This window comes from Pezoporus occidentalis, unplaced genomic scaffold, assembly GCF_034315485.1.
Source record: "Pezoporus occidentalis ecotype Australia unplaced genomic scaffold, CSIRO_AGI_Poc_V1 ctg124, whole genome shotgun sequence".
Lineage (NCBI taxonomy): Eukaryota > Metazoa > Chordata > Aves > Psittaciformes > Psittacidae > Pezoporus > Pezoporus occidentalis.
This window is the reverse complement of record NW_026913038.1, coordinates 2,259,135-2,331,223: the sequence shown is the minus strand read 5'-3', so window position 1 is coordinate 2,331,223 and position 72,089 is coordinate 2,259,135. Positions and strand designations below refer to the sequence as shown.

Here is a 72,089-nt window from a genome sequence, read left to right as displayed (position 1 = left end):
TGGCACCAAGCGAGATGCCATCAGGGCTGGGGCAGCTCAGATACTTTTTGACAGACCTGGGGAAAGCTGGATGACCGGGAATGTAAGGGGTTGGGAGGACCCCCTGGGCCCATCATAGTGCACTCAGTACAGCCCCATCATCGAGGTGATCTCTGGCCTGGCCTGGGCAGAGGAACATGGCCCAGGGAAAGTCCACACCAGACCAATTCCTCCCCCAAAATCAGCTCCCAAACTGCCCTCTATGAAAGGGTATAATCACCCAGGCTGTGGAGGGTGTGAGAAGTTGTGATATGTGTTAGCAGGACTGGGGACTTCAAAGACTGCTGCATGGGCTGGCGGGAATGTCAGGAGTCCAAACTGAGCACAAGATGAGCTAGTGAAATCCTACGTTCTGTGGAAGGAATATAACCAAAACTGCTCAGGAAGCAGAGTCCTGTAGCCATCCAGGATGGAGCCTACTGCTTTGTTTGAGCCACCCCTCAAGTCAGGGCTTGGGCCGAGGAGCTGCACTGCACAGCCCCAGACTTGGGCAGATGCACTGCTGCCTTCTCAGAGTAGTTTGGGGTTTGAAGCCTCAGTTATAACACCAAAACGGCTCCAAAACTTTACTTTTTCTGAACTTAAAAAAAAAGAAAAAAAGAAACCGGAGAAAGTTGCAGGCACAGCATAAAATAATACCTGGCATAAGATTAAAATAATTGTGAAAAAAAAAAAAAGTATATGCTTTTATCAGCGGGGTAATTAGAAACGCTTTATAAAGGATAGTCTTTATTCATACCACTGGTAGGAAGTCAAAAAGTGAGAGAATCTTTCATAGTACAAGATATGCCTCTTAATTAAGGGCTGCGTGCCCCTAATTTATTAAAGCTCATCTATTCATCACGTGCATAATTGACGCTGCAAAAAAAAAACCCAAATAATTACAGTGTAAGCTCTTCAGCGTGGTTTTGCCCTGCTTGAGTCCTGCTGCCGAGGAAACGCAAACACCCCCACCCCCCACCCCCCCCAAAAAAAAGCCTTTTTCGGCTGAAAATCGAGCTGTTCGGCAGAGGCGGCCGCGTCCCCCCCACGGGGGCTGTCTCCGCCCGGGGGTGCAGCACCCCCTGCCACCCTCGGCAAAGCTCCTGTTTGGAGACGGGACAAGCCCCGCTCTGGGGAGGGCGGCGGGGATGGGGCGCGGCGGTACCCGATGGGGCGGCGGGAGGAGCCGGGCCGGCGGCGAGAGGAGGCAGAGCCGCGATCTTCTAAAGTTTCCTCTTCGCCTGATGATCATCATCAGCCGAAATTACCCCCGCGGCTTTTTTTTTTCTCTTGCTTTTTTTCGTTCCTTGCCTTGCTGTGATTACAGCCCTGGACGGTTCCTTAATAGCACAGCTCCGCTGGCTGCCCGTGTCATTAACTCCTAATTCATTTCGGGGAAGGGGGGAACTCCCCAAACAAAATCGCCCCGAAAAAAAAGAGAAGAAAAAAATAATAAAAAGGAAAATAAAAGTGATTTGGCCCCGCCCCCCCGCTGCCGAGCCAATGGCATGAGTCACCCCGTGACGTCAGGCCCCAGCGCTGGTTCTCATTGGTTCGTGGGGCGTCTACACTACTTCCCAAAGGAGGAAAGCGCCTGGGAGCCTAAGGGGGGAAAAGGGGGGCGGCCCCGCAGAGCCCCACTCACACCGTCCCTGCGCAGGGCCCGGCAGAGGCGCAGCGCAGCTCCCCGGGCGGCCTCGCTCCAGCCTCCCTCCGTTCCCGTGATGGCTTCTCCTTCCAAGGCGAAGGAGGTTTTCTCCTCCGATGAGGAGGGCCCGTCGGCCGGCACCGAGGAGCACCACAAAGTCAAGGTGTCCAGTTTGCCGTTCAGCGTGGAAGCCCTCATGTCCGACAAGAAACCCCCCAAAGAGCTGCCGCTGCCCGCGGCGGGGACCAGCGCCGACGGGGCGGCAGTGGGCACCTCCAGGAACCTGCTGCTGTCGGGCCACGGCTCCCGGGACGCGCACACCCCCCCTGGGGCGCTTACAAAAACCTTCGACACCGCCTCGGTCAAATCGGAGAACTCGGAGGACGGCACGTCCTGGATTCAAGAAGCGGGGAGATACTCCCCTCCGCCAAGTGAGTGCCCGGGGAAGTGGTGTCGGGGGCTAGCGGGTGGCCAGGGAGGGCAGGCGGGCACCGCTCCGGCCGGGAGCTCCGAGCACCGGCCTCGGGCAGCGCGGCTGCCGACGTGCCGAGCCCGTCTGTGGCACGCTGGACATATACATACACACGTATATACTATTTTATGTATGTATTCATAGCTATGCACCCGATTTTTATACGTAAGTTACATATTTCTTCATTTATATGTTGTATTTATGTAGTTATATACTTGTATACCTGTGAATGTATATAAGTATATAATGTTTTTAAAACCATAGAAAGTTCAGGAGCTACCAGGGACTAGCTCCCTTTCCTAACACACGGCTCACTGGGTGCCACTTCGTCCGTTTATGTTATCCCGTTGCCACGAGAATTAGGAATTTTTCTCCCGTCTCCAAACGTTGCAAAGCAACCTCTTAAAGTCGGGAATTGTGCCTTCCAGCCTTGCGCGCTTTCTGCGTGCCGGGTCCTGACGCGGTCTCCTCTGGCACGGGTGGTTGCTTCTCTCGCTCCTTGAACGCTGCCTGTCAAGCGTTCCCCGAGCCGGGCCCGATCTCTAGCCCTGGATGTCTCCCGACCGTGTTCCCACCGCTTTAAGGACAGGCAATCAGTAGGTGACAGGTCACCTCTTCAGCCTTTGGGCTGTTGGGAGCCGCGCTGCTGGGTCTGTGCCGAGCTGCGTTCTGCTTTCGGTAATAAACCTTTAAAAAAGTGAGGGGAAAAATAAATCAGTTGCTTTTAAAAATAAAAATACACAAAGCTACCTACAGGAAAAGGTGAGATCCGCAGCCCGGCGGTACTTAAGTTTTCTGCCCACCGCCAAAAGCCTTGGCGGCTGTACACCTGCATTAGCACATGGATTCACTCTGTTCTGCATCCCCAACATACCCTCTGTAAATTTATTTAGTTAAGTCGGTAACTTTACAGACGCTACAACCGTCGAGCCGGACAATCTCGCAGAATTTGTTCCTGTAAACTAATGTTGCGGGAAGGAAATTTAGCTCTATTACAGCTCCTTTATTTTTTTTGACAATCATTTCGATTTGGCTTTCAGCCACTTCCTTTCCTTTGCGATAACCCCGAATTAATTTGATTTCTAACGTGCTGGGAGAGGGCCCTGGAGAGGCCCCGGGAGGAAAGCAGCTCGCCCTTGTCATTCCCCGAGCAGCTCCTGTTTGCGATTTTTACCCCCAATATGCTGGAAATTGTATAAAGAAGCGTGTGCTCCTACCCGGACCCCTCCTCTAAACTGCTCAAAACCCTAGACTTAGGCACGGCCTAGTCTTCTTCTGGTACATTTCTTTTTTCCCCTTCGGAATTCCTCCTTTTTCTTTATTCAGATCGGTGGTTCAGACATCTGAAAAATAGCTTTGTACAGAACTTAGGCAGTTCAGGTCCGGTGTTTGCAGCGGGATTTGGGGTTAATAATGGCGATTGGGGAAGGGAAGGTCCTTCGGCCTCAGCCGTTTTTCCTTCTTCCCCCGGCCCCCTCCCCGGCCCTCGGGCCCTTCAGAGCCGGTGTGACAGCGAGATACAGTGACTGGTTCTCCTGCGAGAAGCCCGTCTGCCCGTGGAGGGTTTGACATTAGAAGCAGCTCCTCGATTTACTATTATTAATATTACGAGTGGGATGAATTGGGCAAAGAGCTGAGCAATACGGAGAGGGAGCTAAAGTGATGGTTTTGGCCAGAAACGGAGGTTAACCAGGGAAGAGGGAAAAAAAAAAAACAAAAACAAAAACAAACCAAAAAAAACAACCAAACCCAGGGAAACAAATCACTGCGGCGAGTGCTTGGGGACTAGCACGGGGTAGACGCAATTACGGGGTCTGCGGCGGCGACGACGGTCCCTGCTTCTTATCATTGTTTGGCAGTCCCTTGGGGGCCGGCGGGGGAAGAAGCCCATGAAGACTCGGGGTGTATTCCCGGGGGGGAAATTCTTGTCCTGGATTTAATGTAAAAGCTGGTTGTTGCCGTTCCGGCGCAGCAGCAGCCGGGGCAAAGCCCAGAGCCGGGGAAGTTCTGGGACGGGGCGCGATCGCCGGAACCATGGGCTGCCTCGTAAATAAACCCCTTCCGGCCTGGATGAGCAGGAGCCCCTCTTAGCCGGGGCTTTAGAGAGCTTGTCTTGGAGAAAAGGCTGCCTTTACAAATAGAGAGTGGAAATGCGGGGTGACCGGTAGTGAATTTAGGGTCGATTTAGCGTAGTTTTAGTTTAGTGCAGTTTTAGGAGTGAACCAATTGTCATGGTGAGCCCCTTAATTATTAAAACGCCTTCGTGTGATCATATGATGGTATTTGACAAGTTGTTTTCTAAGAGGACTTTATTTTTCGCTTTCAGTATCTAGAAGAAGAGTAAGAAGGGTTTAACTTTTCCCCGATGTAGCTGTTTTCTCCCTCCCCTTTCTGAACTTCTGAACACTTTCCTCATGGGATTAATTTTTAATTGCGTGATAAGCACTTAAGCAGCTCCGTGGTGCTGTCTATTTTTAAAAAGAGTAAAGTGAAAGGAGCCCAGAAAACGCGACGTGCAAATACTGACGAGCGTTTGAAGCAGACTGCAGCATGTGTAAAATTTAGCAGCCTCTTAAGGGCAGCCTGTGTGTCATTCTGGATCAAGCTGGGGAGCCAGGGTGACTTGTCATATGCCCTGAGAGTGATTTGGAACACAGCAAATAAGTCACGCTTTTCAAGTCCGCCGTATGCTTTTTAATTATTCTTTAGCTTGCAAAACTATTAGTGAAAAGAAAAATTAATCTAAAGAGAAGTCAGCGATGTGCCATCCCGGCACATGCGCCTAACCTGGCTGGGGTTACAAGGGAAGTATAAACGGTAGTAGGTTTCCTGACTTGTATTGGCTACAGATGCTACAGTTATTGGTTTGTTCTGGGAGTTTTGTTTTGGTTTTGAAAAGGCAAAAGTCTAATAGCAAAATGCTGAATGAGATGTTCACTGCTTTTTTTTTAATATAAGGTTTCTTTATACTTGTTGAAAATGGGAAAACATTCCTTGAAAAGTTATTAAGCAGAGGAAAAACTTGCTCTCGAAGAAGAAATAGCAAGAAAAATGCCCAGTTATCTAAACCACAAAAATTATCAGACCCACTTCAGCTGAGAGAAAAATAGATAGGGTTGACTTGTTGCTTTTGGTGGAGAAATTCTGAAGCAGAGCTGAGCTTGTCTTTTGTACTGCTGCAAGAGATTCACTTTTGTGAGTCTTCTGCTTTTACAAATAGGTTTGCCCCATACTTTGCTAGAGTGACTCGTCCAGTTCTGCAGCTGCCAGGGCAGCTGTTTTGAGTGCTCTAGACCCGTGATGTGACTCCTAAAGCTACTGGCTGTGTGTGTATCTGGGAATCCTTTGTGCCTTCTTTGACTACAAGCTGTCATTTTGAAATTGCTGAGGAAAGATTTCACTTCCCAGGACATTGGCTCAAGTCCTGTGAACACAAGTTTGGCCAGAAGAAGGCTTTCCATAGCCGCTTGCAGAAAGAACCCGTTTTGAGGGTATCACCTGGCGAGACAGTCCCTTCACATAACCCTCCCTCCTAACCCCATTCCTCTCAAGCACAGCATCTCTCCAGAGCACACAAGTCTCCCTGCTTTTGTGATAACCAGCCTTTCCCTTCCTTGCAGGACATCTGAGCCCAACTGCCTGCACCCTGAGGAAGCACAAGACGAACAGGAAGCCCCGAACCCCATTCACCACTTCCCAGCTGCTGGCTCTGGAGCGCAAGTTCCGCCAGAAGCAGTATCTGTCCATCGCCGAGAGAGCTGAGTTCTCCAGCTCCCTCAACCTCACAGAGACCCAGGTCAAAATCTGGTTCCAGAATCGGAGGGCCAAGGCCAAGAGACTGCAGGAGGCTGAGCTAGAGAAGCTCAAAATGGCAGCAAAGCCCATGTTGCCATCGGGGTTCAGCCTTCCTTTCCCCATCAACTCTCCTATCCAGGCTGCCTCACTGTATGGAACATCTTATCCTTTTCACAGACCTGTGCTTCCTATCCCACCCGTTGGACTCTATGCTACTCCTGTTGGATATAGCATGTACCACTTATCCTAAGAAGATCAGAAAGACAAAGTGACAGTGAGACAGACTTCCTGCTGGATCATGTCCAACCCTGAGAAGGCAGTACCCCAACCAGTACTGGCCGCTCCTTCTGCACGCTTCTATTTGCCATCCGGAGTGTACGGGAGTTTGCGTTAGCAAAGCAAGGCATCCTGTATGCTACGGGTTGGGCGTCTTCTGAGAGTGCTCTGAGCGCTCAGAGTCTGATCCTCAAAGAAAAAAAAATATGTAAAAACAAACAAAAAAAAGGATAAAAAAGTTGAGCAAATGTAGGGATTTTATACAGTGCACATAAAAATAGAATAAAAAAGAACGGGCGATAAAGCAATCTCATCTTATTGAGGCAAATATTTCCCAACGCCTTCCTGATGGGGCCCAGCATATGTTTAAAGTAAGAGGGGTGCAAACCCTAAACCCACACTCTAAGTTGCCTTCACTTAATATGGGGGCAGTGGGGGAGGGAAATAAAAAGGAATAATCAAGGATTTGTTGTTTGGGTTTTGTTTTTGTTTTTGTTTTTTTTTTAAAGAAAGCAAAGCCCTTAGCTAGAGACACCGTGTAAATAGAAACTAGACCCAGTAGAGCCTGAGTGAAGTTCAGAGCCAGCAAGTTCCTGCATTTCTGGGGGTAAGAAAAATTTCCACACCCCAAACCTCTGCAAATGTTTGCAACAAGATGAGCATCGGGGCCCCTAAATGTAGAGCGCAGCTTCATCCACCATTGGCTCCTGTAATGTCTTTATCTGTATAAATAGCTTCACTGTTTGTAAAGCACTGTGAGGGGAGGTAAAGTGCAAGAGAGGGTTATTAGGCAGTCTGGTCTTTATCTCTTCCTATTGGCATGCTTAGAAATTTTTGGCTACAGCCAGGTAATCTTGGCTCTGCAATGCTCTTTGAAAACCAGGAGAGAAGGAAGGAAGCTTTCTGGGGAAAGAAGGTTGTGGGTTGTTTCCACAGTGGTGGTGAGCAAAGGATTGTGGAACACTTCTGGGAGATGTTTGGGGTTTTTTATTAGTATTTGCAACAGTCTTGTGTTGAATAGAAGAACCCCCGAGTCTTCCTCTGCTTCCCTCGCTGAGGATGCCAGTGTGACTCATGCTTTAAGCCCTTCTTAGGTGAGATCCAGGTATCACAAACAAACAACTCTACTGGTAGAATGGTGGGGTGCCAAGAGACTGCCTAATCTGCCTGTCCCTGTGGGAGCTCCCCAAAGTGCTGGCAGTGTCTTCCCCAGGCTTCTCCTTATAACTATTGTATTATATGTATTACTTTTGCTAAACTTTGTGAGAAAGTTACTCCAAAGGCTGTGGAGCACTGAAGGCAGAGCTTCTCCTGGATTTATTTTCTTAGCATGTTGTTCTGGAAGAAAGAAAGAAAGAAAACAAAACAAAACAAATAGAAAAATTAAAAAAGCCACGAGGTTTTGCTGGTTTTGGTTTGTTTTGACCCAGGCAGTGTCACCGCCTGGTACCCACTATAGATGAACTTTCCCTCTCTCTCCTCCTCACCCCAATCTTCCATTATAGGAAAGTCCCTTTGAAAGGGATGCCTTGTACAATTTTATATATTTTATTGAAGATTTATTATTTCTTATCTCTTATTTCGAATTAAATTAAAAAAGAAAAAACATGTTTAATTGTGTGTGGGTCTCTTAGCGTTTGGAGTTCTTTAAAAGGTAACTTCTCTGTGTGTGTGTTTTGCACCGCTGGGTCAAGTTCAAAGGAATGTTTGGGTTGCCTTTATGATTATTTCCCCTTTCTGAATCTGAATTAAAGCCAAATTTGCAGCACATGAAGGTGAATTGCAAGTCAACAATTCAGTCAAAAGCCAAACCTTTTATGAGGCTTCCTTGTTTTTAACAACCACTTTTAGGCGCCTCTGCTCTTTACAACATCATACTCTGGTGATGTTTCCATCACTTTTCTTAGCTCATGTACCTTTCTCTTTTGCTCAGGACTCTCCTTCTGACTTGCCTTTCCATTGTCTTCAAATGTGTGCTTTAGTGGGTGGCTAGACACAACCCCTGCGGCATTTGAGGGCCTTGTCATACAGAGAAGATCTGTCAGGCCCCTGCAATAGATGACCTTTGAAGGTCCCTTCCAACACAAACTATTCTATGATTCTATGAATACTTCTGTATAGTGGCACTGCGGGGCTCCCATGTGCTGCCAACACATTGTTTTGAGAGCAGCCCATGTGCTGCCCAGGGAGCAGGTGCCAGAGCACTCACTCCGGCCTTTCTGGTGAGGGGGGCTGGAGAGGGTTACTCGGATCAGAGGGGTACCCAGGAGGTCAGGAGTAGTTTACCGTGTTACACCCAAGTCCCGTGCTACACCAGTGTAAATTCTGTTGTAGGAGGCTTGGCATCCCAGGTGGAGAAAAAAGGTGCTTTTGCTCTGTGGAAGCAGATGAACTCAAATGCGCTTCCAGTGCACGGAGGAGAGCTTTCCCCCAGCATCCCAGAGCGAATCGCTCTCCCAACGGGCAGCTCCGCGGCCCGAGGGTGCACCCGGTCCCCCGGGTGGGTTGGGCAGCCGCGCTCTGCGCCCGGCAGCTCCGGCCTCTGCGGTGCGGGGAGGAAACCTGCAGGGGGGGAGGACGCCTCCCGAGTTGGGCTGTGAGGAGTGGGCTGCGGCTCGGGATCCTAGGGCATCTCTCATCATACCCTGCTCGCCTCTCTCCCGGCTCCTAAATAAAACCCCTGTTAACATTCCCGCTTCGCAACTGTAGGGAACAAAGCTGGGGGAATCTAATCGCCACGCAGACTTTTCAAATTAGCATTTACTGCCGCATAAAAACCGGAGACAACCGCTTCTTTCTGGAGCTCACTTTCTTCGAAGCGCTCTCACCCCAGCTCTGGGGCAGGGGCAGTTACCCCTCGTCCCTGCACTCCTCGCCCGGTTGTCCGAGGGCTAGGCAGGTTATAAATAAACCAGCGGTACATTTTAACCTTCGGCATAAATCAGCTGTGTCAGGGATTACAGCTAAATCTTTTCGCTGGAAATTCTTTGAGCGCAGGAGCTTTGTGTGTGTTATGATAGATCCCTAAATGGATACAGATTTATTGCAGAACACAAGGGTGTTGAAGGAAAAGCTTCCAAATCTCGGTTACAACCTCTGTTATGGGAAAGGCAGGACGGATCCATGACACCATCCCCGAACTTGCGGATGGCATGACAATTCACCCTGCGCCCATTATTAACTTGTTCCAATTAAAGCCTTCAGAAAGGCCGAGTTAATTGAGTATTATATTTTATTAGGAGGGAGGTGTCAAGCTTTACTCATGAGACTTCATCATCGGCCTAATGGGAGCTGCCCCGCAGGCAGATCTGTAACTGAATAAATTACAGCAAGGCAGGGAAATCAGAATGCTATCATTAAAAGCGATGCACTTACCGAAATTCCTCCTCCACTTTCGCAAGAGACTGTGGAGGTGTGGCTTTAATTAGTTATTTTAATGCAAAGTTAAATTGTTCCCAAAGTATTTTCTGACACAAAGCAGATGCGATGATTAGAACTTGAGTGAGAATGAAAGGAGTTGGCATCTGTTCCAGGTACATCTATATATTTTAAATTCCCAATAGAAAGTGAAAAATAATTAGAGCAATAAATAATAAACATTAAAAACAACACGATAAATTATCCCGATCCTTAAAATCCCGACTTGCTGAACGGCGGCTCAGGCCAGCCGGGCACAGAGCAGCTCTCCCGGGACCTTAATTCAAGAGGTATGGATTTGTTGACATAAACAGTTAGGAATGGGCTTTCTGACCGGCTATGGCCCAGCGCTCATTACCTAAAGCCACGGGCGCTCGGAGCCTGCATTTCATGTTGTCACGTTGCCTTGTCAAACCCCGGAATTCCTGCTTTTTTACGGGGAAGGAAGAAAAACTCGCTGGCTGCGGCGCGTCTCTCAGCCGCATCCTCGAAAACGAAGGGGTTTGATCTCCGCCGCGAGCCCCTCGGCGAAGCCGGGAGCAACGCGGACCTCAAAAGCCGTACCGCGGGGATGGAGCCGCCCCCGGCAGAGCACCGGCTCTGGGGAAAGCTCCGCGCCGCGGGAGCTCCGCGCAGGAGCGGGCACCTGCTCCGCTGATCCGGCCCGGGGAGAGCAGGAGGGCTCCGGGGGTCGCAGCTCGGCTCCGGGCCGGCAGGTCTGTGTGGCTGGCGGAGTCTGCAGCAGCGTGTATTGTGCAACTCTCCCCCCACCCCCGCCCGGCCCCAGTGAGGTCTTCTCGGCGTGGGCACTGCTTCACCGGGGCTGTGTGTACGCGCACACACATCGCTACAGAGGTGAGCTGAACATCACAAGTTTCCATACAGTGCTTGTATGCATAGCTACAAAAGTGCCCGATGTGCTTACATCTTTCGAAGGAATTTATGGGGTGAGCTGAGAGCCCACGGGGGGCACGGTAGGGAGCATGACACAGGACGAACCACCCGCCCGAGAAGCGCCCAGCTCCCCAGGGCTGCGGAGGAGGCCCCAGGCCGCGCACTATTCCGTTCTGCGCGCAGCTCCCGCGCAAGGAGCAGGAGAGTCCGAGATGCAGCCGCAGTGGATTCAGCTCAGGGCTCTTTGGATAGGGAACTTAACAGTTTTCTTTCTCCAAAGCATATTTCCCCCTCTGTTTATCCGCAGTTTAATAGCCCCGCAGACTAATTCGTGTCTCTTAAACTCTAAATACATATATATAAAAATCATTACAAGGAAAAAAAATCCACAAAAAAACATGAAACAACACTCCATAGCGTGACTGTATTTCTCTCGTGCCCATGATCGGTAAGCAGTACGGAGAGTTAAAATAAACCTTTTCCCGGGGTCAGTTCTTGAAGTTCCCCCACTTTCGGCAGTGCCCACATCCTTTGCAGAGAAAGTCTGTCTCTCAAAATAAAAACAAAGTGGTTATTCTATTTTTTTTTTCCCTTCCAATGCAGGAGGTGACTGTTTTCCAGTGAAAAACATTAGGAATTTCAGGGAAAACCTCATCCCCGCACTGGGAAACCCAGGAACGAAGGGCTATGCGGTTCACGGTCCCTTTCGGTGCCGGCCGCCAGCTCGGCGAGTGGGTAACTTCGGGGCTCGTTTTGCTGTTGCGCTTTTTAGGTTTGTTTTGAGTTGGTTATGACTTCTTTAGTCCCTCGATGCGTGTTTCCCACCGTAATCCGTAAGGTATTTGGCGGGTGCTACCAGCAGTTCCCAACTAGCTGCACGAAAGGAATAAAAATCTTTCCATCCATTATATTTCAGTCTTTTAACACCAGAGCAATTCTGTCCCTGCTGTTTTAGTGGAAATACCGGTCTATAAAGCTGCAACTGCGGTATATTTTAAAATGCTACCATTTTTTTAAAAGGGGATTGGAATAATTCTGCTTTGCTTGGGAAGGAAAAGTCTCAAGCAATGTACGCACGATTAATGTTTTATAACACTGTTCAAGGAAATTAAAAACATTCTGTGATATTCTTACTGTAAGGGCAGGCCTTTTTTTGGCAAAATGCTCTGTATATGTATGTGTTTTGAATAAGCAAGAATCTCGTAAAGAAAAAACCATGTTCCTTAAAACTATGCGCTACCCGTTTTATTAAACTGATTATGCCAGCGTTCGGCTCAAAGTTTGTTTTAAGTAGGAATATTTTCCCAGACGTGTAATGGATTGCTTGAAAACAGAATTCTTTGCTTTTTAATGACCTGTAATGGCCAATTCATTTCAACCGCGCTTATCAAGGTGCTGTGTTAAATAACAAACCGGTTCTTGAAAACAAAAAAGTCATAATGAAAAATAAGCAGTCAGAATAATCTCCCATCTCCGAGCCAAAAAAATGCAATAAAATTAATTTAAGACTGTCAAAACATCAAAGCTGAGAAAAGGAGCTGCTAAAATAATGTCTCTTGATAAGGAAATAATAAAAACACACCAAAAAATGTCTACTCAATAAACTCCACTGGATTTGGGGGTCTGCGCTATATTTTATTTGGTGATGAAAGCACTTTGATGTCACTGTATTCCAAACAATTATTATTATAATTTTAAACAACCTGGTGTTTTCCATTACTAACGGCTTACGCTTTGAAGTTACACCTCATAATTTCTTAAATTAAATAAATCATTTTAAGTTTGCACTGGGAGCCTTTTAATAGCAGAGAAAGGAATATCATTATCTTATTGAGAGGCAATTGCAGTGGCTCCAGTTTGGCTGTAGCTGGGGGCAAAGTGGTGCACTATAACAGACATACTTTATTAGCCTCCCATAACTCTTGAAAGAACATTTTTATATTTTCTTTGATTCCTCCCCCTCCCCCTCTTGTTTTAAAGCTGTCCCAACCTTTAATTACTGCCTAATATGAAAAGCATTATTTTTTAATGCTGTGTAATTTACCAGAGGCAATAGGCCAAGTTAACAATTGTTTATTAGGGTTGCTGTTTCACACAGGGCAAAGAATGCTGTTCCAAACCCAACTTTTCATGGGTGGTTGCACTAATTAATACAGTGTCTGAGACTCCTAGGGGGTTTTTAATATTAAAGCCTATGGGGCGGAACGGTTTTTAGAAGTCCAGCTCCTGCTGACGTCCTCCGCCCCTCCCCAGTGATTTCTGCTGCTTTCAAGCTGTTTTGATCCGAGGGAAGAGTCGGCGGGCAGCAGGGGAGCGCCCTCGGAGCCCCGAGGGGGGGCGGCATCCCCCACCCCTCCGAGCCCCGGCGCCCGCCCCGGCCTGGGGCACTGCCCGCCGGGACCGGCGGCCCCCCCGCCCGGTGTCGTCCCCCCCGAGGCTTTCCCCCACTCCCCTCTCTTTGATTGCTCCCGTCAAGTCGCTTTCGCTGTAATTTAGGAGGAGGCGGGCGGTGCCGGCGCGGTGGCACCGTGCGCAAAGGCGGGATCCCCGGGTCTGGCACCGTGGAGGCGAGGCGGGTCTGGGAGCTCCGTGTACCCCCCCTTCTTTCTGGTGCCGAGCAGAAAACTAGGCTGCTTCTTGGGGCGGTGTGTGTCTTGGGGGTACTGCTCCCGAGATTTTAACAGGCTAATTCATCAGACTGTCACGGAGCATTAGCCAGCTCAGAAGAGCAGAGCTGCTCCCTCTCCCAAGCCGGTGACTCAGAGTATCCCTGTCCCCCAAAACCCCGAAGCGGCCGGTGAGACTTCGCTTCCCCGACACTGGCGGGGATGCTGCAGGAGGGACCTCTCTCTTTCCACCGCGTCCGCTGCTCCTCCCCTCCGCAGCAAAAGGGAGACACGGGACATCCATCAGCTTGATAAATGGGGGTTACTCACTCCTGTTCTCCCTCCTAGTTTATTTTCTTAAACTACTGGGCAAAAAGCGTAATGACGGAGCGGACAAACACAGTAACAAACAGACGACAGCTTTATGGATGGAGCTCAGCTCCGAGGGCTGAAGGGTGTTAAAATCCGAGCTCCGCCACTTTTGCTCAGCTCAAGTCACTTCAGTCCAACCTGGAGAGAATAAGAAAAGAAAGAAAAAAAAAAAAACCCAAACAAAAAACAACACCGAAAAGCAGCCTTGGCTGAGTTTTAAAGGAGGAGACACTTTACGGATTTATTTTATGGGCTGACCAGGACTGTTCTCCCTGCTTCCTTTGCCGTTAGCTCAGCTCCTTTGCTATTTTTCATGTTGGACCCATGCGTTTCTCCTCCTTTCTCCTTAAGCCTTTCTCCTTTTTGATGTAGCGAGTCAATTGAAGAATGTTGGTCTCGGTTATCAATCACCCAGCTGGGGCTTAAAGGGCTCGGGCTAATCAGATTTAATTGCTCATGTAGCGCCACTCCTGCCCTGGGCCACGACCGACTTGCTCAATTAAACCCCAAATACCTGCAATCAATAAATAAGGAATGACAACACGTTTAAGGGATTTATCCAGCAAAGGAATTGAACTGGAAACAGATTACAACAGAAAAAGGGCCCTTTATAATTAAACGTACACCTCTTAGAGAGGGGAAAGCTATGTTGGGGGGGGGGGAAGTAAGAAGGGAGAAAGGAAAGAAAAGATTAAGAAAGAGAGATCTTGTTCTCTTTGCCTGAGGAAAGGAGAAATACGGGCTCTGCCTTCCGAGAGGCCGTTCCCGATCACTTATCAGGTTATTTACAGCCCGGTAGACCCGGAGCCCTGTGCGGGGTCGGGGCCGGAGATGCAAGCAGTGCTTCAACCCCCCCCCCCCCCACGGCCTTTCCCCGCCTTTCGCCATGGAGTCAGTTCTCCCCTCACACGAGTGTTTTATGTTTAAACGCCTTGGCTTGAGGCGTCATCTTTTTTGACGACCTGAAAATGTTAGTCCCCATGTCCTTAAAAAGAAAGAGAAGGAGGGAGATTTGCTTCGCCAGCCTCTTCTTTGGAACACAGTAGTAACTGACTGAGATCAAATAACACTGAAAGTGCATAAATAATCGCTTTTGGCATATTTGCCATTCCATTATTATTATTTAAAGAACTGCTTTGAAACTAACAGATGCAAAAGTGTTTGCAATTAATACCCAAACATATTACTTTGGACCATCCAGGCATGCTCTTGATCAGGGTTTCCGCATCAGCAGCTGCTGTCTTTTACTGGGATTAGGTTGTAAAATCACCCTTTCAGCAGATCTGTTGTCAGTGTTCATGGAAAGAGCAACAAGGGAAAAAAGGAAGTGGAGGAAGGAGAAGCTGGCTGCTAACCTGGAGGAAGCCAAGCAAGGTGCTCCTGCTCTGAAGTCACGCTGCACAGAGGTGGATGTGTCAAAGTTGTGAGTTGCAGAGAGTTTTGCTCAGCTCCAATTCCAGTGCCTGAATCAAGGCCATTAGTGACTCAGATTGCTCCCTGCACTCCCTGGGGCAAGTGACACTCCAAGCTGGGCAAGAAACCACCTGGGACCATGGTCAGGTGTCATTTCTTGTCCCTAGTCCCAGGCTTCCAGGGCTGGAGCTTGTACCATCCCCCCCCGCCCCAATACGGCAACTCAGGACAGGATTTGAGCTGGGTGAATAGGTCAGAAGGGATTGTTCATCTGGGGAACTCCTCTCCCTCTTCATACCCCATCCACTGAACAGCTCAGCCCTGAGCTTTGCTCCAGTTAAATATGTCTGCTAATTACTCCACAAGCGGTCATCTTCTGCACAAGGTGTAGGAGGTGATGCTGGCCAGGCACCTGGGTCCTGTGCTGGTTTCCCATGGCTCCCACTGGGACACAGACTAGCCCTAAAGCAAACCTAGCTGTAACAGTGCTTCTCCAGAGCTACTTCTACACATTTAATGGCTGATCTGTAAGACAATCTTTGTGGGAAGTGAAGGTAAAAATCTTCATAGAAGTCAAGGTGTTGATTAAAAAAACCCTTCAGCTATCAAGGGAGTATTTCTGTAAGGACTTCTGTTTGTTTGCTCCTTAGCTTGGTTTCCTAAGGAAGCTGGGATTGTATGATCAAACTGTTACAGCCTTTTGAACTCCTGGGCCAACTGCAATCAAAATTGACAAGGGGGCAGAGGTCTCAGAAATAATCAGGTTGCTGTGATTTTCGCAAAAATACACTGCTGGATAGCAGAGAGACAGATCCTGTTAAATCCCCACTAAGGCTGTAACCAGAGCTCAGCTCTTAAGAAACACGAGAAAGGCTAAATGAGAGAGAGCACAACCTTACGAATATGCCAGCAGCTTCTGCCTTGGCTACTAGAGAGAGCAGTTATGAAGCACAATTACCAAAAAGTAGGCTTCATGTGTTTTGCTGCTCGAGGATATACTTAATGCTTGTATTCATCTTTCTTTGCCACTTTCTAGACCAAACTGACTAGGAGAGCAGCAGAACATCAAAGGGCAGATTGAGGAACTGGCGGAGTCTTCTGGGACAGTTCCTACACTGTGGTTAACAGCATCATCCAGGGCAGCAAACTGCACAAACCTCCCTGGGCTGCCTTGGAGGAAGCCTGAGGATTGGTAGTGGCCCAGGAGGTCAGGAGATGTGAGTGGTCCATGAGTTTGTACAACAGAGGCTTTACCCTCACTGTTGTCTGTGTTATGTCTTTTAGAGTCATGTGGAAGGCTACATTAACAGATTGATGCAACTCCTGTCTAGTATCAAGGAGGAGAGGAAGAACGAAAATTCTCCCAGCCACTTTGATAAGCCTCAAAGCAGGCTCCTGACATCATTCTATTTTTATTTTTTTTTAAGTAATAAAACAGATCAAGGAACATACAAACGTTTGTTTGCTTGAACTATGAAACTTGAGCTGAAAGTTTTGCCTGTATGAAGGCATCTTTGCTTCTTGCACTCTCAGTCAAGCCTGAAAAGCAGTTTTATCAATTCATGTTTGGTACAATTAATACTTAGCCGGATGCTACATGGCACTTGCTTTTGAGGTTGGTATGTGCTGCCACACTTCAGGTTTAGGCAGATGTGCCAGTAGGAAGGTGGGTGGTACTGTAGACAGGCAAATAGACCCATTCATGTGAGACGCTTTACTTCCTAGTACAGAGAGAGCACGATTCATAACTCTGCAGCAAAGGGCAGCAGCCAGTCATTCTACACTGCTGCGAAAGCAACAAGACCTTCCCTGGCAAGCCAAGTACAGAATGAGACATTTCCTCCTTGCTGATGCCAAGTAAACTGGGCCAGTTTGGAATAGCTCAGCTAGCCAGGTTGCCAGCTCATGGCTGTCTCAGGATCTGAGCTGTCATTTAGAAAAAATAAAAGCACAAATGTTTTTGTTGCTATTGAAAATACCAGCACTGGCAGCTCTGAAAACTCATACAATGTGAACAAGGTGCAAGAGATTTTCTGAACCTGTAGAAATGCCAGGTCTTACAGTTCCTTGGGGAGAGAGAGGTTTTTACTCCATGTTGTTGGACTGTTAACTCTGAAGCCTAAGGAAGGCAGTCAAGCTAGAAAGTGTTTCACTATCCACAGGAGTTCAAGATTTGAAGAATCTCATTAAATGGCATCTAAGTTTAGCATCAGGCACAGCCAAACTGGAGATAAACTAAAGGAAAACTTACAAAATATAGAACAAGGGAAAACAAACATGACGAGATTCTTTCCAGAGTATACAGTTGCCTACACATACTCCAGCTAATCCCTACTGGCACATTTCCTTTTTTTCTTTTCCCCAGATCTGACCATTTCCCTTCTTTAGAGACTTTTTGCTCTTTGAGGTGAGTGGGGAAGGAAGGAGAAGGAATGAAAACAGGGAATGCCATGAAAGTCTGTTGTGTGCAAGACTGGAATAATCTAAAAGCATTACAAATGCAGAGGAATGCATGGGAGGAGATGGATGGAAATGTCACATGGAGCCAATCAAGGGGCTGGCCTCACTGGAACATACAGGAATTGGAATGGGAACCAGTTTGTGAAGGAGCAGCAAAGGCCAAGAATCAAATCACACAGCATGAAGTGGAATCACCCATGAAATTCAAACAAAAATTCCCCTAAATATCCAAAGTAGTCTATTTATTCAATACCTAACTTTTGTCTTCCAAGCCACGTGAACAAAAATATTGAACACATTAGAATCAGTTTTGATACATTCTGACTTCACACATAGAATAGTTAGGGCTGAAAGGACCTTAAGATCACCAAGCTCCAACCCCCTGCCATGGGCAGGACCACCTCACACTAAACCATGTCACCCAAGGCTCTGTTCAACCCGGCCTTGAACACTGCCAGGGATGGAGCATTCACAGCTTCCCTGGGTAACCCATTCCAGTGCCTCACCACCCTAACAGGAAAGAATTTCCTCCTTATATCCAATCTAAACTTCCTCTGCTTAAGTTTTAATCCGTTACCCCTTGTCCTATCACTACAGTCCCTAATGAAGAGTCCCTCCTGAGCATCCCTATAGGCCCCCTTCAGATACTGGAAGGCTGCTATGAGGTCTCCATTCAGCCTTCTCTTCTCCAGGCTGAACAGCCCCAACTTTCTCAGCCTGTCTTCATAAGGGAGGTGCTCCAGTCCCCTGATCATCCTCGTGGCATCCTCTGGACTTGTTCCAACAGTTCCATGTTCTTGTTCACATGTGATGAAGTAAGGCCCAGTCCTCCCACTAGTCTTGACCTTAAACAGCGAACTGTGAGTATGGTATCTGCAAAGAGCTGGCTTTATGTGATATGTTTTTAAACTGAAAGATTGTGTGTGTTGTAGGATACAAGAAAGCATCTATAAGGCTATATCCCAACAAGCATTTTTCTGTCCATAAAAGCAAGAATATAAAGAAGAGCAGCTACTGGGAAGTGCCATGTGATGATGTTGCCATAGAGGCAAAACTGTCTGCTTAGAAATACCAATTCACTGACTTTGAGGGATGCAATTTACTTCTGGGATCTGGGAATTACCTTTCTGATACCTAGGGTCTAGGTATCCACCTCCTTGCTGCTCCTGGAATAAAATCAAGAGGAATTAAGGCTCTTGTATTCCTCTAAGCCCTGGGGATATTACTTATTGATAGTCTGTCTGAGGGACCAGACAGTTCTTTCTCATCTTGTGTGGCTGCCGTAACAGCAAGGTGGATTCCAGCTCCAGTTCCCACTAGCTTGCTCAAGACTACGAAATAAAGTCTATTATTGGAGAGAGGTAGAAACATGTAGTCTTAGGCTCACCCTAACCTCACTTCTCCCCTGATAGCACCCCAGCTCTGTGCAGTGGAGGTGATTTTAAGACGTTACGGCCTCCAGCTGTCTGCCTCACCCAGCTCCCAAAAGTTGGCAGAAGGTAACTTGTCTGTGCTTCAGCTGCTCCAGTTCATGGTCTGGCTTATTAGCTTAAACTGTTGAGAAGACCAAAAGCTGATTATGCATTGCCTCTAGGAAAGAAAGCACCAAAGGGAGACTCCAGTTGTCTCCTTTGGTGCTTTTAAAAGAATAGATCTGTGTGTATATTTGCTTTGCTCTTTGTATATTAAAATACATTAACCTTGAGAAACGCAAAGTAAATTTACTCCTACAGACCTTCAGCTGATGCTTGGAGCTTGCTTCTTTGTGATATCACGAGAGCAGAAGAGTCACTGGGGCTGCTAAGCTCGCACTGGCACACAGTAACATTAGACATTCCTTGAACTGATGTGACTGTGTTTTATGGCTGGACTGGAAATTCAGACACAACCTGTAACAGCTGGGAACTGATGGTAGAAATGACCAGGATCACCGATTTCTCTTTGTTATTGCTTAAAAACCATCTTCATACCCTGAACAGAGTTTTTTTTGGACTAGATTTTAAGATATTATCAACCAAGATTTTAATATATTATCAGTCAAGATAAGCACGATAGAAAGGAAAGAATATCTTCTTTTTCCAGACAGCAGCTCAGACACAAAAAGAATAAGGAATTCATCCCAATCACATGGAAACCTCTGGCAGAGTCCCATCAGTTAAATCCTTGCTGGGTTAAATATTTTGATGGCCAAACACACATACAGTGACTCTCAGTGTGCCAGTTTCTGCATTCTACTAACTGGGAAGAAAACCTTATCTTTTTGCTTTCATTTCCTTTCTACAGGAATTTAATAGCTAAAAAGCTGTTGTGAGCCATCACATTAATTAGAGTTCATTGCTTTTGCTTGTAGTATGCACCAGCATAACAGTAAATTCTAATAATCCAAACAAAAATCAGTCTGTTTCATAAAACATAATCTCTTTCTGGTGTCTGAGGAGAGCTATCAATTCAGAGACTCAATCTGGTTGTGCCTGAAGTCAATGAGAAAGCTATTAATAGTGTCAGGATCAAGTCAGTTCACTAATTTGCCAAATTCCCCATCATTAGTGTGAATTAATGAGATCCTACTGGAGCTGCCTTTTGGCTGTAGGTGAAACAGAACATGCCTGGCAGCACATCAGTATTAGAAGGGAGGCTGGGGAGGAGCAGGCGTGGTTTGGGGGGAGGGAGATGAGCAAATGGAAGACGCTTAATGCAGTCCAGATGGAAAAAATTGACCCTGACTTCACCAGTCAGGCAATGGCCATAGCCAAGCTGTTTCCTAGTGAGGAGGAAAACTAGAGAGGCTCGAGTAGCAGATGAGAAGTCAGCTCAGATAAAATAAGACAGCCATTCCCTTTGTCCCCCAAATGATCTCTCGCCCAAAACATGAAGCAAAATGTATGTTCTTCTGCCTCTTGTCAAAGTTGTCCAGTGGTTTTCCTCTTCTTGCTTTCTTTAAAGTTTCTAGAAGCAGAAGTGCCAGTGTGTGAAGTGGAAGGTTGTGCTCATCGCATCCAGCTCCATCCAGAACAAAAACAGTAACAAAAAATTCATGAAGAAAACCACTTCTGTGAGATTTAGTGCCAAGAGGGTCATATAAAGTTTGGGGAAGCATCCAGAGAGATGAACTTGGCTGTCATCACTTAATAGGACGCATCATTTTGAGTTTAATAGATGCTGCCAAGTCTAACAACAGATATTGTTTCTCTGTTCCTTGAGACCATGACAGCGGTTTAACTGTCTGTGAGTCACTGGAATAATAGCTATTGCTTGAAAAGAATGTGCAGAGAGGAAAGGATGTTCTTGTCTGGTGTATGTGTTTGCTTCTGGTGCCATCACAAAGACAATACTAGGCTAATGTTTGAGCATGATCTTTTAACGGTGGCAGACCTAACTGCTTTGTAGAATTAATTGGGTAAATCAGAATATTTGCTTTTCTTTATTTGTTTTATTTGTACTGGCTACAGAGCCAAATGAATACACCTCCATCTGGGGCAGGCAGGAAGCCTGAAATTAATAGCTCAAATTAGAGGCATAAAGCACATGAAAAAACCTGTTTTGTTTCATTTAGTGGTATGATGACAGTGATGTGGTAGCTTCGATAACACCCTTACTGTCTTCATAAAGGGCCTTGGGAGAAATGATGTGAGCAGACAGTTCTGAGGTGGGAACTCAGAATTGCCCAGTAAAATCCCAGCAGTTCTTTCTGCAGACTCTGTTGGCCAGGCATTCACTGTCTTTCAGACTTCTGACCAGAAACCTCCTCCTGAGCCATGCCTTACATCAAACCAATTTCCAACTGTGTGGGAAGTGTGGGCTCCCTGAGCAGTGGGTATGGAGATGACCTTTTCAGTCTCCAAAGGTAGTTCAGCTCAACAGTTACCATTAGTGACATTAAAGCCATGACCATGGTGAGCTGAACGGGAAACAGTACATTAGAATATCTCATGTTGGGAAAATACCACTAAAAAATGGACTGTCATAATGCACTTCTAACTAAATACTGACTGCCTGTGCTGTGCTCAGCAAGAGCAACCTTTAATAAATATGATCCAGACTCTGCCCTTTCTCTCCCAAAAAGCAAAGGCAAGCTACTCAGATAATCAAATACTCAGCGTATTCCCTTGAAAGTACCAGAGGCTAACCTGGCATGCTGAGTGTAAGTGAACACACTCTTTTCCAGTTGTCCCATAGTATGTAGCATTAATTGTCTTGTAGTAAAAGAGCGGAACAAGATGAGGTATTTAATTGGGAATCTCGCCTATTATTTTAAGCAGCTAATTTGTACATCTCTGTGGTACCTGTCAGATTACCATTGTTTAAAGGGTAAGTCAATCTTCTTGTATCAGGAAGAAAATAAAACAGCTTAATTTTATCAGAATTTTAAAAGGCATCATTAAATATCCTCTACTTGAAAAAGAAGTCTCTGTAGGCAATGTGTCACACTCACAGAGATAAGAAATGCTTTCCATATACAATCCATTCACTTTGTAGTTCACTTCTAATGGGCAGTTTGGTGAAAGGTACTTTCCAACATGCATTTAAAGTGATCCATTCAAAAGATAAGTAAATTGCAGCTGTTCATTAAACCCAGCACTTTATGTTGTGCTGCAAAGGTATATTTAACCAGGAAATGCTACTGTAGGCTCTTACTGTGTTTCTTTTTTTCTCTGAGATCTAGAAAATGTTATGATTCATCATCATTCCCAAAAGTGTCTGAAAATTACAGGCCAACCACGACAGCAAAACACTAGGTGCTTAGGGAAGTGAACACACCAAAGGGCATTGCAAATATTTTCCATACAGCTACTCTTGTTTGTTCCTGGTTCCTTTTGATCATTGTTTACAACACAAGCTTTCGTTAAGAGGAAACAAAGCTTTTGTTCTGACGCTATTGTAAAGTCTATATGCTGTAGCATATGTAACCCCTAGGAAGGGTTAAAGGAGGGGCCAAGCACTACAACCCGCTGTAGTAGACCTTTAACCTTGCATGCACATATACACTGAAAGCCAGAAACTGTTACTGTTTTTTCAAACATTATGGTCTTGCTTATATAAGGCAGCACTGTAAAAGTGCAAGAGCTGATACACACATGCAGAATTCTGCAGTTACTTTTGCTGTCAGTCCTATTTTCAGATTCTGCCTGTTTTCTCTGAGCAGAGATGCTCGGCTGCCAGGTAGAAGTTTTGAAGGAAATTGGTCAAATTCTTTGCATATGCCAAGAAAAAGTTGCCTCTGCTTGTCTTCTGGTACACAAAATCAAGCAAGCATCAGAATTTTCAGAGATCATATAACATGTCTGGGAAAATGGTGTCGAGGGAAAGGAAACATTTTCCAAGTTACTCAAAATCTTGTCCTTTGTAATGATGGAGACCAATATTGTCCCACAAGAAGAACTAGGCACCCTGCTCTGCCTGGAAATTCAGAGTCTCTTTAGGATGCGTGGGTCACAACCCCTTAGCATAAAACTGACTTTATGCCACAAATATGCATAATGAGAAGTGCACTAATGCTTTGCATTCCCCAACAGAGGACTGGGATTCTACATGGCCCATATACAAGTGGAGGAAAATGAGTGTGTAGGCTCTAATTAGAGGCCAGGAGGGATCTTGCCCCCAAACATTTAAACTTCACAATTTCTTCACCATTTCTTTCACTCCCTAACAATATTAACAACAAATAGTTTTGGGTTTGTGTAGCCCAGTCTCAACTCTCCTTGCCAAAGCACAGGGTGGTACCACATTATGGGAGAGGCAGATACTGATTTGACTGCGATAAATGTGGGTTTATTCTGTGCCTGAACCCATATGCTGGGGCTTTTGACTGGAGCGTCAATCAAACCTGGGCATTTTATAGAACATTTACTATTTAGGAACTACATTTTTTTCATGGTGCTAGGAGCTGAACTATATTTGTAGTGAAGATAGATCTGAGGAAAAAGTGGGGCTTTGTCTTGCCCTGTAAGCTTCTTTGTAAAGTTTTCATCATTTTTGCTTCTTGTTGAGCTTGAAACACCTTAACAATCAACTCAAAACAAAGTATTTCTCAGGATGTTTCAACATTTCCATTTCTATTTCCTGTTAAAGTAAGGATATGCAGAGACAGAATAAATATGGGAAGTCATCAAAAGAAAACCAAAACCAAAACAAGCAAGCAAAAAAAAATCAACCATATTCTTATGGAACCTTTAAGAAGTGTTTGGTGCCAATTCTGGGTAAAGATGGCTCCAGCCCAAAGCATTACATACGAACTGCTCTGAATGAGGTTTTCATAAATCAAGATTTGGCTTGGGATCTGTATTTCACAGCTGCACTGTGTTATGTGTAGCTTCTGTCGTAGGCCAAAACAAGAACCTGAGTTCTGAACAACTCTTGGCTGGTGGGAGAAGGATGCAAGGTCAGGTGAAGACCTCAGTTTTGTGGCTTCAGTCAGGCTTTGTCAGGAGGTGTCTAATAAAATATGAATATCCACAACGAGTCCCTGCTTTATTCTAGCTGATTCCCCCATTTCCCTAATAATAATGAATCAGCAAAAAGAAAACTTGCTGAGAAGAAAGTCCTTCATTTACGTTGTTCAGTCATTAATACAGCTGCCTGGAGAAAAAACCTAGAGAACCTCTACAGCCACCAATCCTGTATGACTTCCTTAGGAAGAATTAATTCTTCTACGTGAAGACATTGTGTCTGCATATGTCTTACTTTTGCCTGAGTTTTGACTGTTTAAGAATGTGGAGCTGGAGCAAACATACTATATCATATTTGGGTTGTATTTAAGCCACAATTCCCCACAAGTACAACTCTGCCTAAGATAGCAGCAGTGGAGACCACTGCAGAAGAGAAGAGGCACAGGCCACAGCTAACGTTTATGGGAATAATTTGCCCTTTAGAAAATGTGATTAGCAATGCAAGGCCCCGAATTAGAGAGACATGTACAAATCCACAATGTTAGTGGCAAGGAAAATCCCTTTCATTCATCTGTGATTCAGAAAATGATTAAGCAGTTTAGAACAACCGTATGATGCAAGACCAGATCTTAAGCAGTTAAGGTGGCTGGGGGAAGGGAGAGAGAGATAGAAAAGGTTTATTCCCCAGTAGCACCTTGCTGCTGTCTGCTTTGGCATACAGTTTAGTCAGGGAGCTGGAGAGAGGGGACATTTTACAGTAACTGGAGCTGTGAGCAACTCCTTTGCCTAAGCATTTAATTATGTGAAACTCGGCTAGTGTTGGGGTTTGTTGCAAATTTTAAGTAAGCCTGCATTGGCTGAAAGGTTCACTGTGATCTGCTGAGGCTGGCAGATATTTCTGTGGTTTTGGTGGGAAGCTGTTGAATTTTGGTCTCAACGACATGGTAAGTATATCATGAGGAGAGTACCAGTGAGGAAGAAAGAAGAGAAAGAAAAGAGGACTCCCTGTTACTCCTTACTCATATTAAAGAGATTTACACTGCTTTGCCCCATTTTGCTTTCCGGCTACCAAGTTAGCCCTAATTACTGCACATTTTGTATGCTCATTGGATTTTTGTATAAGCACTTTGTTCTTCACCACAGTCCATCAGAAGTCCTATCAGTTAGCACTGTATGGAGAAAAGTCACTTGAGGAGCAATGAAGAAGGAAAAAAAATAGACTGGAAGTCAAAAGACTTCATTTGGTTCCAATTAACTATGATTACCATGACCCCTTGTGCCAATTAAAACATCAGGTAGAGTATCAGCCACACCTGAGCTGGAAGGATATAATGTTTTTAGCAATATTTATACCATCACCTATAGATCATGTTTAGCCTCTTTAAAGCTGTTTGCCAGGCTGCTCAGCTCAGGATAAACTGTGTAAACTTTAGCTCCTTAAAATGCTAGCACTAGGCGATAAATAGACTGAACACTTGGTCACATACATGGCACCTTCAATCCATTCACATTATGGGCCACGTCTGCTCCTGCATGTTTGCATCTGTAATTGATTGTGGGAGCTATTAATCACAGGTGTGTGTGATAATGTTTAGACATCTCTTTGATTCAAGGATGCTATTAAGGAATTAGACTGCAGTAGGGTAAGAGTTTGTCTCTGTAATTAATTGCTCCCGGGGTTTTGCAATCCATAATCAAGTAGTGGTGCAAAAATCAAATACTGCCTTGAAAAAACCAAACAGCTCAATGACAACAATCACCCCAACTCGAGTTATGTGTTCTATTCATAGTTTACATACTGATGACTGAATATTTCTGTTTTATATGTGCAACTTGTGAAACAGATGCTCAGTGTCTGTTTCAGTTTCTGAGAGCTGCTGCTGGAGCTTGTAAAAGATATGATAAAAAATGGTAAGGTAACTAGAAGGATTCTGCCTCACAGTACTTAATTAGATCTCCCTCCAAGTTACACTTCAACAAGGACTGAAGAGTGACTTTACTAACTACTTGTTTTGGTCCCATTGTGATTAGGATTCTGACAAGATCAGGATTACTTGATCCTATTAAAATTCATCATAAATTTAGACTTATAACCAGAAGGCATCCTTGTAGGCTTAGGAATTTCTCATTTCTTAAGAGCTGGTATTAAGCACATTTGGACTGAATCAGTTTTTTGGTAGAAAGCTTTGGGAGGAAAATGACAGAAGGAAATGTTTTTGAGTCTTTGGGAGTGACTTTGCCTCTGGAGTTAGTCTCTAGGAACAGGCTGGGAGATGCTTTAGTTGTAAATGAGAGGTAAAACAAAACTCTTCTCCAGGTGCACTTGGTTGTTTAAAGATCTTCTGATGTTTGACGTGTGAAAGCATTAAATGCATTAAGCCAAGATGATTCTAATTCAGGCAATTACTTTTCACTTACCCCAGACTCCTCCCAGCAATTTAAAGTGACTTTTTCAGACTGGAAATTCTTTGGGGAAAGAGCTTGCAGCAATACCAGGAACAAATTTAATATTAGTTTTCTCACGTCCTGTGCTGGTTCTTATACAATATTGCTGTCATTAACAAACTATTACCTTCCATCCTAGAAATAGATGCATCCCAGCCCAAGATGAAATAATTGAGGTGGTTTTTTGCAGAGTTCATTGAAATCAAATCCTAACACGTAGTAAGTTGTTGTTGTTTTTGTTATGCGCAATAATCTTGCATTTTGAATACCTTCCCTTTCCCTCTGGAGACATTGCCATCAAGGTGACTGTACCTGCTTCCAGCACCAGATTAAGAACAATGGAGAAAATGGAACAAAACAGAGGTTTTCAAATTCCATTCTGATGTCTAGTTGCCAAAGGAGCCTGCCGTGCTCAATTCAAGGGCTAATCCATGACCATCACTCTACTTCAATAATTACAGAACATTAATGAGTCTGTTTCCTTATTACAGAGCTCAAAATAAGAGCATTGGCATTCCGATTTAGCAGGGAACTTTTAAAGTCTTAGCCCAAGGATTGTAAGAGGAATGGATTTTTTTTTTTTTTAATTAACTTTGCATTCAAAACTTGTCTTAAACCATCTGTTCTCATGCAAAGGCTGAGGGAGGGGGAAGCTAGCCACAGATTTTCATCAGCGAGCTGTTAAATTAGTCCCTTTACTTCACAGGGCTTGTTTTATTCAATCTGCCTTTATTAAGAACACAGGTTTGATTCTGCAAGGAACAAATTCTTCTGGTTCTTTAAGGAAAATGGTTTTAAGCAGGGTTTTATTAGGTTGCATTACTGGATAAGCGATACAACATGTTACCAGTGTGAATCATCTGATTTACAGTGACAAGAAAGGACCTTAAAAAAATACCCAAAGCCAAAACATTGGCTGGCAAGGGTTAACAGGGCCAGATTTGATCTACTTTTTCAAAGTTTTTCTGTTACAATTGGTAGTAACTGTCTAGGGCTTTTAGACATTTTGACTAAGTCTTTTTACCCTCCCTAAATTAAGAAGCAGAGAAACTGGGTCCAGACTGTAAGTATTCTAACCAGCCTGAATAGTCATAGTGAAGTCAGCAGGGCTGCTGATGAAATGAAGCATGATCTGGGAGGAGGTCTAGCACTATTTCATCCTAAGAGGCAAGAGACATGGATAGGTCACCTTGCCTTCGCAGCCTTACAGTATGCTTGTTTTCTTTCACTGGCTTAGTCCTGCTAGCACAGCTTTTGGGAACCCCCTGTGCTTGTTTGTGAGCAAACAGGCATTTACAAATCTCTGCTTTCGGAATGATGCAGGCTTCAATCATACCAGGTGAGCATAATGTGACTGAGAGTCATGACTGAAAGTCCTCAGCCTTTTTCCATTGTCTGCATTCAAATCCTTTTTGCTTGCTGCACTCAGGTGATGAGTGATCTGGCAGGTAACTGGGAAAGGGCACAAAGAATATTGATAGAAACAGAAATGTGATTTCTTAATTAGAAGTAATAGGAGAAACCTGACCCTAAGTGATATATTCAGCTACCATGAGGTCAAAGTGCATATTCTCTCTGGCAGCTGAGAGCACCTCTTGCACTGAAGACAGGGTGAAAGTGGTATGTGAAGATCTGCAGGCTCAAAGATATCTCAGGTAACCCCAAAAGGGAAACTGAATATTTTCACTGAAAACGTTATAACAAAATAAAATAGTTTCACTCCCTAAAGTTGATAGCTTTCAGTCCAAGGATATGTCTCTCCCAGTCATGTTAACAGATCTTTATCAGTACTTGTGTCTAGCCTAAAATTAGCTCCTTTCCCATGTAGAGGTCCTGAGGCTAAAATGAGCTTTTACACATGAAGTAAACTTATAGAAGAAGTTCTGAAACGGATGGCTAGAATTTCTAAACCAAAATTCCCAGTCATCTGAGTTTTTTGGGCATTGCAAGCTTCTCTGATGAATTTTCAAGTTGTGCTCTAGATTATGTTGAAAACCCCATCCCACAGTAAACGCCTAATTTGAGTGTTCCAGTAGCTTGAGTCTTCTGACTGACCTGAGCTATGAAAGCAGAAAGAAGATGGTTCCCTGGAAATCAGTGCATAGTCCTAGTCCTGTCCTCCCCAGCAGATTTTGCCTTACCTGTCCCAACTAAGTCTCATTGCCAAGAGGTGGTACTACAGACTGCTCTAGCTGTAAAGAAAACTTCGTAAATTCATTGTCCCTCCTTTAACTGCAGTGAGAAGCATAAAAGGAGAAACAAGATTTGCAGCATCCCTTTGAGATGCAATGGTGAATGCTCTTATCAGTAACAAGTGTCACTTGTTTAATCCTCTCATAACCTATTCCCATTTTGAGTCTTGTATTTTATTTATGAAGCCATACCATGATCAACCTATGGACTGAGAAATTATCACTGAAATTATGCTGGAAGTTGTGTGGGGAGGAGGAAAGTCTCACTATCCTCTCCTAGGTATTTTGAGAACTCACTGAATACATTTGTTCAAATTAAATCCGATATGGTACTTTCTAAATGCTTAATTTTGCATTTCTATAGAGAAAAAAGCATCCTTAGTTTTTCATACCAATTTACATGCAAAAGATGACATATATATATTCATATTTCAGACTCCATAAAAGGAAAAAAGAAAAAGAAAGGGGAAAAATACTACAGAGATCCCTCTTGGCCCTTCACAGAGCTTGGAAATTAAGTCTGAGCTCAGGAAATCAGTTTTCTTACCATACAGTGAATGATTGCTCTCTCAGTTTCATGACTAACCATCTAGTTTTGCTTTCTGGTGGGTGCTTAGTCATTTGGGATGCTTGAGTCTTCTACATCCTTTCCCTCAGAGGGAACAGAGGAGTCACATTACTGCATGCTGCAGTCTGTCTGTGCCAGCAGGCCAGGAGTGGCTTGGGAATGACAGTCTTGCTTTGTTGCTGTTATTAAAGGAACGATGACTAGTACTGAGAAGTCCTGGACATTTGACCACACTTGCGAATGAATCTCCACCAATTTTCTTCAGAATGTGTTGACCCTTTTGGCATAAAGAAAAATCCTTAGTGCAGCAGAACTGAGCATCTTTAGTCCAAAATAACAGGTTTGACTGGAATGTTTATTTTGATAGCTATGGGATTTCAGGGAATTTGGTGAGGTAGGAATCCTGTGTAAGACCACAGATCTATTCAAAATGCCGTTCCATTAGCCTCTTTCTCTGCCCTATCCGCATCCAATGCAATCTCCTTGGTACAATATGTAATGAAAGCTATGAAACCCCTGATTTTTTTTTTTTTAAACATCTATTTGCATGGAATTTGAACCTTGCTACAAATAAACCATAAAAATGACATTAATAAACACCGGAAAGCGGTAATGATGTGTTATTGCCATAGGAGGGCCAGTTAAACAAGTTAAAGGCTGACACAGTTTTCCAGATGCAGTGTTGCACAATGTGCTTGTTTACCTGGTTCATTTACTCTTTCCCTTTCCCTCCTTAGACACACACATGGGGGTACCAAGGGCGAATGGACTCAGAAATGCCAAATACAAGTTACGATCTCCCTCCCCTATGGTTTTATCTGTAAGATCGTGTCTTTTACTTGTAAAACCTTTGCCAACCACAAAAATTTGTCATCTTTTGACAAATAACTTCTGATGTTTGAAAATGAGGATGCTTGTATCTAACCTCAAGTTCTACTCCCCTTTGTTTATCTTCTTTATACATATATATTCAGTTTATTTCTCCATTCCAGGTCTTATTCCTGTACCTTTCCCATGAGTTATGAGAGTTGAAAACAAGTTTTTCTCTCCTTGAGTTAACCAATGTATCCAGAACTCTTCTGGTTTTTGTCCCACTGAGTCATTTTAGCCCTTTAAATTTTACCTTGGAAACTTTGTTTTCTCTTTATTTTATAGTGATGACCTCTTTACTTGCGTAATACAGTCCAATGCTGTAGGTTAGAAATGTCCTTAGAAATGCAGCTGGAATTGGGTATAAAGTTTAGGATGCCTGAAGAGGACAACAGCATGTCTAGGATTTATGTCTGATTGATCTGATAATTCTCATTAATGTCAGTTCTTACTGTGCTCTGAAATCAGCTACACAGATGAGTATTCTGTTGCCATGCTTGCAATTTGCTCTGTGTTTAGAAAACAGATCCTACAAGGCGCTAAAATCACACAGATGGGTTTAAGCTAAACTAATGTTCAACCTATTTTTCACAAATCTAAAATCTACATAATTCCTTTCTTAGAAAAACTTTTCATCCGACTAGTGTGGAAGTGACAAGAATTACTAAATGAATACTGCAGGAGTGAAGAAGTTGCCTTGGCTCATAGGCAATGAGCCGTAAATCCACTCTGGCTGTCACATCACACATTTATAACAAGCCTGTTCCTTGGAGAACCTCCGTTAGGTTCAGATCCATCCATACTTTCATATCTTGCCAGTTTCAATGAAATGAGGATAATTTAGAAAAGTAGAATTATATTTTAACAGATCAAAGATGCACATATTAAGTTGAACTAATTGCAGTGAGGAATTTTGACCTATTTTCTTTGAAGTCGTACAAAAAATAAATTAGGTGTGCCAATTCCATTTGCACAGGGCAAGTTCAAGATTCCTGACAATACTATTGCTGACAAGTTGTGATTTTGTTATAGCCACCAAATAAACTAATTTTTGTTCTAGGATCAGGCAGTTATTCATACAGAGAAGAGAAGCCCAGTTAGTGAATATCTCCTGCTTCTGTTCGGATGATTAGCTGAATCCAAGTATTCTTTTCTGCCAGTTGCAGTCTTGCTTCATGTTTTCTCCTAATGAAATCTGAAGCTTTTCAGGTGGATATAGATCAACGTCTGCACAGATTTATTTATTTACTTACTTATTGGTTAATATCCCAGAGGCTTCCCTCCAACAAAATAGTTTTTAAGTATATACTGTAGCTTACAGGATGCACCCAGTACCTGCATGACAGATATTAGTCTTCTCTTCATGGACTGAAATGCAAATGTGCTGAAAAGTGTGAGTGATCTTCTGCCTGGTGGCCCCCACCAAGGGCAGTCAAAAAATGGGCAGGAAGCTTGGAGGGGAAGAAGATCAACAAAAGATCATCAGTGTCTGCAGCATGGCTGATTTCTTTTGTGTGGATTTGAAAGGAGAATTCATTAATCTGAGCTAAGTTTTCTGCTGTCTTAGATGGTGGTCATTGAATATGGGAATAATACTAATAATACTAATGCTATGTAATAATACTCAGTTTCTGAGTCCACCTTCTCGTGCTGTTATACCACCTGTCTTTGGAGTTGTCTTTCATCTCTTTACCAGCTCTTCCTCCTTAACCTTAGGAGCAAAAATCAGTTTTCAGCCCAGAAACTGCCTCCTTTGTATTGAGGCAGTGTAGAAGCAGGAAAGGAGAGTAGGCAGTTTCAGATGCAGTGACCTGTCTGGGTTATTCTTGGCCAGTATCACCACAGTGGCTTCATTCTTTGGCATCGCAGATGTAGAGAAAGGCAGAGACATGCATGGCCTGAATCTTATCTCCCACTTATACCAGGAGAGCATTTGCCTTTAATCGTGAGCACAAACCATTAATGTTGCATGACTACAGATTGTGGTCCAGTTACAGAGGAAGGCTGTATCTCCCTCTCTGTTTCTACTCGATCAAAAAGCCCACGAACCTTGCTACTCCCATTTCCTTCTTTGCCTTTCTTGTCTCCATTCCCTTAGGGTCCTAGCTTCTACTGACTGACCTTTACAAATGCAACAACAATAATTATCCTATAATTAGACACTCTAAGTCACGTTGTTGCTAAAGCTGTCAGTATGGGAAGGAAGCAAGCAGTGCTTAAGGTAAGAGTTATGGGCTCCTTCTTCGCTGTATCACCAGAGGTATTTGTGCCAAGTCCTTGGCATTTCATTAGGTGGCTGTTGGGGTTCCCTTCTAATTGCGTTTCATAAGTTAGTGATTGCTGTTCATGATTCAGTGGTTGTCTGTCTCTAGACCACATAGATAGAGAGTAAAGGACATTCAGAGTTTCAGCAGATTTCAAGTTCCTGCTGCCATTATGGCCATTGACAAATTAAACCACCCAAGCTCATCAGGCTATCTATCCAGCATTAGAGGTGCACCTCAGTCTTCTGGCTTTCATCCCAGAGCCTGGAATGTGTAGGTTTAATTCTGGCAGGTGGCAAATATGTACTGCTTGTGTAAAATCCAAATACCTGGCAAATCCTTCTTGGTATTAGTAATACCTCTGAAACCATAATTTTCATTGCCCCATCAAAATGGGTGAGACATTGAGACATTCTTGTAGAAGTGTTCTAGCTATGACAAGGTTTGGAAGCACAGCCCTGGATTAAAGACATAAAGCTTCTCTTATCCACCCTTCATGACATGGGCACTCCATTTAAATTTCTTAGCAAGGCATTGAATATAAATACAAAGAAATATGTGAGTTCCTTATAGTTGGGATTAGCGGAATTTTCATCTTCCTTTTTTTCCTTATCCTTAGTGTCTTCTGCGGCCAGTTGTTGCCATGTAACAAATCCCTTAAAAACCTCTCTGACTTGAGATGTGTAGCAGGACTTCTCTGCTCACTCACACTGTGGCTATTTCTTCTTCCTTTATTTGCCCTGTAAAAAAAAGTTGTTTCTTTTTGACCCCAGTTTCATTTTCCCTGGGCATACTACATCAAGCAGTGCCTGCAGAAATACACAGGATGGAATATCTGACTTTATCTCTTTGTTGTCCACATTTCAATGTCTTACTTCTTGGATTAGTTATCCAAACCTCACAGTAAAAATATTACTAATAAAATCACACATTAATATAATACTCTGCCTTGGTACCAAATTTCTTCTGGCTCTTACTTACGCTTGCATTATTGATAAGCATCAGGCAAAAGAAGGGTCCCTAGGTTAAATCTATATTGCTTTGAATTTCCCTTCTATGCTTAACATCAGACACCACCAACACATCTTGAACTGATTTAAGGCCCTGGGGTGTTACTCAGTGCCATTCAAAACACAGCAAGCCACTTTCCATGTGCTGGGGCCACTAGGGCTCGTTAGAATGGCATTTTTAATAAAACTTGAGTGTAACTACAACATTTTGCGGCTCCACTCTCCAGATAAACCGTTACGTACGTCATTCCCCACTTCACCTCCCCTTTTACACACCCACTAGACTTTTGACCAGCCGGCCAAATTCATTATGGGTGTAAATCTATTGCAATCAATAACATTTCTTCTGCTTGACACTTACTGTTGGCAAAAGTTTCCATAAGTTGGTTTGCATGCATGTCTTTTTTTTTAACTTCCTATAACAAATTAAGTCTTGAAACAAATGCTATTATTCAGGTGAGGCAATGCAGGAGCATAAAAAACACTGTTTTCAGATGCAGCTGGTCTACGTTAGAGTTGTTTTCTGGTCCAGAAAAGGCTGAGCTGTTAACAGTGCATGATCATTTGATCATTTTCCTTTGCCTAAAATGAAAAAAATACACTTATCCAGTGCAATTTCTTCAAGGCAAGAATATCTCCAGGCTTCACAAAAGAATCCTCTGATGCTAGCTAGGATATAATAGGCAAAAAAAGCATAAAGGCTATGTTGATGGCTTAAATCAATATCTGTGCTACTGGCTAGAATCAAACCATCTACAGTGCACACAGTCAATCTTAACCAGCTACATCAGGACAGTGTTTCTTGGGACCTAGTTCCATGGGGATTGGAGGGACCTAGAGGGGAATGACACCACCACGAACCGCAGCTGCTGGAGCAGGAGCCTTGCCAGCAGAAGTTTTGCACAGTTTTTTATGGATGGTCAAGCTCTGCATCTCCTGGAGGTTTGCTCCTCTGATGATGCACCCTAATGAAGCCTATTTTGCTTCTGCTTTCAGTTTTCTGGCCTTGTTATTAAACCGTGTCAGACATGGGACAAAAGAATCAATACACGTATTCCCTGAAAGTGAATCATCACGTGCCCTGTGGGATTTGGATAAATAGTCTGAATCACACTTTCTTCACCTCTCTAGACTTCCATTTCAAACACACTCTACAGCCCTCAGAGGACAAAATACTGCTACTTCCAAGTGGTTTTGCACTGATGAAGAAAGACCTATGCTAAGATATTTTTCATACAAGACACTGTCTTATGCTCCCTGATAGGTAGTTCCTTTACTTTCACCAACACCAGACAGATTCTGCATAGTTTTGTTTTTCGGCAAGGGCTGCATCTTTGTGCATGGATAGTTACATATTTACAGCTCCTAGCAGAGTTTTAAGTAGTACAGTAATAAATATATAAGACTGATTATGTGGTGGATGTGCTGTTTCCACCTCTTTTCCAACACAAAACTCTCCTCTGTTCAGCATCTCTCCCTCCTGCCCTGCCACAGCTGACAGGGATGGGAGGTGTAAACTCCTGCGTGGCAGAGCATGCACCAAGTCGGCAGCTAGCACCATTGCTCCCAGCTTACACAGTCGCCACGCGATGCTGTTTAATACCAGAGCAATGAGGTGAATAAAACCTACAAAAGTTTATAGTGTGTAAATTACTGTTGCACCCTGCCCTCTGCCTCCACGCTGAACTGCCTGCAACAGAGATTTATAAATGAAAACAGTCCCTTTCCATGTGATGGCAGAAGGACTTCCAGGAGCTGGAGAAATGTCAGGGAAATTATATTGGGATGGGAAGCAGGAGAAAATGTCCCAGGCAGTTCTGGCTCTTGACACCTCATCCTCTGAACATTCCACTCCCAGGCACCTTTGGAAAGAGATTGTTCTGGAGAGCCTTGGCTTGAGGCCACAAGTCTCCCTCCAAAACCTCAGCACCAAGTCATACAAGTGAGCAAAGCTCACTTTGAGAGCAAGAAAGGAGGCAAAGCAGTAAGTGGGGTCAACAAACAGCTAACTCAGGGCTTTGAGCAGAGTATAGAGGTGAGGAAACCAAAGGCGCTTTGGAGGAGGGCTCTGCTGGAGGCTGTGCACTGCAAGGGCTGTTGTTTTGCCTCTTCTTGGCTTTCAAAAATGTCACTGTTGTGTAATAGGAATAGCTGCTGGCCATCCCATATCTTACATATTTGAGAAGACTGGAAAATTCTGTTTCAGAATATCTAAAACTACTGAGGAAGCATGCCATTGTAGACAGGCAGCTACAGTTCAGCTCAACACATGAGAAGCACTGGCAGCTGCCGTGTTATCTTTGGAGCCACTGCACAGTCTCTCAAATTGAAAACACGACAAAACATTTTGAGTAAATGCTGAAACTTTTATGATCTCTTGGGGGAAAAAGAAGTTTCAGATAGTGTAATCTGATGAGTGTGGTATAGATGAAGAGATAGTGCCTGCTAGAAGATGCATATGCATGTTATAAAATGAGAGGATATATCTGGCTCCATGCTTACAATAAGGTCTGCTAGCACAGATTCCTTTAACTATTCAAAATCTTGTTACTGTAAGTAGGACTTGAACAACAGACAGAGGCATTTTCTGAAGCAGCTTCTGGTACTCCACGTGTTTAGAAGCAGCATGTTTTTCCAAAGGCTGGTGTCAGCTCTGGGTGGCTGCTCTGCTTTTAGCAGATGACTGGCTTTGTACATGTTGTTTTGCTTTCTGTGCCTCAGTTTCCCTGTTTTTAATACAGATAGTAAAATCACTTGCATCATCAAGTGCTTTGGTATTGAAAACCTGTTCTCTCTAGGGAAAGGTTTTGATGTTCTCATGTTTCCGGATGTGTAATAGGCCACTGCAAGTTTAAGGAAGCTTACTGAGGTGTTTGTTAAAAGTAGTTAATGATATATCTATATATAGATATAAAAGTAATTCAGAAACATCCAGGGGCTATGTTTTAAAAACAAACGAATACATAGCTATAGCAAGTACCAACCTTTGGCAATACTTGCTATAGTGTGGTATTTCAAGAGCACAGTTAGGGCTGGTCCTGCTGAATCCAGGGGAATTGCAAGTGCTCTGCATGTTTCAGGATTAATCCCAGACTCTTATTTCCATGCAAAAAGAAGGAGTGATTCCCAGTGTCGCATCAGCTTCTGCAGATGTCATCTCTTCGATGGTTGCTGCGTGCAAATGCACGTCTCGCACACAATCAGATGGTTGTTCTGCTGAAACTGGGCAAAGGCAGAGAAACATCAAGTTAAAGGTCATCTCCAAATCTCTCATTTTCCTCCTCTGTTCTGCCTCCCTTAGAGCCCATGATTTTGTCTCAGGACTTTCTGGGAATCGTGCTGGCCCTGTGTTCCTGCCAGCACTCTGACTGCATTTTGCTTATGAGTAAAGAAGTTCTCATGCAGACACTTTGCACAGTCAATTAGTAAAGTAATTGAGTACTCTTTGGGATGAAAGGTATAATACACACACAAGATTATTCACCATTTTCATTACATACCATATCCGGGAAGATGCAGGAATGCAATGCATCTAGTCACTTCATGGTGAGGTAACTGAATGACCTGCTTTTCCTCATTTACATCTGACTCAGTATCATTTGAATACTGTGCTTTATGTGTGATATTGCCTTATTACTTTTACAACACCCAGGAGAAGACTAGAAGAGCCAGCAGGTCTCTGCCCTCAAGAGCTTATTTTATCTGGAAGAAAATGAGTGGAAGGTAATACACAATAGGGAGGAGATGGGTGGAGAGCTTGAGATGGTTGGACTGCAGGATAATCATTATTATTAAAGTCCTTATGGATATCATGGGAGAAATTAGTCTTAGGTAAGGATTTGAATGGAATGAGACTAGATGCTTAGCAGGCCAGAACTGGGAGGCTGTTTAAGCAGAGAAGGGTGGTGTAGGGAAAGGATTGGATATACATATATATATGTATATATAGTTATATATGCCTATATACAAATTTTATATATAAGGTTATATAGAAGATGATATCACCCAGCCCAGTCTGTAAAGGCAGAGCTAAAATAGATGTCACACCACCTTTTTGGAAACATCCCATCAAATAGCATCTTCTTGAGGCTCCTCTTAAAGTTTTAGGATCAAGGCTGGGCAAAATGTGTCAGTTTCTAAATGTCACAGGTGTGAAAACCTGCCTCTCAAACTCTTGTGCTTCAGGACACGGGGAGGTTGCCTGTATTGTAGAAAATGGGGGATTGTTTTGCTGTCTGTATTAGATGTTTTGCTTTGGTATCCTCATCGTGTTCAAAAAGTGCCAGCTAAAAATACTGGGCTACTGAACTGACTGAATCCTGTGCCACAGCAGTGCATGTCATCCAACGCTAAAGCTCTCTCTTGTGGTCGTGGTATGCAAATACATTTACCTTATTCGAGGCAAACGTGGTTCATAAACTACTTCAGCAGAACACAAAGCTCGTGATGAGCTGAGAAATCATGTCTTAATTTCGTGTTAGCTAAGCTGACAATTTCTATTCCTAATTCTAAAATGAGGACGTATATCATAAAAATTTCTAATACCAAATCTGTAACTTTAAAAACTTTGTTCTTTTAAATACGAGGCTGTATTTGTCACATCTATCACTGAAGTACTAAAAAAAGCCGATTCAGATACTTATAATCACAACCTTCCCACTGTGCTTGAATATCCAGCTTCCACTTCTAAGAGTAATTTTGCCCTGGCTAGCTTTGATTTCCCTTGCTGAAACCTTGTTTGCATTTGTGTGCTGAGCCTCTGCAGCCACGAGGGCCGGGAAAGCCTGGGAACGGCAAGAAAGTGCTGTACGGCACAATGAGTATGGAAAACAACTGGACACTCATTAGTTTTGCAAAAGCAGAACCTGTTCCCCACAGATGAAAGCTGATTCATACGACTTTTCTGACAGCGAGCACTGTCTCTGCTGATTAAGAAATTGTCTGATCAGATAGTGAAAGTCACAGCGAGCTGCCATGTCATCTCCTGATGGTGCTGATGCTTTGTGCTGCTGGGAATCTGGGCTCATCTGAGTCACTTTGTTCTGGCATCAAGCTGGGTTTGCCTTCGCTCTTTCCTTGGCCAGAGGGGAACTATGAAGTAAACTTTACAAACAGATCTGAATTAGTTTACAGATGTTCCCTAAATGCCTTCGGGTGGTTAGAAAGTCTCCAGGGGCCTGGAAGCAGGGGCTTCCCTACTGCTTAGCGGTGTTAGAGGTGAAAGTATTGAGCTACCCGCAGGCCTGAGTGGTGTCGGTCTTATCAGTGGGGACCGAGTGGCAGGGCAGTGAAGGCTGTCTGCCAGCCCAGGGTAGGAAATGTCTCACTTGGTCAATGTCCGTTTTGAGCAGTGCCGAGGTGCTGTTGGATTCATTTTCACTCCTGATGATAAGAAAAATGAAGGGGGAATAAAGGTCTTCCAAAGGTACTGAGCTATAAAGATGATGTAAATGTTTCCTTCAAGTAATACAGCAGCAGACAGGGGCTGAGCTAGGAGATCTGAAGAAGCTTGTGAGCCTGATCAAAGGTGCAAAGGAAAAGGTCAGAAATTAGCTTGGGGGACGGGTTTTTGGGTGAGGGTCAGGCAGTGGGGATGGATGGGGGGAAGCAAGGGGTGCATTTCTTAGCTGTTTGGCATACAGCTTCAAAATCCACTCCGCAAGTGGCTCCATCTCCCTCCTAGGTCCCTGCCACAAGTCTCCCCACTGGATCCAGTGACTGGTATAAAAGGCTGTGCATCCCAGACAGGCCCTAGCTCCAGTACAAGCAGCCTCTGTGATAACATCCCCCCCCCCCTTCTGTTTAACAGAAGAAACCTTCCACCTTTATGATGCATACAAACACAGGTCTCTTTCTTTCTAAACATGTAATAGATGACATTAAATTACATCACTATGAAGATCCCAGCAGGTTTTAAACATTGAATTTTAGGGGAAAAAAAAAAATAAAATTGAAAAAAGTTTTCTGACCTTTGGAATGCTTCCACTCACTACTTCATCTTCTTCTGTCCTTTTTTGGTTATTCTACATCACAAAACAGATGACATTTAGATAATTTTCCTTTCTCTGTTTCGTATTTGGTGAATGTGCTAAACTTTGGCCATTTTTGGAAAGTTAGAGAGTGGCCAAGCAAATAAACTCAGGAAATAAGTAAGATTATTTTCTCTCCTGATATTGGTAATACACCCCCCCCCCCCCCCCAAAAAAAAAAAAAAAAAAAAAAAAGTGTGGGTTAGATTTTGAGTGAGAAACCCCCAGTCTTCAGAGGATGTTTTGGCTGTTTTCCAAAGCGTCACTTTAAATAGAAATAAAAACATTTTAACTGGAAAATTTCAACCAGTTCAAATTTTCCAAGCTATGGCAGTCACCCACTTAATGCAAACCCAGGACTTGAGTCAAGATGGCAGGATCGGGCTGCAGTTTGCCTTACTGCAAAGCTGGTTATTAAAATACATTTGATTTTGAAGGAGGCTTTTATTTGCCTCATTGTTTTGAAAGAAACAATAAATTTTCCTAGACAATTACAAAATGACAGTTCTAAAGGACTGGAAGAACGGGTCTGTTGGATGAATCCAGGCATACCTGTGACTGCTTTGAGTCGCTCCTGCTTTGGTAGAAAGGAACAATTTTAAAGATCAACAAGCTTTCAGGGCTTCATCTTCTGAGTCATTAACTGCTTTTAGTGGCAACTAACAGCCAAATTGGGCTGGAGAGAGCTTATTGAGAGTGAGGAAGCCCTGAGCCTCTGCCAGGGCCGGATCCTTTGTCTTATGTTAATGCAAAACGCAGCGTAGATGATCGGGAATGCCGTAACACGCAGAAGCGTGACAGTGGGGTTACAAAAACAAAGCTAACAGGCATGCAAAAGGAAAACTGGGAACACTGCTAATGGCTTCTTAAAATTAAGGCAGAATAAAGGGCTTTCCTGGTTAGGTTTCGCTAGAAGTTAATTTACCAAAACATTCAGTTTAGAAATGTGAAAAACATGATCGTCCCCTGTTATTGTGAGAGGTTTTTTTCCCAGAACTGCAACTTAGAACCCTCAAAACAAAACTCTCCAAGAAAGCATCACACACAGCACTGAGAGAACCCCTTCAAAACCCACCAACACCACTGCACTGTCCTATTTGTCAGCACTATTATTCTCTGTGGGCTTCAGACCAAGTTCTTTGATTTAAAGCAGTGATTTTTATGAGGCAAGGGAAAACTGGTTTTGGACTTCCGTGAGCCAATTGGGTCTGTGCTGCTCTGTCTTGCTGCTGTAATCATGCAAGTGCTTCTCTGAAGAGTGAGGGCTGAGACTGGCAGGCACAGAACATCCAGAACTCAGCACGGCTGAGGGTGTTCAGAAAGCAGGTCTGCTGAAAAGCCTCAAAATCAAACCAGCACCTACCCTGAGAATGGAGGAATAATGGGCAAGTTTATCTATTATTATGGAATAAGTATGTTCTGGTCCTGACCTGGAGATGGGGAAGCAAAACGGAGCTACCTTCCAGTCTTGTCCCTATGGTCACATTTTTAATTACATATATGCTGTTAAAAAAAAAAAACCAAAACAACCAAAATTAAGCAGAGCAAAGGAAAATCAAATCAGAAATCAAAACATGCTACTATAATAAACACAGCAATTGTCTATTTGTAAGTATGCCTTTATACTCTTGTTAGAGCAAATGTTTTTTTGTTCATGATAGCAGAATATCTCAGACCACAGAGATCTGATTTTTACAAAAGAAAGTGATTCTTTTATAAAGGTCTGAAAATTTGTTAAGTTGTCCCAAGACCTACTACACAGTTTTCCTGGTGGTGTTTTAACTTGGATTTGAAAATGGAAATTATTATGAATAGCATAGTTAACAGCAGCATTTACAAAGATATTATTATACTTATTATTAAGGTATATATTCAGCCAGACGTGTTTGGATAGGAGAGCTGGTTTTTCTTCTTTGTCCTGTAACACCCCATGAACAACTCACACGAGCTGGTAGATTGTCATACTTGCTCAGAAAAATCCATAGTTCATGTTGAAAAACAAGCCCTTGTGTTTTGCCAGAAGTGACAGAAACTGCAATCAGCCAGCTCTAAAGCTGAGGAAGGGTGATTTAAATTTACCAGTAACACTGTCTTCATAACTGTTGACTTTTGAAAGTATGAGAGAATAAAAAGGAACATTTCCTTGGTTTCATTCCTCATCCTGGTGTCATTCCTCATCATAATGTAATTTAAGTGCTGCATTTTATATTGTTGCTTTGCAGGTTGCCTGTTTTTAAAGGAACACTGTCACATAAAATCAAACAATGCTTTACCTCTGCAATGAATAACACTTCCAGCTACTAAAATTGATTGTTAAAATGTCATGTTAGTTCATTCCATAAATCACTAGTGAAATCCTGACCTTACAGAAATCAATGGAGGTTTGCCACCGGCTCCCATGGGGCCAGAATTTAGCCTCCAGGCTTGATGAATATCCACAGTGAACAATATCTCCAATTACTTTCCTAGGCTGGGCAAGTGCATTCCTTGTTCCCATTCCTTTTCTGCTTTCATAGTTCCTCACATCTTCAATGGGGCACTTGGGCTGCTGGACCGTCAGCCTGATGAAATGCCAAGAGAAAGTCTGATATATGGGTGGTGAGGAGCTTCATCCTGCAAACACTTCAGCACGTGCAGAGCTTTATCATATAGGTGATTCCACTGGAGCCATAGGCAGCTTTGTCATAAGTGACATAGCTGTGGCTGAGGTTATTACCCATTTTACATCTATGTGTCAGATACAGAAACAAAGCACAAAATGTTTTGTCTTTTCATTTAATAAGGAAGTGAATAAAGTACTTATTTATGTTGCCTTAGACAATGAAGGGAAAATACTTTGCTCTTTGTTTTTGCCCAGATCATTTGCCCTAATTGCCTCCTGGAAAGTCCACTACATGAAAGGAAAACATGAAAGTATAGCTGGGAAGTTCATCACTTATAGATTAAAAAAGCAACATTTATTCCTCTAATCAAGCTTTCCAGGGTTGAGGGGTTCACTACAATATATCTAGTCATGATTCATTCAATTTAGATTTTATTTAAGACCATTATTTAAAAATTAGAAATGAGCCTGAAAAAAATTCCCCATAGCTCTTGCAAGCTTTGGCCCAAATTTAATGGTTATAAAGCACACAAGCTTTAAGGGGGGGATTGGGAAAAGGAGAAGGCTAAATTTCACATCAGGGCATTAACCCTAGGTCTTCCTTAGAACTGTCATTGCAGGAGCCGGGGAACCAGGCATTTTGACTTCTGCCTACCTCTGCTGCTGTTTAGAAAGCAAGATGCAAGCAGTGCCCTGCCTCAGAATCATCTGGCAAGCAAGGTGCTGAGATGCAGCTTTGCCAGGGCTGCTGCAGGTACACAGGATAGAAGTGTTCACTTTAAATGCTTCTTGACACAAGTCTGTGGGCTTATTTCATTGCTGTCTCAAAGCCTGGAATCAAACACAGAGTGTATCAGATGTCTCCAGCAGCAACTAAACTCATGCACTCTTGTAAATCTCCCTCGTAATCCCCCTGCTGCTGACACTTTATTAGCCAGGCATTCCGGGCTACGCTTTACTGGGGCACCTCTAAGTGATTGCAGATGGTATTGCTGTGCTAGGGTTCAGTTGTGCTACCAAATAGCTGTCTTCATATTTTCCATGCTTTGCCTCATTTGTCAGATTGGTTTTAACCCTGTTGTGTTCAGGATGTCTCCTACTCCAACTAAGGAGTTGAAGGTGGGCTGGACCCTTGAGCAAATGCCAGATATTTTCATGGCTGTGAGGCTATTGCTCTCTGCTGTGCCAGGAAACTTCTTGAGCTTCAAAGCTCCCTGCATTGAATCTCCAACAAGAAATGCTGTGCAGGGTGAGGAGACATGTCAGTGTTCAAGGGCACAGGAGTTCTGGGAAGCTGGGAATTGCACAGCGCTGCCCAAAGCAGCAGAGGTAAGAGGTTATGAACCTGTACCACATAGATTTGTTGGCTCAGTTGCAGTATAGCCCTGACTCTCAGCAAATCTCATTAGCACACAGGGAAAGCCATTGGCTGAGCTAGGAGAAGTTTCTGGGTTATAGTTCCTATTAATGCCATGTTAACAAAAACACCGCATCCAGACCAATGTCTGACTTCTAACATCCAATGTGCCTGGGTCTTTGCTCTGAGCTGCCCCACATATTCAGTTCTTGGGCTGGTGCTGGAGGATGGATTGTAATTTGCGTGCAACCCCTCCTGCCAAGATACCTGTGGTGAGGAGAGCACAAGTAACACTATCTCGTTTCCCGTCGAGTCTTAACCCACGCATCTGCTGAGCATCTATAGTGAAGGATACTGAATAATCAACGTTTTTATCTCTCTGTGCCTTTCAAGAAGGACATTTGATAGACACATTCCTGTTGAATACAGGCTGCAGTTCTGGACTGCCCATCTGGTCTTTAAATTTTATGCTGCAAATCCTGCATAATGAGCATAAGGTCCAGAGTGCTCAGCTGGATAAACTCTAATCTCCCACCTTTCTTAACAAAGTGCAGTCGGCAGCACCCATGGTGTCAATTTTATTTTTCTCTTCAAGTTAACACCAAGTTAAAGCTTTGCACTCCTTTTTCTGAAATCATAAATGTGACATGGAATGTGTTTTAGCTGTATATGGTGGCCTTACTCAGCTAAGGTAATAGGAATTGCAGATGGTATCTGTAAGTGCTTCAGAATTAACAGCTTTTTCTAAGGAATGGTCTTCTTGATTTTAGGTTGGAGAAGTAATACCAGTTAAAGGAAGAGATGTTAGCAATTTCCTGGAAATGAGCATTCCCAGTAGTATTGAGGGAATCAGTTGTCCCAGCCCTATAATATTCAGCATAAAAGTAGCTTAAAGAAGGAATTTTGAAAATGAAGGCACAGCACCCGCATATTTTAAACCATTAATTTAATTAATTGTTGTGCTTGCCTGAGAAATACTTGCCACAGCCATTGGAATAATGTACGGAAGGCTCATAATTGTCTAGTGAAATGTGTGCAAGTTTTTTATAACAGCTATTTTATAGAAGCTCTGATTTCTCTGGTTAAATAGAGTGTAATAAAGACAGCAAGTGTGTGACAGACAAGTTGTGTCACCTGTGTTTCCAGATGGGACACAGTATGGAAAGTCTTGCTCATCTGGACTATTAGTTTAGCTCTATTAACCCATACTGCCCAGAGTAACTAGGTGTCTATCAAACAAGAGCTATTGCACTTACGATTCATGCTTTTTCCATCCACCCAAACAAGCTCTGCTAAGCTGCTTCACTCCATAAACTGGACTGCACAAGTAATATGATGAAAAGCATCATAATTTATGTCTTGAAGAACATATGTCTTCCATATTGATACGTTAGCAAGTCCCAGATTTTGGCTGAAAGGTTTGGCCAAGTTAGGCATATGTGTTGCTGTGGTTAATATGAATTTGTTCTCTACATATGGGCAGCAGTCTGATCTCACATCTTGTACTCAACAAGACTTACTGTATTATCATGGATGATTAAATGCACATAAATTAAACATGCAGCCAACAGTGGCTCTTTTACTAGAAGAACATTGTTTGTGCATTATTGCAGCCAGATTTTCAAAAGAAATCATCTCCCAGCAAGACTCCAGAAGAAGCAGTCTAATTTTTAAAGTAACTTGGCACTTTGCATGCTGAGCTCCTGAAAATTTGGCCATGAGGACCATTCTATTCTACCATTCCCCTCACTATAGCTCATAGTAATATATTGACCATGAGATATTCTGACATTTCTTATGATCCTATATTTTGCTTTGCATGAAGACATATTTCTTCAGGTTGAAAGGGCAAAAATATTCTGCAGTATTGCAGGGAATTAGGAATCTGGTAGCATCTTCTGCTCTGTTCTTATGAGCTAAGTAGTTCTGATCTCTGTTACCTAAAGATTTATGTAGGTATTTTCTGGGTGTTGTGAGCTATGTGTTTCATAGCTTCTAGTACATAAGTTGTCCTACCAACATGCTGGATCAAACATCTATTATATAGCAATGTAAGAGACTGAAGATGACCGAACTTTTGCAGTGGACTGCTTTAAATGATGTAGGTATCATTGGCTGGCAGTACTCATCATCGTTATGTTAATAGTCTCTAACAACTGCCAGTCATTAGTGATTTTCCTTTAAGTGAAAAGATACAGAAGTTGTGTATTTGATGCAGAATATTCAGCTGTATTTTTTTCATATTACAAAATTCTAGGTTGTGGTGTCTTTGACACTCCCTTTTGGAAACAGGTAATTTGTGATAGCATGGAAATTTGCCCATATAGGGAACATCTTTTGGGGATTTATCAGTTGAAAATATGGGGGGGGTTGTTTCTATACTGTTAGTATATTGTCATTCCAGCAAAAAAAAAAAAAACAACACAAATAGCTTATTTAACTTGATACATCCTATACTGGTTAAACAGTTTAGTAGCCAGTGTGAGCGGCATTTATTCTAGAAACCTCACAACTACAGCTAGAGTGAAAAACCTTTTCTAGTACAGACCTGTCCTGACTTTCTCTCTATGCTGCTGAAAGATAGCAATGAAATGTTAGTAATATTAGTAGGCCAAAGGAAGAGTATTCAGATCACTAAAAATTTATAATCTCTGCATGATATGACTGTAATGTGTGCTCATGCAGAATGTTGCACTTATATCTACATATGGCAGATGTGAATAAGGACAGTGCAAAGTTAAAAAGTAATATCATCCATTTTGCTTAGGAATATTTGAGGTTTTGGGGTGCGTAGGTGAGTATTTAATGTGATTGAGCTCTGGTCCTGCAAGATGTTACAAACAGGTCACCAGCATAATGGATCTTAATAAATGTTTCCTTAGTATTTTCCATAATTATTGTTGGATCTACTATTGCTCTTATGTCAGCAGAAAATGACACAAGAAGATTTAAGTCCTGCTGTACCTGGGAAACAGATGTAATATTGCTTTGCTTATTTATGCAAGTTTTAATCAATGATTTCATACCTGAGGAACACTCTCCAAAGCCCATCATCTGCCACATCAGGAGGTCCGAAAATGACATGTTCGTAAGGAAGACACTCAAAATAGGAGTATGGAGAAATTACTTTCCTCTTTTTGGAGACCTTCTTCCTCCCCATTTCCTGCTTTCCTTTACCCTTGTGGCCTCCATTGAAAAGCATTGGGTAATGCCTAACCTAAATGTTGCTTTAGTCACACACCACTAGTCACCCAGAAACCATTGAATGTTATTAAACTGCAGTCATTTCTCCTTGGGTTCCATCAATTATCAAGACTAATGTTAGAAGGGTTCAGCCAAGGTTAGAGCATGTGTATGTCTGTGGGCCATGGGGAGCTTTGTATCACTGCCCTGAGCCAACATAGAAGGCACTGTAGATTTGACTGCTTCTGGGGCCATAAATCGAGGAAACGTGCGAGTTTCTCTACTCTCCCTGTAGAAATAAGGAGGGAAGGAGGAGAATCACTAACTAATGTCAGCAAAATGCTTCACAGAGCAGTTTGCAGCAACTTCTCATATCTGTAGTACATCAGCAAGTTTGTCACTAGAGAAGTACATCCTTACTTATTTGCTTGTCATTTACATTTCCCTTTTGAAATATTTTCTTCTTTCCCCATTACTGTCATGGCTCCTCAGTTTGTCACTGTTGTGGTTCCACCAGACAATCATTGAGCCCCAAGACTGTGATGATGGGGAGGAAAGATGAGGATATGGAAGGACAAGGGCTGAAGCTGAACAAAATGAGAGCACGAGCAGCATGTCAGTCCTTGTGTCAGTGCCCTTTTCAGCTTTGCACCTCTACCACCTCCTCACCCATGGTTATGACTTCAGTAGCACATCGAACCCCTTTCCATACAGCTTTGAAAAAGGAAAGGACTTCTTTGATGACCTCAGGTTCTTGATTTCGCTGCATGTGGTATGGATTTTACAGTTAGTGCAGAATTTGGCTGTAAATTGGAGGGCAATTCCAATTGTGTAAATTCTAGATTTACACAAAGGGAACACAGCTTCAACCAGGTGTACACTTACCTGTAAATGTAGTCTGATTCTGTCAGCCTGTATTTGGCTGCAGTCTTGCTTCTACCAGATGACTTGAAGTAACATGAGGTGACTGAATGGATTCAGAAGGTGAGGGAAACAAACACCAATTTTAAAATCTTTAGGTACTATCTATTATTGTAATGAGAAAGTGGAAACCTAATTAAAACAAAGTTTATGAAAAGTAATTTCACAATTTCCTTTAATTTGCCAGTAAAAGCATTTAGATTATATACAACAGCCTAACAGTTGTTCAAACGCCAGAGTCCAAAATACCTCAGTATGAACATCTACTTGTAAAAAATGTTTAATCTCATGCAGTCTCTAAATTCAGACGTGAATCATGAACTCCATCAAATTTCCCATAACAGCTTTATGTTAAATCCTTTCCCAGTTGTTTAAAGTTTGTTCATTTTTCAGAGTTATTAAAGGATATGCCCCTGCTAATAATTCTCAGATCACAGTGAGACACAAAAGGTTTACGTATTTCAACAGAATGCTATTTGCATTTACAGTTCTGCACAAGAGACTGCCTTGTTATTTCCCCTGAGGCTGATCTATACTAACAGGAATAAAAATGGTGATAACTTGGAAGTGTACTTTGAAAGATTGTCCAAGAATTCAACCCATGAACAAAACAAAAATGCAAACTTAAAATAAGTTAGACTAAGTAAAATGTGATTTTAAAACCTTAAACAATCACCCTTGCCAAACCCAATAAGCTAGTTATACCTTTTTAATTTGGCTGCAGTGATTTAAACTGGATCAGAACAACAAAGAAAATAAAGGATCCATGAAAATGAATTCATTTAGCACAGGCAAAAGGTCCTTTAGTGACCTGGTTCCAAGCACAATCTGTTACCAGTTCTTCAACCAGCCCAGACTGCTCCAGATTTTAGAAATGCAGTAACTATTTTGAGGCATGGCAGTTGGTTAGAATTCTCTGAGTCCTGGGTTCTCTAATATGAAGGATACCCCTTCTAAGGATAGATACATCCACCCAGCCAGGAACACACACTTTTTTCAGAGTGAATAAAACCGAATGGTTTTCAGTTTGCAAAAAATAGTAATTTGTTGATTTTTTTTTCTTTGCCTTTGATGTTATTTAACAATTTCTTCTAACTTTTGAAAAGCACTTTTTCAAAAAAGTATTTGCCTAATGCAGCAGAAATTAGTGCACTATGGCCCCATATTTGGGTTTTGCACTCCTGTTTCCTCAGGTGGAGACCAATAGTACCAATGGTTCCTATTCATTACAAGTACCATAATTTGTCTTCATTGAAGAACGAAAACGCAAGTTCTAAAATGTTGATCTTGGACATATGATTTTGTGCATCTCTTTTCTCTTATCCAGAGCTTTGAACACCTGTGAAACTACCTATCTCCTTAAAACAATAGTTCCTCTATACCCCTGGGCTACAACTAACCATTTTGTTTATGCAATTGCTGCTTATTTTATCTGTATTAGCGCTTGGCACTTCTGCAAATTAGCATACAGATTGTGCGATGTGTCCCTGAAACAGAGCAACATAATGCATGATCACTTTAAAAAAAAAAGTTTGGTTTAAGCAAATTGCTTCGCTCAAAGGGAATCACTGGCAGTGACAGGGGTAGAATCAGTTTTCCAGGAAAACATCCAACTGCTTTTATCCACAAAGCTGTTCTTTCTTTAACATTTAGCCTCATTTGCTAGGCAGCTTCCCCAGTTGCAGCAAATGAAGCAGAGATCTTACAGACAACTTCATGCTTTGATGTTCAGCCCTGATGAAACCCCAGAGCAATTCTATCTTGGGCACCAATGAGGCAGGTGTCCTGTGATCTTGTATATATACTACATGTGCACAGAGAGCAGTTCAAAATGCTCCCACAAACTGTAATACTGTGTTTTCCTAATTCTGAGTGTTCAACTTTGAGCCTTAAAAACCTTTGAATGTGGGGAGCAGAGTTCATTTTGTCTTGGCTAATTTCCTAAGTAAACTGAAAATGCATGAAAAACAGTCCTCTTCATCTGAGAGGGAGGGATATCCATTGCACCCTGCTGCCTGAGCCAGCAGCATCACTGAGAGCTGTAGGATTCAAGCATCTTTTGCATGGCTGAGGACTAGAAGGAGATGAGAAATTTCTTGGCTTCCTCCTATAGGTTTGCTGGGAGCAGGGACCAGGAGTCCAGTAGGTCCTTACGGAATGAGCTAAGGAGGAACACGGTATTTCTGGCGGGAATAAACTCTTTGCTCTCTTCCTCAGAGTTGTCCTTTCAACAGTTTAAATCACCGAATTATGTAGGTATGTTTATCCAAATGATGGGTGTTAATGGTCAATGAGTCATCTAATTGGCTCCATATGTTTGCAGATGTACAAGCCCTACTGTGTTACAGTGGTAGCAGCAATATAGCCATAATGGTCCAAGGACATAAGCAAGTCAGGCTTTGTACGTAGAGCCGATGTTTTTTATTAAACCAGCTGATGCAATTGGAATAAACTTTCAGATGTATATAAATGAGGTTTTGGTCTTTCCAGGAACTGTTCCAACTGATTTCAAGTTGTTCAGAAATAATCTGCTTGATCAAGGCCAGAATGCTTAGCACTATATAAAATAGATCCCTATCTCTGAAAATCTGATTACTGGTTTATTCTGGTTAGAGCCTAATCCATGACACAGAGTTTGTTTTTTAACCAGAGGCACAGCCCAGTAGCTACCCTGAGCCTTTTATTTGCCTTGCTGATATCACATGTATTTTACGTATTTTCACCCTGTAGCCTCCAGGCCAGCTGATGTAGGTTGCCTGTTATCCATGCAAGATCTGGACACTGGTGTGTCTGTCTTTCTCCTACCACAGTTGTTCACTAAAGAGGAACCTGGATATGAAGTAACCTGCATGCAGTGTGGATGCTCTGGGGATGAAAGACCCATGAGAAACAGGGGAAGCATCAATGTAGAGAGCCCTTTTCTTTCTGTAACCCAGACCTAGTTCCTGTGATCCTTTGGCGTGACACCAGGGGAGTCCCTGATACCTGTATGCCAAAGGAGGTGTCTAGCACAGTTGAATAGATGAGACACATAACTCTCACCACTGCCTCTGTAAAGGTCTTGCTCAGCAGCACTGCTCCTCACTGCCAACCATCCATCGCACCTTGCAATGAATCTAGATGGGCTTGTGAGGTGCTTGCAGTCTGGTGTGGTGGTGAGACACATGAAAGCACCCGAAGACCAAAGCTGAAACCAAAATGTATCAGCTCTGGGTTTGGTATCAGTTCTCTTAAGGCAGAAAAATCTGTCTAGAAAACCAATTTCCAATGGATCCTTTCTGGTTTAGGCATTTAAGGATGCTCACTCTCAGGATCTCGTTTAGACCAATTTTGAATTTGGTTCCTGGTTTGGTAACTAAACTGATACAGAAACCAACTGCATAACAGACTTGAAATGAATGGTAATGAGAGGGGAGTATGTTAAAAAATCAGGACTCTAAGAAGGATCCTTCACGACAAATGGTTGCTTCTGAAAACACAATAATTTGTTCTGTTGTCAAGCCAACAGACTGAAACGGGCTCATGTAATTTCTGTATCAATAGCACTATGTCAGTGTAAACTGTAAACTTCTTTAAATAGATCTCTGAATGCAAACAGGATAATGGAGCAAGGGGACAAGTAAAATAAGAGAATAATCTGGGATTACTGAAACAAGCCCTACAACTGTTGAGCCCTGAGGAAAGAGAGAGCTAACACACTTCATCTAAACCCTCCCATAAGTAGTTTGGGTAATTAGAGGCTTAGATTTATTGAAAACAGCAAAAACCATCATAATTACCTTTACATATTTTTCTTCCTTTCACTGTTAGAAAATGATTCCAGTAATTTGGTGTTCAGTGAGCAGGGCACATTTTGCATTGTTGTTGCACCACTGTGCCATTCTGAGTGAAAAAAATGCTCCAGGGGGAACGCTATTGAACAGGTCTGCTCTTTTCCTTTTTAAATCTTGTAACAATTAGCAAGCATTTCACAGAGCATTTTGGTCAAATAACGTAACCTGGCAAAATGGTGCCCAACTGTGAAGGACTGAAAGCATATCCTGGTTCCAGATGGGAAAGATTTTCTTCAAATGAGAGATGTCCTACAAGCTGGAATAAACCCCAGTTGAGAAGGAGGTTCCCTTCTCAATCATGTTTTCCCAAACCCAAAGTAGAAACTGATACTGGTAAAAACCTCTATTAGAACCCTCTGTGATACTTAGTGAACAACAGAGCGAAATCTCACAAGGAACCTGATGACCATTCTTTTACATGAGTTAATGATGAAGGTGGAACAAACTAGCAAGAGTCCATGAAGGCAGACATCCAAGGCCTGAGGCAGAACTGGGGCAGCTCAGCCATGTGAGAAGTGGTCATATTTCAAAATGGGCTAGTCCCGCACAATCCTGTTTATGAAATGCAGGTGGAGTTTGTGGTTTGAGCTTTAAAACTCATTATGTTTTGGTTTGCACTCCTTGGAGACCAACTGACTCCTTGTATGTTAACGTCAAGATGCTCTGATCAAATAGATGGCTGAAGTTCACAGCTCTGGTGTTCTGATAACTAAGCACGGACACAGGACAATTCTCTTCATCCTGCAGCCCAGATAACCTACGTGATTTGGCTTTCAAGCATCAATGCAAGGCATGCCTCATTCACCAGGCATTTTATGACTTTGCCTTGAGTGAGAGCATGTGGTTTGCAAGATAAGATCTGGCTAGGAAAGAGCAACCAAAGCTTGGACATGACAGCGAATCTTAAGAAATGCTGACAGATTGTTTTTCCTCTTCTTTTTCAAAATCCTGTAGCATTTCAGATTTGCCCCTGCACGTGTCATTTCTTCCTGGGAAGCTCAGGGTAGCTTTGTGCTAAGCATGTTGAGGTTACAAATTACCTCCCTGGTATATAAAGATCCCACCATATAAGCACTTGTGGAGAGGTTGCCCAGAAATATCTGCACCATCAGACTTCCAGGGGCTTAGATTTTTTTTTAAGGGGTCACAACAGGGGCTTTGGGAAACTGGGACCCTGAAGAGCAATTTCTTTGGCTGCCCTGGAGGCCAGAGGCAGGGTCAGCCAGGGATGGGGATAAGAGGAAGGCTGGAGGAGAGACATTTTCCTAAGCAGGAAAGTGGGGACTGGCTTTAGTTGGATGTACTGTGCTGATTTCTGCTGTGAGCTTTGTTGAGCAAGCTGCAGAGTGAGTAAAGGACCACAGGGTTGTGGGATCTGTGGAAATCTACTGTCTTCCTTTCGAAAATGATTTTACCACTGTCCCAACAAAGGCTGTCTTCCTGGGATCAGTGTATGAAGCACAGGGCAGGCAGATTGCTCTTTATAAAAAAAATCTCCCAGGGTTCCATTAGAATATTATTTATAATAAAATTTTAAACGTTCTTGTATCGACATGACAGAGAGGAAGAAAATCCCAAGTGGCAGATAAAGCCTTAAATTCGCAAAAGGGGTAAACTTTTACAAGCATTAGTGTTACTAGCCTGAAGGTTTGGGCTATTCGCCTGGAAAGTAATGCTGGTAGTATTAGTAGTGAATGTATCAGAGACTCTCAATGACTTCTAGACCCAGTGACCTCATTCTTCAAACAGCAAGCAGGACTTGCTTAGGAGAGGTGCCACAGTGTACAGATTAAGGTTAGATGGGGAGGAAGAGGAGTTTTGGCTGCAAGTTAGGGATTTCTTTGAACTGAGCAAGCTGGATGTGATGTTTGCCTTTGCTTTGGCACTTGACTGAACTGTTACAGAGTAATAAATACAGCTCTTGCATAGTTCAGGAGACCTAAAAATGAGACCAAGTTTAATACATTGCACAGCTTAGTTAAAATGCTCCTACTGGGCAGCTTACTGTTGGACTGGAATAGTTACAGTGTGGTGCAGCAAAGTAATCCTTTTTCATTTATTTCTGAGTTTGAGCTTTTTGCTCCAAGTTGCCTGCTTGCATTTCTGTTGATATTCACCAGCAAACTAATATACAGCAGTATAACAAAAGCAATATGTGAACTACAGTGCATTAGGAATGTGCCTCCTAGAACAGTGTAACCTGGATCCCCGGGGGCACAGAGGTGTTTGTAGGGAAAAAAGGAAGGCTTACATCTGGTCTGATACTACAGTAAGAGAAAAGATTGCCACTAGAGGGTGTATCAGCTGCAAAAGTGTTATTGAAACACCCTGGTTTTGTTTGGAAGCTCATCTTCTTGTTGTTCTGAAATTAATTTAAGCAGCTTCAATTATCTGATATTCAGTTTTATAGACAATTAAGTTCTCAGCATCATTCAGCCCACCTGAACCAGCCCATGGTGGGTGGCTTTGTCAATAACAGGTAATTTATTTTGGCTGCTCCAATTTTACTTGCTTGTTGTCTAAGGCAGTGTTTGCAGAGCCCCAGGCAAAGCAAGATTATTTAAATGTATAAGATACAAGTATTTGCAGTACACATTTGTGGCATCAGAGCCACAGTGTCTCAGCTCCCTTTGCTCCTTTGCTGGTGGGAACAAATAAAGGAGGAACAGCCAACAGCTGAGGACAGAAGGTGGAGACTGCTGAGCTCAACCTAAAATGAAGCAGCTGGGGAATATCAGCTGAGTTAGGGCACTGCTTATGCTCCTGCTTGTCTCACACTAGAAAAGTTCTGGAGCAAAGCATCCTTTCCTGTCTGCACCTCCAAGCATGCTGGCCTGCCAGGCACCTCTTCTTCCTTTGCGCTCTTTCTCCTGCAAAGTGTATCTATAAACACAGGTAAACAAGGTATGAAAATTCATCTCCTTTGGTTGTGTGGATTCCCTGTCTCTCCAGGGAAAGACATGAAGGGCTTTCTTTTCAAATAAATTCACTGTAAGCATTGCTGGCAATTTAGCTTCCAGCCAGTCTGAAAGACCTGTGCTGCTGGCTGGCGCAAGTATTTCAGAAGCCACTTGCAGTTTGGGTGGGTTTAAATCAGTTGTTTTAGTGCACATTGAGGCCTCAGGAATTGTATTTCTTGGGGGTGGCATGTTTCTATTTATGCAAGGAAAAATTCTTAGAGAATAGAAGACTGAAAGCAAACAGGAATGTTTACATTCAGGAAGAAGGTTTATAAAGCTATTTCTAGTTATATATAAAATGTAAGGTCTTCCAGTCTAATAGGTCTAATCTAGTTCCCTGCTATTTTAAACAGCCATGTTAAATAATCACGTTCATAAAACAATCAAAGCTCCATCTGCTCCTCTATACTGTGCTCTGTCCAAAACACCTATAGACAGACTGCAAATTTAACAGGCAGAAGGGTGAATAATTCTGGTTTGATCCCACAAGTCTTCCTGTTCTCCTGGCTCATAAAAGAGATTCACTAAGGGCACTGTTTGGCTCCTCAAAGGTGGCATTCATGTTGTAAATGCCTTTCCCCCCTCACCCCTAATCCATAGCATGAAAGATTGTGCTTTTCCCTGGGAACTAGAGATGCTATAAAAGTCTAGAAGCAATTAGGACAGAAATTGCTTGATATTCTGACAGCTTCCCTCCTTGCAAACTGCAAGATGAGAAGCACGTTTAGGTGGGAGGACAGTAAGTCTCTAAGTAAGCTTTTCTGGCTTATGTCGCAAGTGCTAGGGAGCAGAGGGAGTTGGCCCTGGAATTGCCTATGCCTTAGATCATGGTGCGTGTATGTGTGTCTTTTCTTCAGACTCAGATGTGATAGCATGAGTTCTGTGAATGCCTGTCACTTCTCCTGGGTCGCAGCACTGAGCCAGTGCTGTCCTCTGCCTGAACCTAGTAGCTGAACCTCACTAATAGGGCTGATTTGAACTGTCCTGTGCCTTGCACTCACAGGTGGGTGTTGCAGTGACTGAAGTGCAATGACCTGACCCAGAGGAGTCCTATCTTCTGCTTGGTTGTGAAAGAAATGGAACTCTCAAACCTGAGATTTTTAACAGATGAGGAACACAAAAAAGTGTGCTGACATCCTAGAGAGAGAAGAAAGGGTCTTACAGGCCTGTTGCATGGGCAAATCTTCCATCAGCATAATTTTTTGGAATCAGTATTTTCGTATCTGGAAGAGTTTTACCTGATTTAGTTATTTAGCCATAAGCATTATTTAAGGGTCTGTCCCCAGAGTCCTTACCTTCCGTGAGGCAGTGGGATGCATAACTGCAATTTGTGCTGCAGTTCTGAGTGTTTGAGTGTTAAATATGATATAGAGGAGCAGTTACACTGTTCTCAGGAGCAGGTAAGACCCCCAGCTCCTCTTCTGAAAGCATACTCTGTTAAAGCCAAAATTCAGCAGTAGATGGCACCAGCAGGATACTAAAATAGGCTTTAAACACTTTCGTAGGGCTTCAAAATTCCCCAAATGTTTCACAAGACACGCAGACAGCTAAATAAAAAGTCTAGCAGCAGTTACTGGCAGAGGTAAATCACGCTGAATGGTACAGGGTGTCCTTTTCAGCAAAGCACAGCCCCGTTAACATGCACAGGGGAGCAGAGGATGAGATGAACATCACGTTACACTGAGACTGCAAAGAGTGTTGGTGGGGATGGTTCTGCTCCAGGGACACCTTTCCAGCAAGGCAAGATAGGCAGCCTGTCCCTGCAGCAGAGGGGGGGAAGGTCTGTTCCCTGATACACGCACAGGTTTGCGCTCACACACTTCCAAGTACACACACATGTGGAATAAGAGGTTTCTAAGGCAAAGGGAGTGTTGGTTAATAACTGCTGGAAATTCACTGCAAACAACTCCCCACAACATCCATCATCTGCAGACTTAGATGATGCTCTAGGGGGAGAATTTCTCTTGTGTTTTCTGAGTTAAGTTTCTGTCTCAAATGTGGACCAGGGCTGGTATTTTATAGTTCATATCTGTGGCCACATTGAATATTTGATATAGGTAGAGCCCATGGGACCCTGGTTCTAAAGTGCTATGGGCTACAGAACTATGTTTTTTTTTAATATTTTCTTATTTTTCTCAAGAATGTGCTATAAAAGGGACTACTTAGTATAAAATATTGACAAAACTAGTACATAGATAAGCCAAACCAGGACAGTTCATGCTGGTTTTGAGTGTGTGCTTTTCTCTTTGCTTTTGACACATACTGCAAAAGAGTGATCACTTGGATCCGTGTCCTCCAGTCTTTGAAGTGAAGGAGATGAATACAAATTAACCAGCTCTTGTTCCTATTCATTCCTAATTAAATATGATTGTCAGGGCATTCATGAATGGTCATAAAACGAGACAGAGAGAGAAGATGCTACATTGGAAAACTCAGCCTCCATTTTTGGATCGGGATAGCTACACCTTTGGAAGGGCTGCTGAGAGCAGGTTTCAAAGATGCTCATAGGGCCACATTAAAATGCATTTATGATTTGCTCTTCAGAGTTATTAGTGGCTTTCATTTCGATAGGATAACACCATGCTGATTTTAGAAGGGGGTATTTAAGGGTGCTTTTTAGCTGTAGCAGTGATGCCACCAAATAGCTTCTGTTTAAACACCTTTTTTCTTCAGATACTCTCTCCCACCCCTTACATGCCACTGTAACTTGTTGCTGAAACAAGATTTTCTCTGCAGCTCTGACCTGATGCTTCAAAACTTGTTCTGCTGGGGAGTGTAATTTCATTTGGCATAGTGGTCTGACCACCATGTCTGAAGGTTGTTTGATAAATTCTAATGATATATAAAAAAGGGTGGACACTATATTTTGCATTGAAATGATCATTAAATCACTCAGTTGGTAAGCAGCTTTGCAGTTGAAGTGTTCCAGAGATAGTAGGAGGAATATTAGTATGCACAAGAAATAGACCTGTTTCTCCAAAGACTGTGCAGTAGGGGAAGACCTTGTTTTCTAGATCTTTTTAACAAGGGTGTTATGAGAAAGAATTGCAAATGAACCATTCTTTCATGAAGGCAATTTGCATTTCATTAGCCTTCTGGTTTTGTTAATTGTTTTCACCTAGAGGAGGTGGAAGAGTTCACTCTTTGTTTGGAAAATGACAATGCTTTCAGAACGTAGCACATTTTATTACTGATAGATGGGACCAATTTTTTGAACATTTTCTGTTGCTGCTAGCAATTTTGATGGAGATGATGATGCCCTTTCAAAAGTAAATTGGGACCTTTTCAATAGCTCACTCAAAATTTAATTTCCTTACATTTCTATGTATGCAGCTTTTCCAAGTAAAAGTAATATTTTTCTTTTGTGTTTCTCTTCCTTTCCCTCCCTCCAATTCCCGGGGTAAAATGTAGCACCACACCCTGCAATAATGTTTTCACTATCACCTTTGTAAGGCTGTAACTTCACAAGAATTCAAAAAGCCTGATGTGCTATTAGCATTTTCATCTTCTGTTGTGTAGGTTTGAGGGAACACAACAGAACTTTGCTTGTGCAGCACAGAAAAAAGCAGAGAGGAAGAAAGGATCCATAGGCTTCATAGGGATATGATGGAGATGACCCCAGCTGGTATAGTCTGCCTTCATTTCTCACTTGTATCCACATGGCTCTGGCTCTCCTGGGTTTGTGCTATCTTCCAAAAAAGTCTTTTCAAGTGTCTTTAAAAATTCTAGCCCAGGCACTAATTTGTGTGCAGTCAGTTTGGATTTCTATGTTCACTCTAAGTGTATTTCATGTGTCTCATTACATGAAGCATCTTGATCAGCACAAGCCTGGGGTATGAGTCTGTGCTTGAGCTGAAAGCAGTAAGCTGGGAAAGAAAGGTAGGGGGATTCATGATGCAGTTCAATGGATGAAAAAGAAAACATTAAATTCCTGTTGATGTGTGGAGACTTGTGATTTACATTCCTGCTCTTTTTAATTTGGGAATTCTCCCCATGCAATGTGACTTAAAGCTGTGAGGTAGAAATAGAAACTTTATTGGTTTTTGATTTTCTGATGTTTGTCAGAAATGCAAATAGTGGTGGATTAATCTTTCCCTGCCATTGATTATTAAGTTAATTAGTGAAACATTTAATGGAAGGAAGTTGAAATTCATGCCGGCAATTATTTTTGCAACTGCTCGTGCCATTTTGTTGTTATATGGAAATAGCCATGACTTGTCTGACACCTCTACTTCCATTGCCTTAAAAAAAAAATGAGATACTTCCCCTTTGGATATAATGTGTTTATTAAAAGAAGAAAACAGCACCTGCACTCTCTCTCTTTCTAACTTGGGTGTCAAATCTCTCTCCCATCATCAACCATCACAGGGATAAGGTTTTATTTATTTTATTTATTGCCTCAAGTGTTCAGTGTCTCAGAAGGAAATATTTTATTGCTCTCCAAAGATCCATTGTAAGGCTGTGATTTTTATTTTTTTTTTTTATAAAGCTGACAGCGTTAGAATCCCTGAGCTTTTGCCACTGACACCGTTTATACAAATCTGAACTTTCAAACCTTTACTTCTTTTACTGTTCAGCTACTATTTGTTTCCATAGTCACATATGTATGACTTCATCGCAGTTCACAATTACATTTTCTGGAGGTTAGCTCATTGATATATTGCACTGGTCTGTGCATTAACTGCTTGGATGAACTTAGTTTTCATAGTCTGTTAGTCTGTTGGTGACTCAAAATTTGCCACAGTCATACGATTAAATGTGGGAAACATCTGTTTTAAGTAGTCTAATGAAAATCTGAACATCTGGAAAATATTGGTAAAGAAGCTAATTAAGTTTGTCAACTTACAAATTGTTCTAGCAGGAAGTATTTAGGAGCAGCAGATAATTGAGATTTCATTGCTCTGGAACCTTGTCCTTGTCTTTTGTTTATTTTAGTATAACTGAAAGGACTATTTTACTTAGCTTCTTCCAAATCCACCCTCTGGACACAAACTGAGAGATAATCAGGTGCTGTGTGGCAACAGGCTGCACTTAGAGTAGGAGAAATGAACACTGAAAACACACTTTCTTGCCTATGCCTCATATTTTAACCATTTTGAAGCTGTTAAATAAATATTCAGGGGTTGAATATGTATTCAACTTCCAATCACACTGATGACACTTTCTCATCCTCTCAGCTGATGATTTTGCTGCTGTTGCTCAGGTCTTTGACAGTTTGCACATGGGTAGGGCAGAGTGATGTCTTTTCAGGAGAAAGCTACTGAGAGGCTCCACGTAACACTGAACTTGACAGAGAGGCACCTGTGGGATTACCAAGAATACCTGCATTGGCTTCTATCTGCAAAGTATTGCCTTGCTCAAAATATCTGAGATTGGGCAAAGCACATTTTTTACACAAAAATACTCCCCTCTTTGTGTCAGAGAGAGATTTTCATAAACTGCAATGGGTTGAGACCTCAAGAAACATCACAAATCTCGGTATTTTGCTCTAAGGGTGAGGCAGCTCTGTCTTAGTTTCACAGACATTAAGTTATAGAAAAGGAGTATATTTTAAAAAGTCAAGCCCAAACCTTAATGCCCCTCAGATCATACATACCTCTTTCAGTCTAGGGGGAGAAGAGACACACAACACAATTATATGCAGTTTTATTCCTCTATGGACTACGCAAGATGCTCAGATACAAGGGTGACCGTCACAGCATTAAAAACTACATGCATATTAATTTTTAAAAGTCTGCCTGTTGTTTTCCCCTCATTTCCTGTCTCATTTTTGCATTTTTTGGAAGGTAGTGATTTGCTCTACTTAAGCGTGACCACATCTTACTTGGCTTAGGCCCTTGGTGAAAATAAAGCTTTTGTCACCGTGAGTAATACCTTTAGATGCAAAGAAACATTAAGGGCTTTGCAGTGTTACTCACACAAAAGAGAAGATATTAACCAATAGACTTCTTTGAAAACACCTTTCTGCAGCTAAATCTTTAATGACAAAGGGTTTCTTTGGAGTTTCTTGGTGAATTATCCACAGTATATCTGAGCCTTCTTGCTCTAAAGAAAGCAGGCAAAATTTTACATTGAATAAAAGCAACTCCTATCCTGCCTATCCTTCCCACCAAAAAAGAAGACACATGAATAAATTAAGGTACAAATGAATGTAGATGTCAAGTGGATAGGTCAAACACACAGTGGAAAAGAAGTGTACATTTTTGTCTCCAGCAACAAACACCCTGGTGACCAGATTTGAGAGCAACTAATTGAGCAGTAATTGTTATTAATGTCTCTTGTCTTTGCAGTCCACAGCAATTCTGGCTGAGTAGAACTTTGGAAGCAGTGATAATTTTTAGGTTCCTTGAGTGGATTTTAACTGTTTGGTTTTGTTTTGTTTTGTTTTTTTTTTTTCCCATATATTGAGAAATGTGAGCATGCTTAAAAAGAAAATAAAAATAATTAAGACATTCACTAATAAGAATTTCTCCTTATCTGGAGATATCTCCAAATGAATAGTGCTAATGTATGATTTGTGCAGACAGGCACTGACTGATTTTGTTCTGGGTTTTCTGCCCGTGCTCCGGAGTGGTGTTGGCTGTGCTTTATCATTACAAATTCTGAACGAGTAAAAGGAATTCATAAGAAAAGTATAACGTGGTTTGAGGCCTGTACCACTGGACATAAGGACTAGTGGGCCCTGGGAGAACTGGTCTGTGCTTTATCTGGTGCCTCTGTACAATTTTTCCTCCAGTGATAGTATTGCTGAAGACTCTGCTGGGCAGCCTGTTTGCACAAAATCAGGAGAAATGATCTTTTTGCCTTCCAAATTCTTGTCAAAATTGGTTAAATACTAGTTAAGAGCTTCAAAGGTATCTAGGAGGCAGACACATATGAACACGTGGAAGTTCATACATGCAGAGTGACTGCATTAGCTTCACTTTGATATGAAAACAGTTTGAAAAAGACAACAGTGCGAATAATTCCCAGATTCTGAGGGATTAGAGTTAGGATGCTGTGTGGTTTACAGTAATGACAGAGCTAGCTGCTGAGAGGAGATTGTGACCTGCCACTCCTCAAAGGCTAAAGGTATTTGAGGAGATTTAGTTTGTTGTTAATCTTTAGGTGTGCACGGGCATAATTTCCTTTTTTTCTATGCCAGCTGAGAGTCTGCAATCCTCTGGTGCAGACTAGCCCAGCTTTTCCGACCTCGAATCCTTTATGTGCTAAGTGGCTAATGAAGAATGCATTTGAAATTATATGTAAAAACAGTGCAAGAATCTAAGGAGAAGGGCCAGAATTGGAATCTGCTTTTAACTGGGCTTGCTGTTCTGTGCTGGCAGCATTTTAAGAATGCAGTCCAGCTCCTTGAGTGCCATAATTGCACCTGTAAATCACTTCCAAGTGACCTAGTCTACATCTGCAGATAACTGTGGAATTGAAAAGAACAGGCAGTGTTTTCAAATCCCCCTCTGGATCATTTTCACTTCTCAAAGAAAAAAAAAAAAGGATTATTCTGAAGCTCAATGCCCAAATGTAAAAGTAAAATTCTAAGTGAAACTAGATGCTCACTTACTTTAAAGTCTGGGTCCTCATTACATCTTCTGAATAATGAGGAAAGAAAAAGATACAGAAAAGTATCTGCTCTTGTCTTTCAAACGCTCCATTTCTGAATTTCAAGGTCAACTAAACAAATATAGGTTACAGTTCTGAAAGCTTCGCACCTGTGTCTAGAAGTTATATTTAACATGAGATTCAAGATTTTGTTCATTTTTCACGTATATCATCGCGGCTCCTTATGAGTCGCATGTGATATAATAGATACATTTTTTCTTTTTAGGCTATTACTTGAAATGACTTTCTGTTTCTTTTGTTTTACTTCCTTTGTTACATGTGGATATTATCCACTTGATAGAAATAGGAGAAATTGTTTTGGCTTACTCTTGCCCTGTGACTCCTAATTATCCAATATTTGTACCTTTCCATCTGTTGGTTTTGGGTTTGGTTTTTTTTTTTCCCTTTCAGTATTTTGGATGAGGAAGAACATTTCTATAAAAATCTGTTCTTTCCCTGGAGCAAAATGGCTCAGATACACTCCTGGCTGCAGATCTGACAAGGGGAGAGGTTTTGAATAATCAGCAACTTTTATAAAGCCGATATTTTCCTCTGCAGTAGGGAAATACTTTACACAAGGACTCAGGTGCCCTGACACTGTTATAGCTTATTCTCAGTAATGACATTTCTAAATGTTGCACTTTATCTGGGAGGAGACAACTAAAGTGGTTGCTGATTTCCTGTGCAAACATGGGCTAATACAATCAGCCTGTGGGGTAGATTGGAAATACCAGCAGCTATCACCTGCTTTCTTTTATTGCCCTTAGTCGTTGCCCATGTCAGCTGGTACCAACAGAGTGACGACCTAGTGACTGTGTATGCCATGGTGGTGAGCAGCTGGGGATCCCAAGCAAATCTGAATCCTGGATGGCTCCAGCAATCTCTAAAATAGCACATCTAAAGCCACATCAGGTGAGATCCTGTGTGCTGCACTGGCATAACTTCCAGGAGAGCTATTGATGCTTTCTCTGCTACTTGTGCCCATGTAACTAAAACATAGGAAAAACAGTCTCCATTTCCCAGCTTCCAGATGGTTGCACTCCTTGGACAACTGCTTGAAACTCTATTCATCTTGCTTCTTCCCATCTGTGAGGAATTAGTGTTTGAACCCTCTAAGTCTGATATAGTATTTGCTGAAATCACCTCAAAACTTTTCATCTGTCCAAGCTGGCTTCAGTTCAGGATCCACTCCCCATTAGAAGAGCCTTATTGATTCCCACTGGTACTCGGAGATCCTCAAAGACAATTGTGGGTTCTAAAATGCCAATTTTAAGCCTTTGCATACAAAAATGTTTTCTGAAGAAGTGTTTCCCTTTCAAGACATCACAGATTTTTGTAATAATACCTCAAAACAGGTATTTCCTCTGCCAAGCAGCTCCCTAGGAAGCTGGATGCTCTGACTGCTGAGCACTACTGATTCAGAGCAGGAGCAATAAGTGTAATGGGATCCATGAAGGTTCTTTCCAAAAGGTTATTTGGTTTCTAATAATGTGCCAGCTTGGAAAGTTTCTAGTATTTGGACTCCAGGTAGTTCTCACTACCAGAATACCTCCTCCCCCTACAACCATCCACCTCCAACTCCCTGCCAAGTAGTAGTATTTGGACAAACATTAGTTTTTTCCTTGCTAAGTTTCATGCAGATGGCGCAAGAACTTGCCAGCCAGTTGGTCTGGAGTTTAATGTGAATTTTTTTTCCTCTTGGGACTAGGCAGGCATCAAATTGCAGCAACGTGAATCTGTACTTCACCAGTCTGAAGAAGGAATTACCTAGGACAAATGTTTCTCTCTGCTCAATCTCATCTGAAATCCCTATAAAATCAGAATGCAGACAGGAGCTAGAAATAAACATTTATATACCTTTCCAGTCCCACTGGACTTCAATCTACCACAAACACTTACTACAGCTATTTAAAAAATATCTTGTATTATCAGTTGATCCTCTCATAGAAGTTGTATCTGCCCATTTGATTTGAATTTCAGTGGTATTATTTTGCGTGTGTTGAACTACAAAGAGAAGAAAAGGGTTTTGTTATTCCTTTTCATCAACTGATCTAATGCAAGAGGAAAATTGCTGGTAATTATTTTTATAGCAATTATGCTGGCCCAAACACCGTAAGTGCAAGCACATTCCTTGTTATTTATTACAGAAAGATCTCAAACCACAGACTGTTTAGAATGCACAGCATTTTAATTAATGAACTTTGATGAAACTTATTTTAATACAGCTTTGTTTTCCTTATTAAATGACAAGAAAAATTAATTACAACAGATCTGGTAGTGCTTTAATGTAGTCAAGTTGCTGACTGTATTTCAGTAGTTAACTTTCTTCCTTTGGATATGAACAGCATGGCTGCTCTACAGGTGTTTTCTCAACCCATTATAAATCTGTGAAGCTTGAACTTTTATCAGATTTTATGCCTGAACATGAAAAAGAATATTTTTTTTTCTTAGTTGAATTTATCTTAAGCTGTAGGGAGCTGGTTGTCTTTTTGTAAATGGGTGGCTGGTGTATGTTGAGGTATTGTAAACCTAATAAAGTTTTGAGATGAGAGATAGCTCTTATTTTCTAAGGATGACACTGTGGGACTTACTCTGTTGCTTTGGATCATCACAGTTTATGAATTATGTTACGTGTCCACGCTGCGGTATGGGCCTTTACTACCTTCCTTTCTGATAATGCAGCTCCTGACTTAAGACTACCTAGCTGGATGAGCATTAAAAACTCACTCACCACCATATATAGTTGGAGTGATTGAAAAATAACAGCTTTAATGTAGGAAGCTATTGTCCAGCAGATTGTTTTCCTGAAATATTTCTGCTCTGGGGTTTGTTTCTGCTGTTTTTCCTTCAGTGTTCCCCCCAAAAAACAGATTTTCTGCAGAAAAGTAAAATGGTAATGAAACTTCAGTCAGCGTTGCATCTTGGAAGTGCTGCTGTGCTGCCTGACAACAGCTGTCCTTCATCTGCTGCACATTCTCACTCTCTTGCTCCATGGAAGGAAGGTACTGAGTGTCATGGGCTGCTTGCTCCAGCCAGAGTGCCTGGAGTTTAAGAACAGTAGCACAGTAGCCTGGTGGAACAGAAGCACCTTCTTAGCTTTGGCAGAAAACATTGGCTTTGAATTTTTTCCCTCCTAATATTTTTCCGTGTAGGCTTCTTATTTTTCTTTCAAGTTGCTTCCAACTTGAAATGTGTGCACATACATATGCATGTGCTTTCCTGCCTTTGGTGCCAGTGCCACCAATGGACTCCATAGCAAGCACTCAGAAGGGAGAGCATTGTGAGATCTTTCACTCCTGGTTCTTGCCAAAGTAGTTTTTTTCCCTGAAGAAAATTAGCCATACTGAATGTAGTTTACTTTTAAATATATCAATGCAGAGTGGAAGGGAGGTTCATCCAGTACTATGAGGCAGCCTTTGAAGATGAATTCACTATTCACTAATATATGTTAATTTTTGAAAGCTACAGCTCTAGATGAGTGATAAGTATCTGCATTAAATTTTGGATGTTGATACTTATAAAATAAACATTTGTCTTCTAGTTAGAGCATTTATATAGTCCTTTGATGGACAAAACCACAATTTCTGCAGTATCTGAAACAGAATGGACTCTTTCCAGAGTATCTTTTGAATACTACATTTCCAAATGGAATTAGAGGTATAATGTTGTCTTCCGTATAGATTTCAATTTTTGGTGAAACTGTAAGAAATGCCTTACGACTCCTGAATGGCTGTAACAACCTGTGCGATTCCCTAGGTGTGTTTCTGGAATAATTCTAACTGGTGATGTTGGCACTAGATGAGCTTAAGGTCCTTTCCAACCCTAACTATTCTATGATTCTATGTTTGTCTTCTTCAGGATGTATAATTCTACTCCACTGCAGGGTAATACCTTCACAGATAGATTGACTTCTGAGTATTCTACTTGATGATGGGTTAAAAAACCAACCAACCAAACCAGTATTCATTCTCTTGTTATGGTTTTATTCTGAAACAGTTTTTATTTTTGACTTGTACATATTAGAACAACAATTGACTGTCATCAGCAGCCCTACCTGGTATTTTACAGTCTTCCCCATGCACAGCTTCCCCTGACACATCTCTATCACTGAGTACGTCTCCTGAGTAGGTACTTTTCCAGGTTTGTTGGTGTTTTTTTGATGTGCCCCAAGAGAGAATAGGATGAGACAATCATATTTAAACCTGCGTCTGAAACAAAGGCTTTGAACAAAGGTGAAAGACTCATTTGACTTACTTCATCACCAAGCCCATACAAATTAAACTTACACATTACTCAGAGTACAGCTTGCAATTATGTTGATTAATCATATGTAACTGAGAAAATGGAAACTCATTTATAACAGGCATTATTAATTATTGTGTCACTTTTGATTTCTTAAAGCCCTATTCCAGGGACAATTCCACTCCCAATGAGCTGGTTAATTTTATTTCTCTTCCATCTTATTTATAATTAATTTTCAAAATGTTGTTTACATGAAGCAATTAATTTAACACAGTTCTTTAAAGAAAGAGAATATGTAAACTCATTTAGAAGTATATTATTTTAATACTGATACTGGAAATAGAGATGTTTTCCCAAGTAATATAAATACGAGAATGTAAGTTGACCTTTGGTTTGTTATATAGCAGAAAGTAATATGTACATTTAATTTTGAAAAGTGTATTGACCTTTGAACCATTGTCTAAAGAAAACTTGAGCTAATAATGAAAAGAATGATATGAGAAACTGTTCAGCTAGTAAAGAGTTTTTTTTCTTCTATGAACTGGCACCACAGTACTCTGAATCTTAGGAAACAGGGAAGTCATGTATACTGCCCCCCAGAAGATACATACAGTATCACTTTGGCTGCAGATTTTGTGTGTCAAAGAGGTTGTGTTTTCTGATGAAAAAATCCCAGAAGTCTTATCTGCAGGATTGTTTCACAGGTAGCTTTCAATGGTAGTGTCGTGGTTCAAAATGAACGTAACTGGTTCCGCATCACTGTCTAAAAATATTCAACACTGTGCCTTCAGAGAGGAAACCATCTAGTGGCTTTAGTTACTATTGACACGTGTTCAGCTAGACCCAGTTCTGATGGGTTCTCTCTCAGAGACTTGCTTATGCTTCCCAGCCATTCTTTTTTTGATCCTCCTCTTCTGCCTCCTCGGTTCAAAGCCCTTTGCAAGCGCTGAGCCAGTGCCCTGTTCCAAGGCACTGATCAACACCGACTCACAGGTATGAATCCTACTCTTTCAAGATAGTTTGGCTCCCCCAGAACTCACCTAGCATTTTGGTGGGAGCAAGCCCTTGGGGAAGGAATTACTGGCTGCTATTTTCTAGCTGTTTCTCAGTTCATACTGGAATGCTGGAGTTAATGATGGGACTATTGTGTTTGCCAGAAGTTGAATCTGGGCATCATTTCAGCAGGCAAAAATATTCCTAAAGCACAGTGGTATATTGAGTTGTTTTGTTTCAAATTCATCTAAGGCAGTCACAGACAGTGACTCCATGTAACTTTTAATTAGTATATACCTACATGATTTTAATAAGCTTTTTACAAATGGATTGCTCTGTCACATGGCATTATTTTTTTAAGCTTATGTTGCTGAGGAGGTCAAATGTGAATAGCTCATTCTAAGATTGAAATAAAATATGCCAAAAGTAATGCTTTATGAGATGATTAACAATTCCCTATTCAACCTTGCTGAGAGATTGTTGTTACATCCCTTTGTTAATGTGCAAGTTGTCTTTTGCAACCAAGTGAGGCAGCCTTTTGTAATTTAGATAATAAAGAGAATTGTTGTTGTTGTTTAATGAAAGAATGATAATTTATTGACACTTGGATCACATAATGCAGGGAGTGTAATGAAACCGAACAAACTAATTTCATTCCTCCCTGTGTACTCCATGCTAATTAAAAGCAACAATCAATATGGGTGTAGCATTGTCAACAAAAGCATTAAACCAAAAGGCTGATGACAGTTTTCAAGGATGAGGCGGATGGGAGGGAGGTTAAAAAGAAACCAGGAAATATGCAGAAGGCAGAAGCTGGAACTTTTGATAGAGAGATTTTTGGACTTTCAGTTGAGTTTTATGGCTTTTCTTCTTTGTATTTTGTATTTTGGTCAGATGACTGATTTGGTAAAGTTTGATGATGCTTTTTATGCCTCTGATTTGAAAAGAGACTTCTTAAGTCAAGGCACTATGACTTGCTAGTGGGGTACATGAGAAGGAGCTTTCCTGAAGGCATCTAATTTTCACAAACCCTCTTGTCACAGTGGCTTTCTCTGGAGTTAGTGAAAAAATTCCCATTGCTGCTGGTGGGATCAGGATCTTGCTGTAGAAGTCCCCCTATAAACTTGTACAAGGCTCCTTGCGAAGATCAGGATGGCCTGACTAACAGCATTCCCTAACCATTGTCCCAGAAGCTTGCTCAGGAATTTCAGCAGTTAGCTTGCTTTCCTCCTTTCTGTTATAATAAAAAATACTCATTTATCTGTTCCACGGATCACAGTAGGAATGATGGACACAGTGGAGATCTTTACAAATAGCAGGGAGAGGGTTTGTGTGAACACTTTGGACAACTGTTATGTGAGTTTTCTTTACCAATATTATATACATACATATATATATCCCTTGTACCCCTTAAAAGCATCCAGATTACTTACTGAAATACAGAAGCTGCTGTGTAACACAAACAAGCAACTGTACTTCAGATATTGCCAAAACTAAACTGCTAAATGATTTCTCAACTCTCATCCATTTAGTTACCCTTTGGGTGCTGAGTGGACCTTGCACTTTACTCGCTGAAATTTGGCTTGTAAGCTCATTGAGACTTTTTTAGATGAGGATGAAACAAATTCTGACAAGAGGGGACTCCTCAAGACTGTGTTGCTATAGCCATCAGCCTCTGGAGAGACAAAATCAGAGTGATTTCAGCTCCAGCAACTCAATTGATTCTGATTTCATTAATGGGCAATGTTGGGGTGTCTCCTTTGATGGTGTTTTGTTCAGTGGACACCATAATGTGCCAGTTGCAGTTTTATGTCTCTGGGAATCCTGTGGGCATAGATGTTTGCAAAAATCTGAGGGATATAAGGAGGAAAAGCAGGATAGAAAACACATGTCTGCATGGCTCTTTTGGAAGACATCCCTCTGGCTTTTATGAAGTTACATCAGGGAAAACAGATCCTGCCTTACCAGTTTTTGAAAGCAGATGAAATTACCTTATATCCTCCTAAGACTCAAGGCTCAACATAACACTGTGCTGAGGGAAGCCTTCAGGGAAGCCTGTGGAGACAAAGAGCAGAAGAAGGGGAAAACAGAGAGCAGATGGTTTTCTCAGGGAAATGATCAAAAGGCTGATGGCAGCCTGTTTCTAAATTGAGGGGCTGCGCAGCTGGACCAAAACATCTGGTCAGTTTACAGTGGATGAAAAATTAGTCACTTTTTAGCAAAGGCAGTGGATTCATAAACGTATTCTTCGGGGATTGTGTAGTTCATTAGCATGTTTGCAGAACTGAGTTGCACAATCTACAATTTTGAATAAAAGGCTGTTGGGACAATTTCGTTTCTGCTTATAAATTACAAGATGGAGCCTCAGATGGAGTAAACATGTATGTGTCTATTAAGGTCAACGCAATTAGATTGGATCAGGGATGCAATTGAGAACCCAACTTTTATTTAGCCTTTTTCTCCCCTTTGCACTGAAGTGACCGACACAAATGTCTTCAGGTTGAGTCTTGACACATAAATGTCCCTTGCTCTTCCAGGTAAAAATCTTACACCCCCTTATCTCATGGAAGAAAAGTGGGTGCTGAATATGACCCTGAATCAGTGGGATCCTTGGTGCATTTATAGTAAGTGTAATCACAGGACTGAGCTCAGTCAGAAAGAGTGGCAGTAATGGTTACGTGACTTGCAATCAGAGGAGCAATTGCTCCTCTTTCATTTACGGATTGCCCTACCTAATGCAATAAATGTTATTCAACTTACGGACAGAAAGAAGGAAATTGGTAAATTGTTTTTAAAGGAGCAGAGCTCTGACACATGCATTTCACTTGCAGCAAAACGTTTGCTTGGAAAATAAACCTTATAGTTCAGTGGCATTCAAACAAACTGTTATTTCCTTTTGTTTATTGATTAAAAGAGAGGTTACAGGTAAGGGGATTTTAGTTGACTAGACAAGAGTTGTGATTGATTTGTTCAGAGAAGTCATATTTTCAAATATTTTCTTTAAACAATGCATGGAAAAAAGAAACTTAGAACTGTGTGATCTTTGTTTCCAGAGAGCATTGTTTCTCAAAAATTCATTGGCACTCCAAACTAAATCCCTACCAAAGGTGAGACCTCTACAATATTTGTTTCTCATGAGAGTTCTCATAAATCTTGAGGGATTTTAATAGTAGAACCACTCTTCATAAATACAATTTTTTTTCTGTAATACAAGTTATACATGAAAATGTTTGTGATAGAAGAAAGGTTTTAAAAAAATTATTTCTCATATAGTTACTGTGTGCATGATAAATTCCGTGAGCATGGTGTGAAAAGGAAATGAAGCTGAGCAATATAATTTTGAAGCCTTATCTCCAGTCCTGCTGTTCATTACAGGCATTTTGTAGTTGCACTTAAAATGTATTTTTCCACATCTGAGAATATTTCAGATAGTTTTTGTTGCCAATGAACTACACAAAGAGTTAAATTCATTGCTTATGTTAAGGGACTATATACATGCTAATCAAGGGCCGACTCTAAGAACCAAGTAATTATCTATATGATGTTGCCAAGTGGTATTATACTTTTTTTATGTAGAGATAAAAATTGCTCTGGAATATGAATCTACCAGAGATTTTTTTGTATGTGTGTTACATTTTCTAGTTCTGGAGGATTTCATTGGTCATAAAACACCTCAACAACTTCACACCACTTAACACAAGAGTGATTTCTTCCTGACGTTTGGATGGTGAGGTAGGCTTTACAGTTGGCTTTATCCCTCTTTAGCAATCAGTGGCCCATTTCCAAGCTGTGTAATAGCACCGAGGTTTGTCTGCTGCTTCATCTTTCCAAATACTCTTAGGTACTTTTATGGAATGTCATTGTCAGGCTCACTTGAGTGATCTCTGCAGTCTGCAGAGGGGATAAAGGAAGGAGTAAGGACAATCTTGGAGAGGGGAGAAGTAGTGTACTTATTTTTAATGCAAAAATCCTGTGAATCTGTGAATTATTCATACCACAAATAATCACTGGCAATGATGAGTGCTTTTTTACAAGAGGGCTTGAGTTCACTCTTCTCTCCAGCTACCTTGATTTTGTTTCTATTATATGTTAAAGGCAAATTGGCAAATCAGTCGTTACTCTTCAAATAAACTTACCTCAACCTGAAGATTTCAAACAAACACAAATTCCATCTGTTTGGCAAGTACTTCAGGGAGCCTTATCTCACTTTAACAAATCACCCCCTTCCTGCCATCAGGTCTGTACAAAGTGATCATTAAGTTCCGTTAAAAATGAAGCTGCTCTAGCATCCTTTTGTGAACGTGACCATGAACAGTTAGGCAAGGTGCATAAGGTTGTTGCTTGTTTGCATGGTTCAGCTGATTTAAATATGGCTTCAGAAGGGCAATCACTGTATGAAAGTATAGGGATGTCATCTGAGGGCAAAATAATATTATTTTTACATACATAAAATAAGAACAAAACAAAAAAAAACCCTCAAAACAAAACAAAACAAAAAAAAAAAGCCTTTTTACACTAGGAACACCTTGTCTAAACTGTCAAAATTCTTTTAAGGAGAAAGTACTTTTTCCCTCATAAATGTCTTAAAATTACTTCAGCCTACAAGATTAACATTGTTTAATATTTTTTATTATGTTCCTGTTTAATGGTACACAAAGCCTTTAAAACATTGTAAATTCCTTTACAAAAAAAGACAGATCATCCAGCTTACAGATGAAATGGTAGAAAAGTATTTCAAACAGACCACAGCTCAACATGAGGCTGATCTCTTGTCCTTTATTTAATACCAGTATCATTCCATTGACCTCTGTGGAGTTATTCCAGAGTTAATCCAAAGCAAATGAAATTACAACTGGGCCCACTGTTTTCATACTAATTTTAAATGAATGGGCACTTGTTCTCAATGTATCAAGGTCTGTTCCAAATATTTAACTTCTGCTTCATCACTTTTGATCCCAGTGGCTTTATTCATATTAAATCGGAGCTTACTGGGTTGTTTGAAAACATTGTCAAATGCATCCCCACCGACTTGATTTGGGAATACTGAGCCAAATCTCAATCTTTTGACATAAAACAAGATTTGGCTACTTGTGCTTTTCTTACATCATCTCTTCCTATCCTTGATTAAAATAATACTGTTTGATTACTTTCAGTGACATACAAATGCTAGACCCAATAGGAATGCCCAATAAGGAAACCTGTATGTTTTTGTCTATTAAAATAATAAGTTTAAACGTTACCTTTAATAGCCTTATCTTTAACAA

General features: G+C 42.0%; 1 protein-coding gene and 1 long non-coding RNA gene across 2 annotated transcripts; both read left to right on the top strand.

Annotated features, from left to right (window-relative positions):
• Positions 1–1,376: 1,376 nt before the first annotated feature.
• On the top strand, positions 1,377–7,820 carry MSX2 (msh homeobox 2). The gene is made up of 2 exons (XM_062607669.1): positions 1,377–2,100; positions 5,762–7,820. The coding sequence occupies exons 1-2, from the start codon at positions 1,530–1,532 to the stop codon at positions 6,184–6,186; spliced, it is 996 nt and encodes a 331-aa protein (XP_062463653.1). The 5' UTR covers positions 1,377–1,529; the 3' UTR covers positions 6,187–7,820.
• Positions 7,821–27,784: 19,964 nt separating this feature from the next.
• On the top strand, positions 27,785–69,989 carry LOC134157966 (uncharacterized). Its single transcript, XR_009962558.1, has 4 exons — positions 27,785–27,860; positions 62,358–62,512; positions 68,108–68,181; positions 69,363–69,989. It is a non-coding gene; the product is annotated as an uncharacterized LOC134157966 (long non-coding RNA).
• Positions 69,990–72,089: the final 2,100 nt, after the last annotated feature.

What these genes read in the sequence shown, in the direction of transcription:
- MSX2 (XM_062607669.1), top strand. Translation starts at nt 1,530, where the DNA reads ATGAGTCACCCCGTGACGTCAGGCCCCAGCGCTGGTTCTCATTGGTTC. An exon ending in GAGATACTCCCCTCCGCCAA is followed by an intron (nt 2,101 to 5,761) that starts GTGAGTGCCCGG and finishes CCTTCCTTGCAG; the next exon opens with GACATCTGAGCCCAACTGCC.